Source organism: Coturnix japonica, chromosome 20 (assembly GCF_001577835.2).
Source record: "Coturnix japonica isolate 7356 chromosome 20, Coturnix japonica 2.1, whole genome shotgun sequence".
NCBI lineage: Eukaryota > Metazoa > Chordata > Aves > Galliformes > Phasianidae > Coturnix > Coturnix japonica.
In genome coordinates this window covers 2,031,534-2,082,513 of record NC_029535.1, presented here as the reverse complement: position 1 = coordinate 2,082,513, position 50,980 = coordinate 2,031,534, and the positions used below count along the sequence as shown (strand labels likewise).

Below are 50,980 nucleotides of genomic sequence, written 5' to 3'. Positions count from 1 at the left end.
CCATGCTTCTATTTGTGGGTTCTTTTCCTTCAGCCCTTCCATAATACCGAATGCATTAATGCAAGAAACATCCAAGGATTGATTTACTTTCTTTTCTCTGTACTGGAATAACTCGGCACTTCACTTTTGCCTTTTCAAGTTGCAATTTTTTACACAGTTGCAGCATTAAATAAAGAGCTGAAAAGACTGGAAAACCTGGAGCAAATGTCCTCCCTTCCCATCAACATCATCCATCCATTCCTTCGTGTTCTCGTGTCTCATTATCATCAGGGTTCCAACCCCTTTGCCACAGACAGCATTGAAGCCTTGTCTTGTCTTATCAGGACTTTAATATTTCCTCTGTATAACCTCAGATTACCACAGAGTCCATTAAATATTGCCTAACTGGGAACTGTATTGACCTTCTTGAATGCCTCCATCCCAGAGGAGCGAGGGAACTGACTGAAATCCAGCCAGCAGGGCTGGCCAAGGTCATGATGACCACAATGAAGGTGCCAACCAAGCACCATGGCTTTGTTCCTCCTTATGCAATAATCAGGACGGAGGTTTCCGGTGGTATTTGCAGTGGGAGGTGGAGCCCACGAGGCGTGAAGGTCCACCTCCCACCACAGACCTTTCCACTCAACGTTTGCTTCTCAGTTTATTATCTTGTGGTTTCAAACAATACAGGAAGGATGTAGGTGTTTGCAAGAAGAAAGAGAAGGAGGAGGAGGGCTGGCAGGCCGCTGCCGGGGGGGCTTCTCAGCGGGTGTCACTTGCTGGAAACCACTCTCCCACGCGCATTATTAAAGGTGAAGAAATTAATTTGGGGGAGGATTGACCAGAAAAGGGCCATGTTCCCACCAGAGCTGGGCTGGGAGAGGCAAAGGTGCACTCATGAGTGTTCTCAGCCATGGGTGAGAGCGATCCTCCATGGAAAGCTCTTCTTAAAACTCAAGGGGAAGCCAACAACCCAAGGGCCTGTAGGAGCCCCAGCAGTATGTGGAGGCCATGGGCAAGGTTCTGCTTAGAGCCCAGGGTGCTGCAGGTCCTTGTGGCTGTGCACACTGCTGCAAAGCCCACTGAACGTCTGATGGCCAAAGGGATGGAGCTCACTGGCTGCAGGCAGGTGTCAGTTCCTGAACTGTTCTGGGCAACACCAAAGCTCAGCACCTTCTAGAACAGCTTCTTCACCCCCACCTTGTCTCCAAGCCACCCATCCGTGCCATTCACTCCTCTCCCACCCACTGAGTGGGCACAATGTCTTTATCTACAGCAGTTTCTTTTCCCTTTGATAGTCTTGAATGGAGAATCACAGGATCATTAAGGTCAGAAAAGACCACTAAGATCATTTAGTCCAACTCCAACCCATCACACCCCAACTCCATGCAGCCTATGACCATCACAGAGTAACACCCAGGAAGCATCTTCAGCAAGAGTAGATATGCTGGGATTGGAGTCACCAAAGCACAGAAATGAGCCTGAGTTGTAGCTTTGGCTCATGTCTACCTTGTGCAATGAGGGATGAGGAAAGACGATAAGGAAAAGGAGGTTGGGATGCTGCTTGGGTGACCCAATGGCTTCCACCTTCAACACAGAAGAGTCTTCTCGCACAGCCTGCAAAGTACACCCAGGGAGTTATTTCTGCCCCACACTGAGCAGTCAGTAAAAGCCAGTGATCTCCAGACCTTGGGAACCTCACATGGGAATGGCTGGGTGTGAGTTTGCCCTGACTCTAGGGCAAATAAGGCATCAGATCATAGAATCCCACAACTGTTTGAGTTGGAAGGGACCATTAAAGGGCCCAACTCCTCTGCAGTGAACACCTGCAGCTCCATCAGGCTGCCATGAGATATGAGATATGGGACGTGGCTCAGCCCTGACACCAATATCCCCTTCCCACAGGGACATGGCACACTGGGAAGCTGCTGGCAGCTCCCTATGGCTGTGAAAGGTGTATTGCTACGGCAGTGACAGGGAAGCTGCGCTCTTGAGTGGCGTTATCTCATCTATTTTGCAAATACAAATGTGATAGAAATCTGCAAAATAAGGAATATGCATTAACTTCTGAAAAGTTTTGACTACATATCATTATCCGTAATTTTGCTGCTTTGATTTGCATATTCATAAAAGAAACATACAGCACGGATGTGTCAAAGGCTTTCAGATGAGCACGAACAAAACCAGCAGACTTGCAATCTCAGTTCTGAAGTAATTGCTAAGAAGATTTTGCTTTCCCTGATGTTTGTTTAATGGTTTGTCCCTGAGCTTGCAGAGCTGGGAGCTGGAGCATCCCAGGGTAGGAGCAACCTGGGGGCAGGAATGAGCCCTTGTGTTGTGCTGTGTGCACCCATCCTGCAGCACAAGTGATGCACCAACACCAGTAGGGCAGCTCAGTGACATTCCTACCTGGTGTGGTTCTGTTGGGCAGCCCCAGCAGCACTGAGCATCCTGCAAAGAGCAAGGTGAGCCAATGCACTGCATGCACCGAGCTGTAGGAGCTGTGCACACCCTCCCAAGCTCCATCAGCATGCACTACAGGTGCTTCTCAGCCCTTATTTTGCAGCTGTGGGACTCAAGCTGATAAACCTGAGGCGGTGGCAACGCCTGCAGCACGGCTGATGCCACGGTGATAAAGAGCACAAGAAACATCTCTTTTAACTTATTTCCATGCTTTCAAGCTGTGGAATAGATGAAACAGCAGCAACTGCTGCTCACAGTGTTATCCCAGCGCCGCAGTGCTTATGGTTTGTATTGCAGTCTCCCCATCCCCATAGCACACCCATGCCAAACTCCTCCCATCCTTCTCAGCCCTGCAAAAAGGGCTCAGTGAGATGGGATCCTGCATTGCCACCCCTGTCCCTAATGAGAACAGCAGAGCAGAGCTGATGGGATCAGGTATGTGCTGGTGTCCAAAGTCATTCTGGAGGCAGAGTGTGTAATCCTGGTTACCAAACTGGAATACTCTGTTCCTGAAAGCTGTGTGGCACTTTTCCCCACCCTCACCTCTAACTACCTGAAATGTATTTAGGTAAGATGTAATGAAGGTTGGCACCAACCCCAGCCATTGTCCCACCCTGGGGACAGGACGCCTGCAGGCAGACAGCACTGTGTGCCAATAGCGACTGCAACAGTTCCTGACCCAATGGCTCCTGATGGGCATCATGGTGCCCGGCTGCATGGAGAACACATCACCACTCTGTCCCATCCTGCTGCAGCCCGGAGCAGAGGTCCACAAAGCAATGAGGTAGCAAGGAACGTACCCTTCATGGGACATGGCCTTCCCTCTTCCTTTCCAGATCTCCACTTCCCACTTTCATTGCTAGATGGGGACAGAGGAAGAAAATGCCTTGGCTGTCCAAGGAAAGCTTGGCATTGCACCCTGAACACCATGAACTCAAACTTTATAGCTTTAAAAATGCAGCTTTTTTAGTTATCCACCCAACAGGTGCCATGAATGATGAGTTTTGAACATAGGATGTCATTCAGCATCTGCCTGCCACTGCTCATTGCTGGGGCTGGAGGGCACTTTGGTCACCAGCACCAAGGGATGTGGTCCTCAATGTGCTCTTCCACCATGGCCAGAGGATGGACACGTGGACCTTTAGTGGCCAGAGCAAAGTGAGATGTGCAGATAAGCAGAAGCAGGTGGTGCACTGAGCTTCTCAGAAAGCTCACCTGGGACTTTCCCTTTTTCACAGTGAGCAGCAGCCCAGGAGGGGTTGGGGCACTGGGCTGAGCAGCGATGGGGGCTGCAAGGATTGTGTCTGCAGTTAAAGCCCCTGAGTGCAGCCACAAGGTTCTCTCTGGAGAAGGCAGTAAAGGGCGGCCATCCACATAGCAGCTGTGCCATGTGCTTCCCTCCACCCCCAGTTCCCCCCAGCTCCCTTGGAGTGGGAGACCAGAGCGGTGTGGACCTCCCACCTACCAGAACACCACATCTAGAGGAAGATGTGTAGATTGAGGCCTCACACTGGGACACGAGCTGGGTGTGAACCAAGGACATCATAGCAGTGAGCAGCCTGGTCTTCTGCTTCAGATGGCGCCAGCACAGCCACCCTATATCAGCACATCTAAAAATGTCACCGAACATCCTGCATGGCCTTTTCTATCACAGCATTCAGCGACTGGAGATCATCTTGTGCCTCCCTCAAGCATCACCACACAGCCTTTCTGCTAAGCTTTTCTGAGGATGGACAGTTAGGCAGCAAGTTCAATCAGCAACGTGATGCCCAGAGATGACACTTAGTCCAGCATCACAGGCAGGGCTGCTACCCAAGGGTGGGGAGCCATGGGGAGCCCAGAGCCAGCAGGGGCTTCCCTTATCCCACAGCACAGAAGCAAGGTGAACAGGACAGGATGGCTGACAGGTCCAACCAAAAGCCCAGTGTGTGAGGCAGCACTGTGGGCCTGGAGCCAACCCTTGGTGTCAAACTCCAGGTGAGGATCAGGCTCTGCAGCTGCCAGAGAGGTCTCTATTGGGATCACAGGGTCAAAGCCAAGAAGTCAGTCTTTAAGTTGACACCCACTAAGGAAAAGATGGCACAGGCATGGATGTGAGATCACCATCCCATTAACACAGCTCAGATGTAAGGGCCAAAAGCTGAAATGGGGGATGGAGGCACCAGGTGAGGCTGATTGGAGCCATCAGGGCTTTCTGGGCCCCAACCACCACCTTGGAAAAGGGTGATGTATTGAGCTGCTCCTGTCTGCATGAGGAACCATTTCAGCCCTGAGTTCTGCGCACCATCACCTTGTCCTGGGGATTCCACCATGGATGGAAATGCACCCATGGGTTTGCCCACCTGGGCCTCAATGAGTCGTGCACACCATGGCAGGTGGTTCAGGAAGAGCTTGGAAGATTACAGCATTTCTCCTTCAGTGCTTATTGTCTGTCCAGAGCATAAACATTTGTCAGATGGGAAAGGCACTCCTGGAGGTATGTACCTAATGGATCTCAAGGAGACTTTCTGTGATGGTGTATAGAGAAGCTCACCTATTCAACCATCAGAGAAACACGAGCAGAGCCTTCATGAAGGCCTATTTCCAATCCACACACAAAAAAATTAATGAATTTGTACGGCACCCTGCCTACAAGATGCATTAATTTAGACAGACAGCACTCAAGGCTCTAAGAGCCGGCGGTACTGCAGGAGATGGACGGAACGAAAGCAAAGGAGAGTAAACAGAGAAGAGATTTCTAAGAGCCCGTGACATTTGTTCAAATACTTTATTTCAATCAGCTTAAAAGGGAAACATAAAGCTCAGGTTGTTCATAGCAAAGGGGAGGAAATTGAAAACTGAGTAATGCACTAAGAGCAATTCAAAGGGAGCGGAGCCTGGCTGCTGCTGCCCTTCTGGTGGGCTATTTGTGTCCAAATGCTGTCTCACACTGTCTCAAGTGAAGCCACCCCATCAAAATAAGGGTGTCTGAGTGACACTGGCCGAGCTCCACTAATACAAAGTGAATAATTCCATGTCTGTTTTGCAAAGGAGCCCTAATAGTTGGGGTGGGGGGTGCAGGCTGGGTGGGTGAGCCTCCATCACCACTTAAAGCTGGTGTTCAGTGCAGCTTTTCTCCCCCCTTTAGAATACAGGAAGGCTGAAGGAGAAGGAAGGCTCTTCCTGACACAGCAGCAGAACGTGCAGTAAAACATGCATTTGCTCAGTGCTGTAATTTACTTCTGGTAACAGAAGAACAGAGTGAGGTTGCTGGTTTATCATTCTTTTATATGTGTTTTCTTCTTCTTCCCCTCCATGAGCTCACAGTGGTTCTTTCATCCCAGAGCTGCCTCCGATGCTATTTCTATATTTCATTTAGCATCCCTATCAATATGTAAATGTAAGATCTGTATGTGTAAACACACACACACATAAATAAAGCGGTAATGATGCGTACATCTATGTCTGTGTACGTATAAAAGGCAAATTACCTCCAATTTATCCAGTGTCCTTTAGCTCCTGTACGCACCCAAAGCCAAGCACTGTGTTCCTAAGTGCATACGGGCTTCTGTCTGGAACAGGGGTTGGTCTTATCACCGTGGAATCATTTGAGTTGGAAGGGACCCATCTGGTCCAACTCCCCTGCTGTGCACAGGGACACCCACAGCTCCATCAGCGCTCAGAGCCCCCCTGACCTTGGCTGTCTGCACGGATGGGGAACCTCTGAGCCTCTCTGAGCACCTCCGTTTCCCCATGGAAGGTTGGCAAACCTGCTGCTCTATGGCAGGAGCTGCTGACAGGCTGGGAATTGCCTGTGTTCTGCTCGCCGCTCTCCCAGCGCAGCATCCCGCGTACCACCCCCCGCTTTCCCTACGGGATCCCCGTTCAACTTGAACTCCCACTAATCGCTAGGAAAGAAAACACCGCGGGTAGAACGAATACAAGGAGGTGGGAAACTATGGGATGTCAGCCCCATCTCCGCTCAGTGGCTGAGGAGCCCGGTCCGGAGCTGCTGCTGCTCGGCGGGGCCGCCTGGGAGCGCACGGAGCTGCGGCTGCGGCACTGCGAGAGCTCCCCCTGCAGAGCCCGCACCGAGCGGGACGGGAGCGCGGCTGCTGCTGCTGCTGCCCTGCAGAGCACTGAGCTGCTGACATCGCCCTTCTCGTGGTTCCGAAGCGTGGTTGGATGGAGGTGCAACGCCCGAACTCTGCTGTCCAACTCGCTGTTCGATCGCCGGGAGGTGAAGCCCCCCGAGATCTGCGCGCAGATGATCTCTATGAAATGATGGATGGCCGTGGAAGGTTCTGCCCGTGTTGCAGCCCTGAGATTCACCCCCTTATTAGCACCTTCGCAGAGTTCAGAAGTTTCCCAGTGCTTTGCCGGTGATGTGCCGGGATCAGAGCCGCCGTCAGAGCTGCGGTTGCCACCAACAGGTGGTTGTGGATGTTACCCCACGGGTCCTCCGCACAGAGCCCTGGCTGCTGGGCTCTCAGCAGGACTCCTCAGACCTCCTGCTTGTCCGAGGGCTCCCCTTACCCTTGGCAGGAAGGACAGCAGGGTGAAATGCCAGTGCTGGCAGGGCAGGAGCACACCCCGGCCGGCTGGCAGGGAATGGGCTCAGGAGACCTTAACCCCAAACCTGAGCCACTTATAAAGCACTGAGCATCACTGCCAGTGGAATCAGGGTGAGCAGCTGTGGAACCAGCCTGGAGGAGGGGGACCAACAGCAGAAACATCCCCATCTGGCTGCCATCATCCGCCTGGTCGCCTGGGGACCTGGAGGCATCGTTGAGCTCCCACACCAGCCCAGCACAGGGCTGCTCCAATTTGCCCATCCATAGCTGGGTCTGTTTTCCAGACAGCTCCTGCAGCTCAGGCCCATAACACACAGTGGGACAGTCACCCATCACAACACTGCAGGACGCTGCTACTGCTCCACAACTCCCAGCATTTGCCATCCAGTCTGTGCTGTCCCAGGTTGGACATCCCCAATGAGGCCATTTGCAGCCCCAGCCCCACAGCCTTCAGCTCCCCATCTCCTCTCCTCACCCACCATGTGCTGAAGAGAGGCCTGGGTTACTTCCCATGCTCCTCCACCTCATTCCTCAATCCACCAGCCAATATTTCATCACCCACCTCAGTGAAATGTATATTTCCCTTTTAAGAGCTCTCCTAGAATAATATATTTTTTTCTTATGGTGACAGTGAGGGCTCCTGTTGCCATGGTTATGTGCCCTTTGCTTGAGCAAGAGCTTTCTGGGTGTTTTAAATTCTGGTATTTCTCCTGACCTGAGTGATTTTGATTCTTTTTTAATTTGGTATTTATTCCCATTATCATCATTTGAAACAACAGGTCATTTATATTGCATATGGATATGTCACCACCACGGTGAAGGGCTCAGAAATAAGCTCGTGCTGTGAAAAAAGAACAGGTTTTGGTGGGGGGGAGATCTACTTTGCAGCACTGATAATACACAGTATAGCAAAAACACAGGAACTCTGATAGGATCTCATCTGTATCTCTCCACATTACACACCAAATCCCATCCCTGGCTGTAGAACAAACCTCTGCCTTCTGGCTGTCAGCTCAGCTGCTCTCAGCTCCCCAACCTCCTGAGTCCTGATCTGATCTAGAACACATAGACAGAAGTTAAAGGCATAGATAGATAGATAGATAGATAGATAGATAGATAGATAGATAGATAGATAGATAGATAGATAGATAGATAGATAGAAAGACTGAGAGATAGATAGATAGATAGATAGATAGATAGATAGATAGATAGATAGATAGACTGAGAGATAGATAGATAGATAGATAGATAGATAGATAGATAGATAGACTGAGAGATAGATAGATAGATAGATAGATAGATAGATAGATAGATAGATAGATAGATAGATAGATAGACAGACAGAGACAGACAGACAGATAAATAGATGGATAGATAGATGAAAAGATAGGTATACAAACAGTTATGTAGATGGACAGATAGATATATAAGATTGATAGATAAGATATATAGATAAGATAGATGGATGGATACAGATGGACAGATAGATAGATAGATAGATTAGACAGATAGATAGAGAGATAGCCAGATGGATGGATAGATAGATAGATAGATAGATAGATAGATAGATAGATAGATAGATAGATAGATAGATAGATATAGATATAGATAGATAGGCTGGGCTGATCGATACATGGATAGATAGATGGATACATAGATGATGGATAGATAGATGCACAGATAAATGTATAGAGAGACTGATAAATGATGACATAGATAGACAGATAGATAGATAAATAGGTAGATAGATAAGTAAGTGGTAGAGCTGGGATAAAAACATCTGGATTTCCTTGGCCTTTTGATGACTTTTTTCCCCAGTCATTTTAATGGCAGCATCCACACTGGCTGCTTCATCCTGGGGTGAGGAGGACAGAAGTGTTACCTGTGGGCTTGGTTCCTTCTGTGTCACCTGGGCCAGAGATGCTGTGTGAGCCCCATTTGCTTTCCTTTGTCTTAACTGAAAACCCTGAGATAAGGGGCTGGGAGCAGGGATTGGGGGGGGGGGGAGGGGGACCATGGGGGTGCAGGGTAGGAAGGGACCCAGCACACACTGTGTGTGTTCAGCACTCAGGCAAGAATGGCTGATAAACACAAGGAGCTGCAGCACAAACAGCAGGCAGCGCGATGATGAGATGCGACATGATGTGGGGCCTGGCTGCTGGCTGATAGGGGCCAGCAACACGTGTGCTTTGGCAAACGAGTTCTTTGATCCCCGCTCCCCGCAGCTCGTTGTCTGCAAGGAAACTTTCATCTGGCCTCTCCAGCGTGAGAACCAATTGTAAATGTCAGCACTAAACGCTCCCGTTTAAGCGTTAGGCTGCCTTGTTTGATTATGGCACTGAAAGGTCAGCGCTGACTAATGAGGAACACGAGCAGAAGGGAGCAGGGAGCCTCCTCTGCTCCCAGTTGCCATTCATTACCCGGCACTCACTTCACCCTCCCCTTTTACCTCTGCTCCTTGAGTTCTGGTGCTCGCATCCACACTGCACTGCTGGGGCCAGGAAGTGCCCACACAGCACCCACATCCCCCCCACCCCCATCTATCCCAGTGGAAGTCCCCTTAAATCCAATGCTGGGTGTGAGCTGCGAGTTTATTTGACCAAAATCAGACAAGAAGAGGCATTTCCATGCAGAACCTTTCAGTTCGTGACGTGTTTCCCAGCAGCCACCTGACAGGCCCCCCACCCCCCAGAACCAAGAAATAAAACAATGTAGAGTTGGCAAAGTAAAATGAAGGGCCCAAACATCCCAAAGAAAAGCAGCTCCTGTCACAACACTGAGACATGGAACAGTTTGGCATATAGTGCTGATCTGCAGCTCCCGTCCATCCGGCCCCTGGAGCTGTGCTGTGCTGGGGGCAGGCAGACCCCCATCCTTGTGCCAAGGGGAACCCAGGTGGACGAGTGCCGTCCCATCAGCATCTGCACCGGGGGTGATATAAATATAAAACTGCCATACAAACGGGTTCTTTGTACAGAAAACATCATCTCAAGGCACTCGAGTGGTGTCCACAGGGCTGCTCTGGCCGAGCACTGTAGGGAGGGATGGAGGCATGGAGCCATCGGGCACTGCCACCCCCAAGGATGGCACTGGGATGGCATCATCCTGCAGGGGGCCGCATCCCAAGCGGGGGGCTTCGGGCTGGAGGTGGTCTGAAGGGAGGTGCATAGATGTGGTGGGGGCTGTGTCCCCTCTGTGGATTCATGCCAGCAGCCCCAGCCGGGTCACCTTGGCTGAGAGGAAGGAGTGGATGATGAACACGATGGTTTTGGGGCAGCAGTGAAGGTCCAATTGCTGCAAGAGAGGAGCAGAGGGATGATTGCAATGAGAAACGTCACAGAGTGGGGAGCCTTGTGCTGGAAGAGGGGAGGGCTCCGGAGGTGAGGATCCCCCCAGAGCCCCCCAGCCTCCCTGGGGCCGTGGGGCGACGTCCACTCACAACTTCTCCCTCGGGGCCACCGAAGTCCAGGTACAGCATCTTGGTGCCGTCATCCGAGGACATCTGCAGCTTCTCGAAGGGCTGCTGGAGCAGCACGGTTCTGCTCAGCCCCGGCTCCGTGGCGGAGATGGTGAAGCCCTTATCGATGTGGATGGACAGGGTGCACTCCTGCCCTTTCCAGGTGCACGCTGCGGACGGGGAAGCGTTCAGCGCCGTCAAATAGGCGCATCACCGGGACCCCCCCCCCCCCCATCTCCGTACCTGCGGACACCTCCTGAGCGAGCTCGGCGGCGCCGTGGGTTCCGTCCACCAGCAGGCGGGTCCATAGGGCCAACTCTCGGGGGCTTTCCAGGCTGAAGAGGTGGCTCTGCACGCCCAGCCTCGTGCCGGCCCGCAACGCGAACGCCAGCTCCGCCTCCAGCAGCGCCGAGCCCTTGGCCGGCCCCGAGTGCACCAACCTGCGGCACGGAGCTCAGCACCGCAATGCCGGCAGGGGGAGCCGCGACACCGCCCGTGGGACCCCGAGCCCTGAATACGGCTGCCCGACGTGGCCGCTGCTGGGACGGCGGGACCCCACCACCACCCCATGGACATCACCACCGCCCCGGGACACCGCTGCCATTATCCTAAGGCCCCGCTGCCCCATTAGGACACCAGCACCACCCTCAGCCCCCATCGCTCCCCAGGACACCACGACCACCACCCATCCCGCTGGCAGCCCTACCTGGTGGCAATGAGCGGGTAGCTGTGCACCGGCTTGCCCAGCGCATCGCGGCTCTGCGGCAGGCTGCCGTACAGCAGCAGCTCCTTCTCGGTGAGCACCGCCAGCAGGTTCCTGGTGCCGGCACCGGGCAGCTGAGAGGAGAAGGAGTCAGGGCTGGAAGGAAGGAACGCCAGGCAGGGGACAACGGGGCCGTGGGTACCTGCTCGGTCAGCCAGCCCACGTGCTTGACATCCCTGCCGCTCACTGTGCCAGCAGCCGCCAGCTGTGCCCGCAGCTCGTCCTTCACCCGCGGCAGCAGCGCGCCCGCAGCGCTCTGGATGGCCCCGAGCCACGACTGTGCCGTGGCCTCATCCTTCGCCCGCAGGAACAGAGCCACGCGTCCATCTGCTGAGCACACCTCCAGGTACCTGCGGTCACACGGACCTGTCGGATCCCCTCTGCCACCCCCTAACGCGGCCGCCCCATCCCCGCAGTGCGGTGCAGCCCTACCTGTGCTCGGGGTCAGCAGGGAGGCACTTGCGGGACACGCAGCACATCCGCAGCGGCACCGTGCGGCTCTCGCGGGGCGGCAGCACGGGGGATGATGAGTGCTTCTGTGGGGCAGCAGGGGACGGGTCCCAGCTGACTGTCGGCCCCGCCGCCGAGTTCTTGAAGTAGGGTGAGATCTCCTTCATGTATTTCACTGCAAGAGAAGAGCCCGGGCTATGGCATGGCATGGCATGGCATGGCCACATCCTGCCTGCAGCACCCACACCTCCTGCACCCATCACCTTAGCATCGCCCACAGTGCTGCTGTGGGATCCCTGAAGTACCCAACATGTGATTTGGGGCACACTGCCACGCAGCGCAGAGCTGAGCTGGCCAAAATGATCCTTTTTCCCCTTTTTTCTTATGCTTTTCTTGTTCTTCTTTTTTTTATTTTTAACATGGTTTGGGTCACAGCTCCCATTCCAGCCCTGACCCCATTGGCTGGGATGGCACACAGAGGGATGGGGCGGGGAACGGGCAGGAGGCCCAGGCCAAAATTACACAGTCCAAACTGTGCTGGTACAGCTGGTCCCACAGCCAAGAGGGAACAAAGCAGTAATAGCTCTCAAATACCATGGCTTGGCCCCAGGAAAAGCCTGCAGCAGCGTGCACACAGCTCACATAACCCACCCTGCCTGGTGAACTACGAAGCAGGGGCAAGAAAGCAGTGCTCAGGACCTGGTGGGTCAGGAGCAAACCTCAGAGTGGTCCCCAAGGCCTTGGAAAGGGGAGAGTAAAAGTGATGGGGAGCTGGTGGGGCCTTCCATGCACAGCTGCAGAATGGGGCCAGGGGTCTCAGGGCTCAAAGCCAGGACTGAGCACAGTGATGCTCCACAGGGGCTGTGTGGCTCTGGGGAAGGGATTTCCTTGGGTGGCCCTTGGGAAAGGACCAGGGCACAGACACGTGCCTGCCACCCACCTCGTGCCTGCTGGTATAAATAGCAGCCTTGCTGCCACAGGCATGTGAGCTGTGCTGCCCGGGCAGCACTCCCAGCAGCGGGGACCCATCACTACCCCAGTGCCTGGCAGCTCACTGCATTTCACAAGTCAGCATTCAGCTGCAGGCACCCAAGCCGTGCCAAAGGCCATCTGCAGGGCACAGTGCTCTGGGGCACGGGGACACACTGCTTGCCATGCTCCCACCCCACCACCCCCCTCCTAACCCACAGTAACTGCAGCATTCCTGTACCACCTGTCCTAAGTGTCACCTCGGGACAGTGGGACACCACCAGCATCAGCTGAGCAATGGCTGGAGCACATCCTGGCAGCACAGGGGATGGGATGCAGGGCACTGCCCTGGGGTGTCCTTGGTGGTATGTGCTGGAGACCCCCCACCTCGGTGCACACATGAGCACAGACCCAAAAATCCCAAGTGGGACCTTGAAGTCATAACCCCCATCTCAAAGCATCTCTGGGTCACAGTTTTCTGCCCTGAGTGTGCCAAGACAGGAGGCCCTGACCCCCTTTTTGGAGGGCATGGAGCACTTATCAGATCTGGTGGTCCCACAGCATCTCCCAGCACAAGTCCCAATGCTCAGGGCTCATCCTGCACAGCCCTACAGGCACACAGACAACAGGGACACCCACTGCTGAGCCCCTTTGCACCAGCATGCAAATCCCAGCCCCAAAATGAGCATCAGAGACCTCCTGTCCCTTCAGCCCTGTGCTGCTTTCTCCAGTGGCTGCTGAACCCAGCAGTGCTTTGTAGCTCTGGATACAAAGTGATGTGTAAATAAATTAAAAGAGAAAAAAAAAAAAGAGTAGGGGAAAAATAAGGTCAGGCAAAGCACCTCTCCCCAAATAACACTGTAACACAAATAACAGCCACGCTCCTGCAGATAGCAGCCAGCAGCTTGGCACAGAGCAGTGCCTGCTGGCAGGGCACACAGGGAGCCTCTGCGTGTCACCTCACCCAGGAATGTAAGAAGAGCAGGGCCAGGCTTTGGCTCTGTGGTAGGCTCAGCAAAGGGGGTGGGACCCCAATTCACTGCCCCCCACCAGCCAGGAGCGTGCAAACTGCTGGTTTCTCAGTGACAGCACGGTCACGGCTCTGTTTCTGTCTGGCACAGAGCTCGGGAGCCACTCTAAAAGAGCTCCAGTTCCAAACACAAGCTTTGCTGGGGAGGAGAAAGGTGGTGAACATATGCTGGCTGTGCTAAGTGACTGCATGGAGGTATTTATGGTATAAAGAATGGATGTCAGAGCTAACCAGGGAGTGCTCGGGGGCTGCTGTTTGCCCTCATCCCCTGCCAACCCCAGCACCAACATAACCAAGGTCTGTGCCAGGCTGGGGCACGCAGAACAGCACAGGGCTGACCCAGAGCTGCAGGGACAGGGATCAACAGGGGACAGGCCGCCCTGCATGGAGTGCAGGCATGGGGCTCTGCAAGGGAGTGTGGTCAGGAGTAGAGGGCACCTGCTGGGTGCTAAAGTCATCGTGTCACTTATCACTGAGCCTTGGAGCAAGCCCAAGGACAAGATTGGAGCAGGGCTGTCCCCAGCTCAGTGTAAAGCAGTGCCGTATCCCCAAGCTCTGCTTCATGGGAAATGGTGGGAAACTGGAGATGCCATGCGCGTATCACTGAATCATAAAGGTTAGAATAGACCTCTAAGATCATCCACTCCAACCCCAGCCTATCCCACCATGCCCACAGACCACGTCCCCCAGTGCAACATCTCCACAACTCTTAAACACCTCCAGCAATGGTTACTCTACCTCCACCCTGGGCAGCCCATTCCAATGCCTCACCACTCTTCTGGAGAAGGAATTTTACCTAATATCCAACCTGTTGCAACATAAGGCTGCAAGAGGGTGATGACATCGGTACAACACAACCCAGAACACAACAGTGGGAGTCACCCTAGCTCTCCTCTGAAGCCCAGCCCCACTCCTGCAGCAGCCCACCACTCTTAGATGCCTCCTGGAGGGCAGCAGGGCAGTGCCCACCCAGCTCCATGCAGAAGGGGAGGGAGGAGGAAGGTCACAGAGAGAAATGGTTCTCTCAAGGAAGGGCAGCTCAGAGCCACCTCCTGCAGCACTCCCAGCAGAAGGGGAAACCAGTGCCAAAGTAAAGGATGAAAAGAAAATAACAGAGAGAGGGTGGTCTGAGTGCGGTGGCCGCGGGGAGGAATTTTGCAGACTCCCAAAGAAAGAGGCTGTTGTATTTCTCTTTGGTCAGGAAAAAAATAGGAATCAGCCCCTATCTGCTCCCTGCAGCTGTGCAGAGCAGCACATTCCTCAGGCTGCAGCGTGGTTCTGTGGCTCCCAGGAGAGGAGGAACCCACAGCAGAAAAAGGCTGAGAGCAGCAAAAATGAGGAGAAATCTGGAGATGACACAATTGGGGGAAGGCGGGAGAGCTCCAGCTGAGGAGGAGGATTGAAATGGAAGTTCAGAGCCTGGAGCAGAGGACATTAAGGTACCCACAGGGTGTACATAAGCAGGGCACCCCGCTGCCCCCATACCTTCCAGCACCACCTCTTTGCCCGTTTTCTTCAGTGCCTGCACCGCCTCGTCGTGAGTGGCTTCGGATAAGTCAGTGCCATTCACGGACAGGATGGCATCTCCCACATACAGTGCCTCGGTCTGGTCTGCTGCCAGTCCCTTGAAGATCTTGGAGATGAGGATGGGCATCTTGTTCTCCCGGCCACCTGCGGGCAGAAGGGGCACCAAGCAGTGAGGGGACACTGAGCAATTAGGGGCACAGGGCTGCTCAGTGCCCACACAGTGCCCAAATACCTCAGAGCTTTATGGCAGACACATGTTAAGTGCTTCAAAAAACCATCCGAGTGGCTGCAGATTTCCTTGCTGAACAAACACACGCCCTGACCGCCTCCCCATCACTTCTGGCAGGAAACTGTGTCACTATTTGCATTATTAACTGTGTGTGCTGAGCAGCCTTCCCTGCTCTCAGGACCCCACGGTCTCAGTGGGGCAGCAGCTGAGTGCTGGAGAGGCAAAAGAGCCCCAGAGCAGCAGCTCAGCCGCAGGACTACCTGCTCCCCACTCCTCTCTGTCTCCATTCGGGCTGCTCCCCACTCTTCAGCCCACCAGGACACTCTCAAGGCCTCCGGGCAGCTCAAGGAGATCAATTTGCACTTTAAGTTCTGAACCTGTAGGAGATGCCAGCAGCCCCGCCTGGCGCTGCCCACGCTCAGCGCTGGGACAGCGTGTGCCGGGCACCCCCTCACTCCCCCCTACCCCCCTCCCACGGGCAGGGACCGGCAGCGTGACACCTCCCAGGGCTGCACCCGCTGTGCCGCCAGCATTGCTCCGCTCGGATTTCTGCAGAGCCTCTCCGGGAGCTGAGGGCTCCTCCGGCTATCAGCTGTCAAGAGGCCCCCGCGGGGGCTGCTGCTGGCTGCCGAGCCCAGCTTGGAAGCAACGCCTCGCAACCACCCATTCTGGGCTGTGTGCGTGGAGAGGGAACCACCGCCCGGAGCACCATGCGGTACACGACCCTGCAGGAGAAGGATCCTAACCCTAACCCTAACGATGCTAACCCTAACCCTGCAGGGCTGCATGAAGCACCAGAAACCCCAAGTGAAGTACTGTCTGGGGTTAGGATGCAGCTGAAATGCTTTAACCAGAAGGTCCATTTTAGATTCTGTCCCACGGGCCATGGACAGGAGCTGGCTGGCAGCGGGGTACCCGTCCCTCCATGCCCCCACCCCCTGCAGGGACAGCAAGGTTTGGCTGCGTTTAATGGCACATGGTCACCCCCCTGCAAAGCAGCAGAGGCACAAGGCAGCCCAAGTGCTGCCCGCCCGCCTGCAGCTCCCCGTTTGGATCACGGCTCCTTGGTTTCCACCTACGTCACTGCAAAAATAAAGTTTAGCTGAAGCAAGTAACGTTTCTCCTTTCCTGGGAGAGCCGCAGAGCCGGCAGCGCTTCGCAGCCCGGGGTTGGTTACAAGGGGGGATTGCACCTCCCAAAAGCGCTGCCGAGCTGCAGCACCCACAGCCCCAACAAGCGGTGAGGGCTCACCCCGGACCCCTCACGGGGACCCGCACCCGACACACCGCCCCACCCAGCAGCGCCCGGCAAGGAGCGCGGTGAAGGCTGAGCCCAATGCGGCCACGTCAGACAGCGGCAGCCCCCCGCACCCCCCCTCGCGAAGTTCCCGGCCCGAAGTTCCCGCAAAGTCCCCAGGACGGGGGTGGGGGCGGCGGGGGACACCGGGGGACACCCGACCGGGGCAGAGCGCTGCGTTTGGGGCGGCCAGGAGGGGACACCGCACCGGGGTCACGCAGGACGCAAGGACACGCGGGCGGAGCCCTCCGGTCGCAGCAGGGCAGCGTAGGTCCTACCTGCCGCCGCCGCCGCCCACTCCTGGTACTCCCCCCCCCTCACCTTTGATGCTGATGCCGAGCCCCCCCACGTCCTGTTTGACGACGCGCACCGTGCGCCTGATGTTGGCGAGCGCCTCGGGCACGCCGGAGCTCTGCTCCCCTCCGTTCAGCTGAGCCGGCGGAGGCTCCCCGGGCCCGGGGCCGTCGGCGGGGCTGACGCTCAGGGTGTCATCGCTCAGGGTGAGCAGGACGCGAAGCCACTGTCCGCCGGGACCGCGCAGCTCCAGCAGCCCGCTGCGCGCCCCTCGCCTGCCCGCCGCCATCTTCCGCGCATGCCGGGCCCGGCCCCGCCGCTCCGGCAGCTCCGCTCCGCGCTGCCCCGCGCACCGCCCGGCGGAGCAACGAGCCCCGCGCACCGCCCCCGGCCCGGCCCACGCCCGCCCCGTCGGGGCAGCGCCGCGCTGCGGGGCTCCGTGCCCGAGTATGGGACGGGGAGCGCCGGGAGGGGCATGGGGAGCTCTGCACACCCTCACTCGGACCCTCCCGGCTCCGGGCACCGCGGTGCGGTTGTGTCACAGGGGGACCCTGCGGGGCACGTCGGGGCGCAGCGGTGTCCGTGCCGAGAACCGGGTGCCACGAAAGCTTCGGGCGTGCTGCGGGGTACACGAGTAACTGCTGTCGTGGAAGCGAGCAGCGCTGTCAGGCAGAGCCAGAAGTGACTCGAAGCGAACTCTGGACTTATTAAGGAAAACTGCGATGATGAAAAGCAATGGCAGCTCTTGGGGGCGGTGGGGGGCAGCCTCAAGAGCTCTCCCACTGGCGTCCGACGACGTCGGTGCCCCAAAGATGGGTGCAGACAGCAGCAGGGAGGATTTTTGGAGGCATTCAGAACAGTCTTGCTTTTTTTCTTTCCTTTCCCTGTCCTGCTTCTTGAAAACAGGAACGGTGTTTGTTTCCTTTGGCAGATCCGCATTTCCTCCTGCAACCGAGTGGCAGCAATGAGGGATAAAAAATACCTCTGGGTACATCCCCTGTGCCCCTTCGGGCAGCTCCAGAGCCCTGGGGTGGGGCTGCAGGTCCCCAAGCCCCAGGCTCTGCAAACGCAGCCTTAAAGGAATTGAATCCCGTTCACGCACAAGGGGAGGTGGGGGGGGTATTGCAGAGCAGGGGGCTGCAGCCCTCCCCACCCCCACACGGAGGCAGCAGCGCTCCCCCCACGCAGAGGCAGCTGTGGAATTTCTTGAGATTGCGGCAGAGGAAACCCTGAAGGTTTTTCCCTTGCAAAGCACAGCTCAGATATTCCAGTTTTCAATCCAAATTCTGCAGTTCGATTGGAGTGACTTTTTGGGTTTGCCTAACAGTGATGCTCCCACGCCCATCACACCCCCCCCTCCCCCCCCCCAGTCCTCTGTGCATCCCACAGACCCTGAGCTGCTGTGCCCATAGCAGAGGGGGTTCAGTCCTTTTGCTGCCAGTTGGGGTCACTTTGCCCCTTGCCACTCGCAGTCTTTTTTCTTTCCAATGCTATTTCCAGCACAGGTGATTATTAAGGCTGTATTCTCATTGTAAGCCACGTCAGAAAGCAGAGACACTGCTCCCAGTGCCACAGGATGGCACCATCCAGGGATATGTGATATGTTTGCTTCCCCAGCCCTGGCAGCACTATGCAAAGCAGCAGTGGGAAGCAGAGCAGTGCCACACAGGGGGAAACCTTGTGCCATGCCACACTGCTGGGCAGCAAGGCCATGTGTGCAGCCCCACATCATGGCACAGAGGTGCTGCAGTGCCCGTGGGATGGTGATATCTTCACTGTGATTCTGTCACAAGGCTGAGCCCATCCCATCCTCCCCCTGCAGAACATCCCCGCTCCCGGACGTGGTGGGTGAGCTGCTATTATTAGCTTCAGCTCTTGGCACACACAGGAGCTGTGTCAAAGCCCACCCGTCTATTTATAGAGCGCTGTTAGCTGCGTGAATTTACATGAATCACTTCTGAAACAGAAGAAAAGCTCGTGTTTGGGTCTGAAGTGGCATCCCCAAGGCTGACAGCAGCACCTCAGGAGAGCATGGGGCAGCAGGTCCTGCCTTGCTGAAACAGATCAGAGGCTGCAAATGCACTGGAGAGGATGGGCAGGGAAATAAAAGAGATTCAGATGTGCACCATGTACTTAACCGAGTGATTCATCCCCTGGTATACAGGAAATGTAGTGAAATGGTGTTGTCTGCCCAAACTGTGCAGTCTCCGACTCCTCCAGTTGACTTTAAAATGTTTTGCTTTGGGACACAGTCACTCCTGGCCGAGTTTCTCCCTTCTCAGTCTGGGTTCTGCTCTCTGGATCCCCATAAGACAGCCACACCAGCTGAGCTCTGTGCTGTGGAAGCGCTTTGCTGCTGCACAGCAGATGGGTTATCAAGGCTGGATGAGTGCTGTCAAAGAAACAGGAAAAAGAAGCACCTGGGGACTGAGATAGGTGTGGGGAAAGCAGGAGCTGGGGGATGCAGCAGGGTGAGCTCAGCCCTGCCAGCAATGCTGTGCAACCTGCAATGGAAGATGCCATGCACACCCTGCACAGGGTTCCCATGCAGCCCCTCTGCTGTGTGGTGCTTGCAGGGAAACTGAGGCAAGGAGTGAGGTGGGCAGGTGCCATCTCTGCACGGAGCACAGCCCCGGTGCTGCCGTGTTCTTGGGCTTGTGCCACAACAAGGGGCACGTGGCAGCTGTCCCTGCACAGGGCGCTGGCAACGTCCCCACACTCGTGGCTCCCGTCAGCTTCTATTTGAAGTGGGTGAATGGAGCTCCCATAAATGTCACTGCTTGCCGCTGTCACCTCATGTCTCCAATGAGCTGTGAACGTGGCAAAGCCGGCGTTGTTGTCCCGAGCAGGAGGAGACCCTGGTGGAGGAGAGCAGCCAACAAGAGCAGGATGGCTGCACTGCTGTGTCTGAACTATCCACAGCCCAGAGGGGCAGGAGGAGGACATGGGAACGGGCTGCCAGGGAATGGCGAGTCCCCACACTGCAGGTGTATGAGACATGAGGACATGGGGCCTGGGGGGCACAGCTGAGCAGTGCACTGTAGCACTAGGCAATGGCTGGATGTGATGCCCATAAAGTTCTAACCAGGATTCTGCAAGAAGGCCGGGATATCCCAGGAAAAGGAGCCCCGTGGGATGCTCCCCATCCCCGCCCCGTCTGGCCCAGAGCTGTGTCCTGTGTCTCTATGTCCATGTGTCCCCGTGTCCCCGCTCCCCCGCCCCGCAGCCCCCTCCTGCCACTCGTGAGCCGTGTCCCAGCGCCGCGGCCGCTGCGACGCCGTGTGCCGGCAGCAGATGCCAGCAGAGAGTCGCTGGCAGCGCCCGGGAGCGGCCGCGTGGGGCACCCCGAGAGATGGGGACAGTCGGGTGGGACATCACGGGGACAGCTGGGTGAGACCTGGAAGGTGGGACCCCCAACTCAGCTCTTTAACTACTATGAGCCGTGCCCCGCGGTGTGCGTGGGCACCAAGGTGCGTTCATGCTCCGAGGTCTCACAGCCTCCTGACGGGTGTCTCCCACCTGGATGACCCCCACCTGGATGTTCCCCCCGGCCTGGGCTGTCTCCCATGTCTCCCCGCTCGCCTCGGGTGCAGCCTTTTGTTCCCTTCCAAACAGAGGTTTTAATTTACCCTCTCTGCTGGCAAATTCCTCTCCAAAGCAATTCCCCAGTCGTTCCTCCAAATCACAGTAATTACCTCATTACTTTGATATTAATAGAATTCATATGGCCTGGAGAAGATAATTGAAATTAGTCCTGCACCACTGGCAAGGAGGAGGCCAGGCCGGATGTGGGGCTGCTGGCACCACCCCAGGGCTGAGCTACTGCCGGGGGTCTGTCCGGGTTACAGCAGCAGCGTGAGTCCGTTCCATCTCCATCCCATCCCCATTTCTACCCCATCCCATCCCCATCTCATCCCATCCTTATTTGGTTGCTGTGAAGAGCAGGAGGATGCATGAGGCTGGTTTTCTTTTTTTTTTTTTTTTTTGGGGGGGGGGGTGGGGAAGAAGAAAAAGTGGAGGCTAGGGGAGAGGGGGAAGATAAAATGAATGAATGAATGAATGAATGAATGAATGAATGAATGAATCATTATCTGCACAAGAAACAGCATGGCACTCAATGGGTCTTGCAGCCGTTGCCGTGCCCCCGAGACTCCTGCTGCCCTCCTGCCCCATGGCCCCATCCCAGCTGCTCCCCACCAGCCACAGTGACCCCGACAAAGGACTCTGCCACCCTTGGGCTGTGCCCCGCCACGTGGCTCCGTCACCTCTATTGGGACCAGCTGCCACTGGGACCCTCCTTTGTGGCCTGATGCAGGCGGTGCGGCAGACGGGTCCCCCAGCTGGCCACAAGCCCTTCTGTTGGAGTGCCCTGCCTTGGCTTACAATGTCATTAACCCCCTGAACTGCTCCTAGCCCCGTTTCCACCTGTGTCAACTGTCACCAAGTCCATGGACCCTGGGGACATTGGGCTGCTGGTGGCATGGGTTCATTGCACAGCTCAGCCAAGCATTGCTGCTGCCCATGTACAGAGCTGAGCCAGGCTGGGCACATCCCCTGTCCTCCCCTCCTTACACTATGGCAGCTGAACTGAAATGCTGCATGGAAATGATGCACGGTGGAAATGCTGCATGTTAGAAATACTGCATGGTGTAAATACTGTCTGATATGAACACTGAATGTACATGCTGCTTATTGGTGCTGCAGACAGAAATGCAGTATCTCTGAGCTATAGGAGGTGGGGACTGGGGAGTGTTGGGTTTGCAGCCACATTGCACCCCATTTCAGTAGGTCTCAGGAGTGATGCCTTCAGCCCAGCACTGCAGGACAGGCACCAGAAGGGACAAGGCAGGAGGGTATTTGACCCCAGGGCTGTGAGAATCCCCACACTCGTGCCGCTGCTTTGGGGCTGGCCTTGGATTCCTCATGCTCATTTCAGGACCCCCAGCAGGATGGGGAGGGGAGGGGACCCCACCACACTGCCTCTTCTGCCAGACACCCATCCCCACAGAGGGCCTTATCTACCACTAATGCTTCACAGCAGCCTCCCAAAAAGCCTGTGGGCTTGGCAAGATGCTCCGAGACTGCATTTGCTCCAAATGGATTGTATCAGAGGAAGAACAAAGCACTGGAGAGTTTACAAAGAGAAAAGTCTTGGTTGCAGCCCTATGGTGAGGTCAGCTGTCCCCAGCACGGCACAGTGCAGTGACTCAGTTGGTGGCTGCTGTCCCTCCACAGAGGTGGCTGTGATGGGAACTCATCAGCAGGAGCTGCCCAGAGGAAAATCTAACTCCATTACATGGCACCAGGCAGGCAAGGAAAGCAGGGCCCCAGGGTGCTGCTTGTCACAGGATGAGGTACCCACAATAAACCCCCAGGGGGTGTCCCAGCCCTGCTCAGCACACCGCAGATGTCACATCTCCAGGTGTGCCTTTGACCAAGTGCCATCATGAAGCTGGGGAACAACAGAAGCGCATGGTGTCAGTCCAAGGGAAAGGGAACGAAGCCAGAAATTCAAAGAGAAAGGCATAAACGGCACAGAAAGGTGTGAAGGGACAAAGCCTGAGCAGAATAATGGCACCATCCAGTAGTGGTGGGATGGGGAGGTGAGGGGCTCAGAACCATGGTGCCACCAGCTGCGTCCGGCTGCACTCTGCTCTGGACAGGGAAGATTGACAAAGGGGTTTTGCATAATCTGATGCAATATGCATAATGCACTTTGCTCCAAGTGCAGGCAAACGGTTTTCCTCCCTTTTACACCCTGTTGTGCCTCATCCATCACTGGACATGGGGTTTCATCCGGAGCAGGAGCCAAGCCTCAGGGTGCAGTGCACATGGGTTGCTCATTCCTCCTCCTGGCTGCTTCTGCGGATGCTGTCAGAGGCTCCAATAGCCCAACAGGCATTTTTGCTCTGAAATAACTCTGTGTAAGCCCAGCTCCAGCCTCCTCTGTACATGCACAAGACCTTCTGTCTTCTCTGATACCACTTCAGTATTTCTATGTAACAGCTCAGGGTTATTCCTGATGTAGCTGCTTTCAGTGGGGACACTGAAGGTGCCATAGTCAACCAGCACATGGATGCACATCACACCTGGGCAAACCTCACCCATCCCTACAGCTGGCTGCTGTGAATGCAGAAGACACACTGTCTGGTTGCCGTGAGCTGATGCATTGGTGCCTCTGAAGTCACTCCAAAGGGAGGAGCTACCCTACTGCAGCAGTGCAGCACCCTTGGGTGCAGCCCAACAGCACCTCCAGCTGTCCCCAATGATACCACTCAAAGCTTTAAAAGGAGGCAAAATAGAACAGGTTGCCCAAGGAGGCTGTGGATGCCCCATCCCTGCAGGCGTTCAAGGCCAGGCTGGATGTGGCTCTGGGCAGCCTGGTCTGGTGGCCAGTGACCCTGCACATAGCAGGGGGTTGGAACTGGGTGAGCACTGTGGGCCTTTGCAACCCAGGCCATTCTATGATTCTAAGTGGCCATTAGCCACTCTTCATCTGCAGTACGGTCACTGGCTGTGCCCAGGGCTCCAGATCTAATGGGTTTTTAATATTCTCGTGGCATGCATGGCAGTGTGTATGGTGAGAGGCGTGTGTAGCTCCTACACAAGCACCAGCACTCAAGGGGCTGCTTGCTGAGCCCAGGCTCTTCCTATCCCCACCAGCTGCCGGGTAGATTTCAAGGTTTCAATTATTACATCAAGCCTCATGTACCAAATTAAGGTCAAAGAAGTGTCCCTGTCTTGTATAAATGTATATATGCCCATATATCCCTTAAAGGAAAAGAAACAAATTCAGAAATTAATAAGGCTGATTGACAATGCTGCTTTGGAAACCCCGGTACCATATGGCATCCTTGAATGGCTGCAGTGCTGTTCGGCTGGGGCTGACCAGCTGGAGAGTTACTGTGCTTGTTTGTAATTGTAATAATGGATATCAGATGGCTGGTGTGGAGCAGTTTATAAATGAGAACAGACAATGAGCCGCACTGTTTGTCAGGAAATCATCTCTGATACGGTCTGTGTGCTACCACTGCTCCCCGCTGGAGCTGGTTGCCCCACAGGATGCGGCCCTGGTGTTGAGGCACTGCTGGGGCGGAGCTGCCCATAAGCACTAGGGATGCTGGAGGAGTGACAGCTTTGTGCAGAGCCCTGAATGCTATGATGGGGCTTAGAGGAGTCAAAGCAAAGGGACTGAGTGCAGAGGTGCCCCCCACAGCAGAAGGCAGTTGGTGCTGTGCATCCCTGCAGCACTAAGGGCAGCCGCAGCCAGCCTGGCTGGGGGACACAGCCCACACCCAGAGGGGTTTTTCTTCCCAAAACTCATCCAAAAAAGTCACTCACACACACGTCTGCAAACCCATAGCTGGGTGGGCTGGCAGGTCCTATGTTCAGCTTGGCAGCCCCAGCACAATTATGGAAGGAGTCTCAGAGATGGATTTTCTCCCACTTTAGCAGGTCCCGTGACATAGTGCTCCCAGCTCTCCAGCTGTGGGCATGGAGTAATCGTCCCCAGTGTCCCCAGTGTAGCCAGATCTATACACTGGGTGCCCAGGGAGCACTGAGGAGGAGACAGCAGCACGTGGGCATTGCAAGGAGCAAGTATAGGAGCACTTGTCCTTTGTCTGTGTTGGCTCAGGAGGAAGGACTGAGCTCTCATCCTTCCGTTTCCAGCCTGGATTTGCCATGAGAGAAGAAAACTCCCCCATTTGCTCAAGTGGTTTCCTTATCTGACTTCTTTCAGGGCTTCAGTATCGTGTTTTAAATCCACCATAATCACCATAACGTTGGGCCTTGACATACACTGTCAGCACTTTAAAAGCAAAGAGGTCTATTTTTAAGGAGAAAGAGGTATTCAGCCTAATGACTTGCTTAAATGAACTTGTTTTATTCCCAGCACAGCACTCTGGAAATGCTCAGCACCCCAGTCTGGTGCAATGCTTCCTTGGGTACCCAGCATCCTGTACATCCTGAGGTTGTTACCAATGGAAATAACTCCCTGTTGTGCTGGTGTATCTCTTTTTGCTGGGGTGGGTGCTTGATGCCACAAGGCAGGACACAAGGGAAAAGCAAATCTTCCCTAGGCATTGCTGTGCATGCTCATGGTGCTTCAGCAATGCTTTTGTTATGCTGCTGAATGATTTTCCTGCCCCCCATCAATATTTCCTCATTTCTCAGCACAATGAGACCCAAAATTCCCCTATCTGTGCAACTGTGCCTGCATCCCTTTCCAAGCTGTTCTAAGAATGTTGTAATTGGTTTGTTTTACTTTTTACAGGGGCAGTCGAGCCTCTCCACATCCTGCCAGCCCCATCCTGCCCCACATCCCACCCACACACCTCCTGTGTTAATGGGTTTACTTTGTGGGTACCGGCCTCCAAAAGCAGCTTTCAGTTTGTCCTCCCAGGTGGCAGCTGTGCAGCGGGATAAGAGCAGGTGACAGCCCTACAGCCCCTCAGTGTGATGCTCATGGGACTGGTGCATTACTAGAGGGCTGGATATGGGACATGCAGGACCAGCCCCATCCTACTCACCAAGCCCCACAGCTCTGAGCCCTGTGCATCTCTATTCCCACTGAGATGGGGACATTTTGAGTGTGACCCCATGCAGATAAACCAGCCCAATTCCTTTGGGCAGATGTTGGGTGGCATGGATGTCCCCATTTGTTGTGTGGTGGAAGAGGATGAAAGTATAGTGCAAGGGACTGAGCAGAGGAGTGAAATAAAGGCAATCCCTGGGTGAGAACAGCAGCAATGAGATGAAGGATGCTCCTAAAACCTTCCAGCTCCAGATACTGGACAGCTGTCCCATGAGCTGGGAAATGCCACAAACAACTCAGTGGAATCCCAAAAAGGTCAGGTCTATCTATAGGTATACATGAGGACAGCCCTTGGAGCTCTTCCCACAGGAGCCAAAGAAGGCTGGGTGGCTCTGAGGGCTGTGTGCTGAGCTGAAATGGGCTGAAAATGTGATTTACAAAATGACCATCCTTTAAGAAATGACAAATTGTGAGATATGCCCCATGGCTGCAGGTACTGCTGGTCATGGAGCATGATACAGCCCTTCTGCCTCCCCCGGAACCCTTCCAGACAAGAGTTTGCTTCGGGCATCTCCAAAGTCTTCATCCATCTGCTGTGTGAATTCCCGCTCCCCGGGTCCTGCTCCTCATTAAAGGTTGAGCCCCTGAGCAAAGATTAATCTGGTGTTTGTGAGAATTTATCTGCTTGAAAAGAGAGAGACCGGCTCTGACCTCACAGTCTGGAGGCTGCCAGGGAGTTTACCATCCCCTGAGCTGTCAAACCAATTCCCTGCAGCACCAAGCTGTTGTTTTTAGCATCTGCTAGGCAGAAAGACGACGAAATACCCCAAATATCTGTTTGCTTTAAAAGGTAAATATTAATTTCAGGATGCTGTTTACATAAGCAGACTCTTCAAGCTTGAAGTCACTGCCTTTTGCTAGTTGTCACATGGTATTAGTGTGTATTTAACATTTATTTAACTCTACTCGGTCCCACTCATGCCAGATGGCAGGCAGCCTGCATGGCGAGGCACAGGCTCACCATGAGAGCAGGGGGTGTTTGGAGACTGCTACTAGAAGTTTGAGCAGTGCTACAGCTCTCCAGATGCTGCAGGCAGGCACCATGCATGCTGCAGTGCTAAGCCTCAGCACCCAACCATGGTCATCCCCTTGCAAACATTGACACAAGGAAGGAGCTGTGGTCCCCAGGGGTCTTGGAGGTGATGACCCCCCTCCTGCAGTCTCTCCTGGCAGCCCCATTTGCTGGCAGGGTCTTCGCATCATGGCACTTGTGCATGGAGGAGGTAGAGAGCAGAGCTTGCAGCTGATGGAAGCCAAGCCATGGGGCTCAGCATCGTGACCAAAGAGATGCAATGACCAGAGGAATGTGATCCTATAAGAAATCCAAGCCATATATGGGCTTGGCTGTCCTCAGATATTGCTGCTTATAGCTGACTTTGCATCACCTGCTACTGCTTTGCATTTGCTTGGCCAGATCCTGCCTGGCGCTGAGCTTGCTCATGCCACATCACTGAGCAGGGCAGCAGAGCTGGGCAGAAAGCTGCCCCTATGGGTGGGGAGACCAGAAGGTACAGAAGGTACCAAGGTACAGAAATGAGTGCCTGGCCAATGGGAACCCAGAGGAGCGGGTGACATGGAGCAGGACCTGCCTGTTGTCTCCTGAGATCCTCAATGGCTGCACTGATCTTCTTTATCTCAGAGAAGAGACAGAAGGTCTCATAAGGAGATGTACATCTGACAATCAGCACTGACAACAGCGATGCCCACACATCATTTTTCCACCCCTCCAGTTGTTCATCCTACCACCCAGGGCACTTTGGGGTGATGCAGCACTGCCGAAGTCACTGCTTTCTCAGACTGTAAAAACATGATGCTTTTGGAAAACAAATGTGATCCTTATTTCGGGATCAGGTACCCACCAGCTTGAATATACAAATGAAGAAGATCAGAGATGCCATCAGGGACAATATTATAGTTTCTAAGCCAGGCTGAGCACACTCAGGTTCACATGCTCACATTTGATCCGTGCTTTAACTGATGGCCTCAGATTTCCCTAACTGGAAGTATTTTAGCACAGAATTATTGCCTTTCAGACTCAATAGCTGCAGTGCGCTCTCACTCCTGCCTGATCTCATCCCTTCCCCTATCTCCTCCAGCAGTTTTCTCTCTGCAAGGGCCCATCTGCAGTCAGGCACACCGACCACTCTGGGCAATGCTGTATTTCTTTAGCAAGGAATTTGGGAATGTCTTTAAGTGAGAAAATAGGAGATGAAAAAGAGTGGGCACGTCTTTGCCCAGATGTGCTTGTTTCAGCGCAAAGCCATAGACACCAGGACCCTCAATGAGAAATTTCCCATCCCTTGGTGCTGCCCTGCAGTGAGAGAACAGGGCAACTCTGCCACCCTCTGTCCCTCCTCGACCTCCTGTGCCCAGCGCTGAGCACAGGCCATGCCCGCAGCCTGCCCTGGGCTGCTGTGTGCCCAGGCTCCTCAGCAGTGCTGGGCCCTCACCCTGCGGGGCAGAGCCATTCCCACTGGGGAGAGCAAGAGGGGACACGGGAGTCCCCAGGCAGACCCTCAAGTACCCACATGGAGAGGCACAGACTGTTTTTGCTTTTTTAAGAATTGCTCAGGTTTTTATTGTTATTATTTTGTGTTGTCCTTTTAAATCGGTTGTGGCCCAGTGTTGAAACAGAAGTCCCAGTGGAGCAACTGCAGTGCACCTTGGTGTTGCCCTTGAGCCCTTCTTCCCGTCCAAAGCCAAGTCCTCTGCTTCTCCAAAGGAACAGCCGCCTCTGTAGCTTCTGTGCCAGCGCCTGGAGGCCGCAGGGAGCTCGGGGCCGTCCGCTGGACTCCTCGTGCTGTGGTGGTGCAGCAGCTGAGAGGACACCAGTCCCAGTCCTGCCCTCTTGTCAGGGCTCAGCTGGAGGCTGCAGGAAGCTGAAAGCCATCTGTTGGACTCCTTGTCTTGTCCCGGCGCAGCAGCTTCTAGGACAGCAGTGCCAGTCCTTCCCGTCTCCTCAGAGTTAGGGGAAGAAGAGGTGAGAGGTCTTGGGGAAGGCTGAGGATGGAGGGCGGGGAAGAAAGGGCGGCAGGGAGCAGCAGCTGGCGCAGGGGCTCTCTGGCGGATGGTGCCATTTCAACGCCAAGATGGAAATGGAGAGCCCCTGGTGCGCCGCCGATGGAGGTAGCAGCGTCGCCAGGCAGACACGATGTTGGGGTGCCTGCCCTGCCTCGATGGAGGTGGATCCACCTCCATGGGCTCTTCCTCCAGAGGGATGTCCACCTCCATGGGCTCGACGCTGCTGTCTGGTGGATCGACATCCATCGGCTCAGGTTTGCTGCTGCTCCCCTGAAGCCGCCGCTTCTTTGGTGGAGGAGGATCCATCCTCCTCCACGAGGGACAACACAAAAGGTGTGAAGGGACTTTATATGTTGCTCCTTGGGCCACAAGGGTGTCACCAAGTCGCTAGTCTACTAGAGACTGATGTTCTGTTGTCAGGGTCCCTGTATTTATAGCGGTTGTCAGGGAGGTGGTTTGTGACATCAGAAAGCCATGGCAGTGTGACCCTTAGAATGTCCCATGGTGACCAAAACATGGCTGTGCTGGGCGTGGGGAGGCAATGGCGCTGGTTTTGAAGGAGGATGAAGGATGCATGTGATTTGAAGTGTGAAAAGAAATAAAACCAGGCTCACTGGTGATAAACTGTGGGAGAAGACTGCAGAGTTTTGGGGATTGTGTGTTACTGAGATCCTTCCGACATTTCCATGAGTTATAGGGTACAGTGAAGCACATTTGAAATGTTTATACACCAATTCACACAGTAGGTGGAAGTAGGTAGAGCAGCTGGAAGTCTTGGCACTGTCCCATAGCTGCAGTGTCATTGGCATTAGCAAAATGTGTTGGGAAGAGCCCTGTGCCTGTTGTGTTGTGATGGATGGTTACTGGCCCTTCATCAGAGACAGGCAGGGCAGTTGTGGGAGAGGAAGTGAAGTGTCGTCTACCATAGGCCACCATCCTGGGATGATGACACTGATGATGTATTCTTTAAGGACCTGAGAGGTACCTGTGCATCAGGTGCTCTTGTCCTTACAATGACTTCAACTTGCCAGATGTTAAGGGTGAATATGACACTGCTGGTATAAAACAAGTCCAGGAGAGTCCTAAAAATGGCTTGATGGTAATTTCTTGGTACAGGTTCTAGGGGAACCAATGAGGAATGGTGCTTGTAGGTTTGTTGCTTTTATACATTGAGGTTTAAGTTTTACGTATTTGGTGATAGGAAAACTGTCACAAAAGCTCATCCCAGGTAGCAAGGTCCTCTAGGAAACTGCTTTTGAAGGCTTTGGGGTCAATCAGTGCTGATCACTTTGAAGTGTCAGCTCTATAGAGCACAGGAGCAGGCAGTGCCAAGATGCTGGAAGTCACACAAGTGAGGAAGAAGGTCAGCTTGCCTGAGCAGGGATCTTGTTGTATAGCTTAGGTGAAAAGTGCATGGTCAGTGGAAATGAGATGGGCTCCATCAGAAGAGGAGTGGCCAGCTGAGAGAGGGAGGTGATTGTCCTTCTCTGCTCTGCTCTTGCAAGGTTCCATCTGCTGTAGTGCATCCAGGTCTGGGTCCCCAATACAAGAAAGACAGGGAGCTGTTGGAGTGAGTCCAGAGGAGGAGCACTAAGATGATATGAAGACAGGCTGAGGGAGCTGGGCTTGTTCAGCCTGGAGAGGAGAAGGCTGCAATGTGACCTCATTGCTGCCTTCCAGTACCTGAAGGGAGCCTACAAACAGGAGGGGAGTCAACTCTCTACATGGGTAGATAATGGCAAGGACAAGGGGAAATGGTTTTAAGTTGAAGGAGGGAAGATTTAGGTTGGATGTCAGGGGGAAGCTCTTTACTGTGAGAGTGGTGAGGTGCTGGAACAGCTGCCCAGAGAGGCTGTGGATGCCCTGTCCATCCCTGGAGATGTTCAAGGCCAGGTTGGATGGGGCCCTGGGCAGCCTGGGCTGGTATTCAATGTGGAGGTTGGTGGCCCTGCTTGTGGTGGGAGAGTTGGAGCTTCATGATCCTTGAGGTCCCTTCCAACCTGGTCCATTATGTGATTCTGTGAGTGTGGGAGGATTACAGAGATGTTGTTTGCCATTGCAGGGAGAACATTTAGGTGATCAGACCTCAGAACTGAAGCTGGTCAGTGGTGTGGGGAACTAGAAAAAGGGCTTTTTAAAATATATTGATGGGAAAAGGACCATTGGTGACATTAGTCTTCTAATTGATGAGGATGAACACTTCCCTAGTGCATAGTGTGTTGCTGCTTAATTCACCAGCAAGTCTATGTAGGTGTGTAAGTTACAGTGTAAAGTTATTCTATGCTTTACTGCTTTCTGCTACTTTCTTTTCACATAACTTCTGAGTAGAATAATTCCCTTTGGCTGATTGATTCTGAGTTTTGACTGTTGCATTGGAGGCATGGCATTTGAAAACGCATACTGATGGACTGTAAATGTGTTGCTGCAAGTTTTCAAGTGATTCTTTTAATGTGGAGGTGGAGCACTAATATCTCTTTGGGTAAAACCTATTGCTCCTAGAAACAATATTTTAAAGTTCAGTGGTATTCATGACTACATTCTCCTTGTAATTGCTCTCTGGTGTTACTGTCTGTGGGTTTTGGGGTCATCTAAAGGTGTTGGACACATGGCCCAGAAGAGCCTGGGATTCAGCAGCAGCTCAGAAACCAGCATTTACTGAGTTGGTACTTGCATTGCAGCATATGTGGCTATTGTAGCATATTTCAGTGGCTACACTGCTAAGGATGCTCAACCCATGAACTTTAAAGCTCAGCTGAATATATATATAAGGGAAGTAGGTAAGCGTGCTTAATAGGTGACAGACATGTTGCTTTGTCCTCTGTCTTGAGGGAAGAGAGCTCTTGGGAGGATGCAGGATGTTCTGTGCTTGTGCAGGGGGGTCTCAGGACTATAGCAGAAACTGATAGTTTAGATTCTGGCTTAGGAAGTCAAACCCATCCGCTGTTCATGGGTTGCCGTAATGAACAGGTCGTGTTAAGGAAAGAAACTACGGCATGGAGCACGTTTCTTTTAATTACTGTCCACTTTGAAACGTGTCAGCACGTGTTCAGCGCCTCAGCTGGGAGGAGCTGCGTCTGCCTCGAGGGCGGGGACACGGGTTGGGTGCAGCTCCCGCAGCGGATTCGTGCTGCCTGCGTCGGGCGCTGACAGAGCCGGGCAGCCCTGCAGCCCGAGGCCCGGCCGCCGTTGGATGCGGAAGCCGCGTCCGGCCCGCTGCGGCGGTTATGAGGCTGCGGAGGCCGCGGCTCCGTGCCCGGTGGGGGCCGTGCCGGGAGATCATCACCGCCCTTGTCCCCCCTGGGCCTTCTGGGCCCAGCACCGAGCACAGGCCGTGCCTGGGCAGACCCTCAAGTACCCACAAGGAGAGGCATGGACAGGTTTTGCTTTTATCATAAATTGCTTGCTTTTATTCTATTACTTTGTGTTGTCCTTTTAAATCGGTTGTGGCCCAGTGTTGAAACAAAAAGTCCCAGTGGAGCAACTGCGGTGGACCTTCTGCTGCCCTTGACCCTTCTTCCCGTCCAAAGCCAAGTCCTCTGCTTCTCCAAAGGAAACAGCCGCCTCTGTAGCTTCTGTGCCAGCGCCTGGAGGCGCAGGGAGCTCGGGGCCGTCCGCTGGACTCCTCGTGCTGTGGTGGTGCAGCAGCTGAGAGGACACCAGTCCCAGTCCTGCCCTCTTGTCAGGGCTCAGCTGGAGGCTGCAGGAAGCTGAAAGCCATCTGTTGGACTCCTTGTCTTGTCCCGGCGCAGCATGCTTGTAGGACAGCAGTGCCAGTCCTTCCCGTCTCCTCAGAGTTAGGGGAAGAAGAGGTGAGAGGTCTTGGGGAAGGCTGAGGATGGAGGAGCGGGGAAGAAAGGGCGGCAGGAGCAAGCAGCTGGCGCAGGGGTTCTCTCTGGCGGATGTGCCATTTCAACGCCAAGATGGAAATGGAGAGCCCCTGGTGCGCCGCGCGATGAGGTAGCAGCGTCGCCCAGGCAGACACGATGTTGTGGTGCCTGCCCTGCCCGATGGAGGTGATCCACCTCCATGGGTCTTCCTCCGAGGGATGTCCACCTCCATGGGCTCGACGCTGCTCTCTTGTGGATCGACATCCATCGGCTCCGTTTTGCTGCTGCTCCCCTGAAGCCGCGGCTTCTTTGCTGGAGGAGGATCCATCCTCCTCCACGAGGGACAACACAAAAGGTGGGAAGGGACTTTTTGAATTGCTCCTTGGGCCACAAGCGTGCAACCAAGTCGCGAGTCTACTGAAGACTGATGTTCTGTTGTCAGGGTCCCTGTATTTATAGCGGTTGTCAGGGAGGTGGTTTGTGACATCAGAAAGCTGTGGCAGTGTGACCGTTAGAATGTCCCATGGTGACCAAAACATGGCTGTGTTGGGCGTGGGGAGGCAATGGCCTGAGAGCAGCCATAGTTTTCAATGGGGATGGAGGGTGCATATAATCTGAAAGATGAATAGAAATAAAACCAGCTCACAGTAATAAACAGACAAGCCAACAAACTTTGAGGCAGTGCATGCTATTGAGATCCCTTCAGTCATTTGCATGAGTTCTGGGGTACAGTGAAGCACATTTGAAACATTTATACACCCAGTGCACACAGCAGGTGGAAGTAGGTAGAGCAGCTGGAAGTCTTGGCACTGTCCCATAGCTGCAGTGTCATTGGCATTAGCAAAATGTGTTGGGAAGAGCCCTGTGCCTGTTGTGTCATGATGGACGGTTACTGGAACTTCATCAGAGACAGGCAGGGCAGTTGTGGGAGAGGAAGTGAAGTGTTGCCACCCTTCTGGGATGATGACACTGATGATGTATTCTTTAAGGACCTGAGAGGTACCTGTGCATCAGGTGCTCTTGTCCTTATGATTACTTCAACTTGCCAGATGTTAAGGGTGAATACCACACAGCTGGTATAAAACAGGTCCAGGAGAGTCCTAAAAATGGCTTGATGGTAATTTCTTGGTACAGGTTCTATGGGAACCAATTAGGAACGGTGCTTGTAGATTTGTTGCTTTTAAACATTGAAGTTGAAGTTTCAAATCCTTGGTGGCTGGTGGGAATTTGTCACAAAACTTCAACCCAGGATATCAATACCACCAATATCTGCCTCTGATGTCCTGGGCCACATAATAAAATAGGAGGCCTTACTTTTGGAGCTGTTCTCATAGCTTGCATTGAATAGGATGAGCTTGGAGTGTGACCTTTGCTTCTGAAATCCTCTGCATCCTCTGGTAGCATGTCAGAACTCAAGAGTAAGCTGGTGATTAGATTTTTAACAGATAGGAGTTTAAGTCCTTATTGAGCTGTGTGGAAGATGTAACATGGCTGTAAGCAGTGATATGACACGTAACCAGAATCAAGAGCATGGGGATCATTTTGTAACCTCTAATTCCTGAGGGAATCTCGAACACATCCTTCCAGCAAGCACAAGTCATGGCTGCTGTAAATACTAGGGTCTGCTTTGTACAAAGATTCAAGTAGTGCATAAAAGCATTCTGCAAATATATGTATTTTGTTACGTTAATCAGTGTGCAAGGTCGTTGTGTGTGTGTATGTTCCATGTGTTAACAAGGTGAGGCAGAAGCCCCAAAGAAAATAGAAAATCAAGTCTATGAATTATCATTTTGAAATTAGACAGTGTCAGCCTTGAAAGTTCTTCTTGTAAATGTAAATAATGGGACTTGGTTATTGTTATCCCTAATGATTTATTCATCAAGTAGAAAAATACCTGTATTGACAGTGCAAGATAAATCCATGCTTCTTCACAAACAGGTGACCTAACAGGAAAAAGAATCTAGTTAATGCCAGGATAGCCTTTGACATTGCTTCCTCAAAACCCCACTTGCATGTGTGCAGAAAGAGCAGTGCAAAGCATTTCCAATCGTATTACAAGGGTTTGCAGAGCAGAATGGTGTGGAAAGGTGATCCAGAATGGGGAGCTGGTAAAAAGGGCTGGGATTCTAATGCAATGCTTCAGTGTTATTTTTCTGTAGACTTGCTCCCCTCTTTGAAAGACATTTCATACTAGTAAAATGTCAGTGATTTTATTCATTCTACCAAGCATATGATCACCCTTGCTGAGATCAAATGTTCCACTGACTAACAGTTTCATCTTTGCTTTGTTTTTGTGTCAACTGCTGATAAGCAGAACATCTGGCNAATAATTCCCTTTGGCTGATTGATTCTGAGTTTTGACTGTTGCATTGGAGGCATGGCATTTGAAAACGCATACTAATGGACTGTAAATGTGTTGCTGCAAGTTTTCAAGTGATTCTTTTAATGTGGAGGTGGAGCACTAATATCTCTTTGGGTAAAACCTATCGCTCCTAGAAACAATATTTTAAAGTTCAGTGGTATTCATGACTACATTCTCCTTGTAATTGCTCTCTGGTGTTACTGTCTGTGGGTTTTGGGGTCATCTAAAGGTGTTGGACACATAGCCCAGAAGAGCCTGGGATTCAGCAGCAGCTCAGAAACCAGCATTTACTGAGTTGGTACTTGCATTGCAGCATATGTGGCTACTGCAGCCTATTTCAATGGCTACACTGCTAAGGATGCTCAACCCATGAACTTCAAAGCTCAGCTGAATATATATATAAGGGAAGTAGGTAAGCGTGCTTAATAGGTGACAGACATGTTGCTTTGTCCTCTGTCTTGAGAGAAGAGAGCTCTTGGGAGGATGCAGGATGTTCTGTGCTTGTGCAGGGGGGTCTCAGTCCTATAGCAGAAATTGATAGTTTAGATTCTGGCTTAGGAAGTCAAACCCATCCGCTGTTCGTGGGTTGCTGTAATGAACAGGTCGTGTTAAGGAAAGAAACTACGGCATGGAGCACGTTTCTTTTAATTACTGTCCACTTTGAAACGTGTCAGCACGTGTTCAGCGCCTCAGCTGGGAGGAGCTGCGTCTGCCTCGAGGGCGGGGACACGGGTTGGGTGCAGCTCCCGCAGCGGTTCCTGCTGCTGCCGTCGGGCGCTGACAGAGCCGGGCAGTCACGCGAGCCACGAGCCCGGCCGCAAGTTGGAGCGGAGCCGGTTCCGCCGCGCCGCGCGCTTTGCGGGCGTTATGAGGCTGCGGAGCCGCGTAGCTTCCGTGCCCGGTGGGGGCCGTGCCGGGAGATCATCACCGCCCTTGTCCCCCCTGGGCCTTCTGGGCCCAGCACCGAGCACAGGCCGTGCCTGGGCAGACCCTCAAGTACCCACAAGGGAGAGGCATGGACAGGTTTTGCTTTTATCATAAATTGCTTGCTTTTATTGTTATTACTTTGTGTTGTCCTTTTAAATCGGTTGTGGCCCAGTGTTGAAACAGAAGTCCCAGTGGAGCAACTGCAGTGCACCTTGGTGTTGCCCTTGAGCCCTTCTTCCCGTCCAAAGCCAAGTCCTCTGCTTCTCCAAAGGAACAGCCGCCTCTGTAGCTTCTGTGCCAGCGCCTGGAGGCCGCAGGGAGCTCGGGGCCGTCCGCTGGACTCCTCGTGCTGTGGTGTGCAGCAGCTGAGAGGACACCAGTCCAGTCCTGCCCTCTTGTCAGGGCTCAGCTGGAGGCTGCAGGAAGCTGAAAGCCATCTGTTGGACTCCTTGTCTTGTCCCGGCGCAGCAGCTTCTAGGACAGCAGTGCCAGTCCTTCCCGTCTCCTCAGAGTTAGGGGAAGAAGAGGTGAGAGGTCTTGGGGAAGGCTGAGGATGGAGGGCGGGGAAGAAAGGGCGGCAGGGAGCAGCAGCTGGCGCAGGGGCTCTCTGGCGGATGGTGCCATTTCAACGCCAAGATGGAAATGGAGAGCCCCTGGTGCGCCGCCGATGGAGGGTAGCAGCGTCGCCAGGCAGACACGATGTTGGGGTGCCTGCCCTGCCTCGATGGAGGTGGATCCACCTCCATGGGTTCCTCTCCAGAGGGATGTCCACCTCCATGGCTCGACGCTGCTGTCTGGTGGCGACATCCATCGGCTCAGGTTTGCTGCTGCTCCCCTGAAGCCGCCGCTTCTTTGGTGGAGGAGGATCCATCCTCCTCCACGAGGGACAACACGGAAGGTGGGAAATGACTTTGAGTTGCTCCTTGGGCCACAAGGGTGTGTCACCAAGTCGCGAGTCGACTAAGGACTGATGTTCTGTTGTCAGGGTCCCTGTATTTATAGCGGTTGTCAGGGAGGTGTTTGTGACATCAGAAAGCCATGGCAGTGTGACCGTTAGAATGTCCCATGGTGACCAAAACATGGCTGTGTTGGGCGGGGAGGCAATGGCCTGAGAGCAGCATAGTTTTCAATGGGGATGGAGGGTGCATATAATCTGAAAGATGAATAGAAATAAAACCAGCTCACAGTAATAAAACAGACAAGCCAACAAACTTTGAGGCAGTGCATGCTATTGAGATCCTTCAGTCATTTGCATGAGTTCTGGGTACAGTGAAGCACATTTGAAACATTTATACACCAGTGCACACAGCAGGTGGAAGTAGGTAGAGCAGCTGGAAGTCTTGGCACTGTCCCATAGCTGCAGTGTCATTGGCATTAGCAAAATGTGTTGGGAAGAGCCCTGTGCCTGTTGTGTCATGATGGACGGTTACTGGAACTTCATCAGCGACAGGCAGGGCAGTTGTGGGAGAGGAAGTGAAGTGTTGCCACCCTCTGGGATGATGACACTGATGATGTATTCTTTAAGGACCTGAGAGGTACCTGTGCATCAGGTGCTCTTGTCCTTACAATGACTTCAACTTGCCAGATGTTAAGGGTGAATACACACAGCTGTATAAAACAGGTCCAGGAGAGTCCTAAAAATGGCTTGATGGTAATTTCTTGGTACAGGTTCTGGGAACCAATGGGGAACGGTGCTTGTAGGTTTGTTGCTTTTAAAACATTGAAGTTGAAGTTTCAAATCCTTGGTGGCTGGTGGGAATTTGTCACAAAAACTTCAACCCAGGATATCAATACCACCAATATCTGCTCTGATGTCCTGGGCCAACGTAATAAATAGGAGGCCTTACTTTTGGAGCTGTTCTCATAGCTTGCATTGAATAGGATGAGCTTGGAGTGTGACTTTGCTTCTGAAATCCTCTGCATCCTCTGGTAGCATGTCAGAAACTCAAGAGTAAGCTGGTGATTAGATTTTTAACAGATAGGAGTTTAAGTCCTTATTGAGCTGTGTGGAAGATGTACATGGCTGTAAGCAGTGATATGACATGTAACCAGAATCAAGAGCATGGGGATCATTTTGTAACCTCTAATTCCTGAGGGAATCTCGAACACATCCTTCCAGCAAGCACAAGTCATGGCTGCTGTAAATACTAGGGTCTGCTTTGTACAAAGATTCAAGTAGTGCATAAAAGCATTCTGCAAATATATGTATTTTGTTACGTTAATCAGTGTGCAAGGTCGTTGTGTGTGTGTATGTTCCATGTGTTAACAAGGTGAGGCAGAAGCCCCAAAGAAAATAGAAAATCAAGTCTATGAATTATCATTTTGAAATTAGACAGTGTCAGCCTTGAAAGTTCTTCTTGTAAATGTAAATAATGGGACTTGGTTATTGTTATCCCTAATGATTTATTCATCAAGTAGAAAAATACCTGTATTGACAGTGCAAGATAAATCCATGCTTCTTCACAAACATATGCATCAGCACATTCTTCAACAAGCCCTATGAAAGTGTGCACTCTTCCCTAAGCTTGTCATAAAAGACTAAATTATGCTGCTGCACTCTGTGGTGGGGCAATATATTTGAGCAGTTCTCACTTCTCAACAGAAACTGCATGGTTGTCCATTAATTAGAGGACTCATTCTGTCGTGTTTGTTTTCTGTAAGGGAAACAGCACTGGCTGGACACTTGGAAGAGGAAGGATAACTTGATTTCTGGGTGCACCTTTCCCATCATGGTGTGGCACATTTATGGGTTGGAGTGGGTACTGGCAAATCCCCAGTGAACCTGAAGTATCAGCATAATAAAACATGAGGGAAGTGTCTCCACTGATATGATAAAGGAAAGGAAATTCTGAATGTTTGGGGATTGGATGTAACTTTTGGACTCATTTAAAGCTTGTATTTTAAACAAATTCTCTGGCACCATCTCTGCAAGAAACCACAAATCTGCTGTGATTCTCAGTAACTGAGTCAAATTTATTTATCTTCTTTTTTTCCGTCATTTTTAATGTATTTTTTCTTTCTTTTTTCTTTTTCCCCTGTATGATAAGCCTTAGAGAATGTTGTGTTTGGAGTTCTCAAGGTTGATAGCTAATTGCATGGGCTTAGATGCGTTCAGTAAAAGGTGTTATTCTGCACGTGTTTAGTATAAGATTTCTTGGACTTTTTGCTCTGGAAGGTTTCACAGGCTGGCTGGTTCTAGAAAGAAAATACCAATCTAATTAGTTGCTTATCTAATATTTGATTTCTATCTTTATTTGAATTTTAAAAGAAATCTCACATTGAATTTTAAACTAGTAGGGCTTAAGTTGACCTTATGTTTCCTCAGTCTTTGCTTTGATATATATTTATTTCCCCAGCCTTTGCTTTGATTTATATTTATTAGGAAAGTGTTGACTTCTAAGGAGCTTGTGGGGAGGGGTCTGTGTGGTGTTGCAGAATTTATTGCATTACTTCACTCCTATATCAGCTGTTTGAGGTGGTCCTGGTCATGTTCTGAGAGTCTTGGAGGCAAAACCATATTATGGTATTTGGTCACCTTGGCTATTTCATCATCCTGAGCAAAGTAAGTGTTTTGGCATAGATATTTGTTGACTCCAGTAATTAAACAGCTGTGGTATGAGGAGTGAATTCAAGAAATCCAAGCCCTGTCAGTGCAGCCACCTTTGACCAAGGTGCCTTGGTTCTGTTGTCTCCCCCGAATAGAACAGAATGGTTCAGTTGGCAGGGACCTACTTAAAAAGCTTCTTGGCCTCTTTAGGGATGAAACAAATTTGTGAGGGCATTGGAGTGTCTCTTGAATACTGACATGCCCAGGGCGTCAGCATCTCTGTAGGAGGCTTGTTCTAATGTTTGGCCACCCTTGTCATAATGGAATCTTTCCTTGTATCAGCTTTGTGTACTGAAAACTGTGCATTGTAGGATATAGTTCAAGAAGTTATTAGGGATAGTCTGGACTACAGTAGCTGAGAATAGAAAAATACAACATCAAATGTGTAGCTTCAGTACTACTTATGATTTATGGAGAATGTTCACTGCAGCAGAGGCCTTTGCAAGCTGCCCTGGAGGCTGGGTGGCAAGGCCTGCCTTTCCTTGTCTTGACGTTCCCATGTCCTTCTGCATGTAATGCTCATCCACTATATGCTGAGGAAGGAAAACAATGTTTTAGAGAGTTATCTTTTCTATGAAAATCTGTTTTCGTGTTAGATATGGTTGGAAAATCAGCTCACTCTAATTCAGAAGGAGAGAAAAACTGTGTAATACATTTCAATGGTCATGTTTGCATAATATATGCAATGCATAATCTTTCTTTCAGTTTTTTTCCTTAGGTCTTTGAGGTAAGCTTTTCTTCATGCTTTGGTGACTTCCATTGCTAAAAATGAGACAACACTTCTGGTAAAGGTTAAGAAAACCTTCAGAGCCTTATTAAGGCTTGTACCTTGACTGATCTGTAGAGCATCTTAGACGTCAAAGTAGTAAGAACATCTTCAAAAGATTGATGAGTAATTAAAATCCACGCCTTTTCAGAGCTGCAAATGCGTTGCTATACCAAAGGCTTTACATGCTACAAGCATGTCTACAATTGCCATACAACTGTGTGGTTGAATGCATGAAATCATGTCATGCAGCACATGTATGGGTTGAGAATGCAGAAATCAAGATGTACCAGGCTTTTGGAAATCATAATTGTTGTACTTCACGTGATTTAAAGGTATCTGGAGCTGTAGGCAGCGTGAATGCCGTATTTAAAGTGCTGTGCTTTCACTGACATTGTCAGAGTTTGGTACAAATCCTTAGTTGTGTGTACCCTTATGGCACTGGTACTATCTGGAATTTTAGATACTTCTGGATATTTTATTTCTAGCACCATTGCATATGACATAGAGTCATTTGGTAGTTTCCTAAATGGAAAGAAGTTAAAATCTACTATTGTATTGAGCCATATTGAAAATACTACGGAAAAAATAAGTGTGCTCATGGCCAAGAGAATTAGAGTAAGATGAGCAATATATACCCTTCAGCTCTTAACAAACTGTTTGATAGGCAAATTGTTGCATGCTGAGTCTAAGCGGTTCTGTGAGCAGGAGGAAATCATCCTCCACTGTTCTACCAAATTAGCACCCTGGATGGAGGCTGTGTGAATGCAAAATAGAAATGGAGCAAATGATCTCAGTTCTTGTTAATTCCTTTATGCCTTATTGTAAATAGAACAACTAAAATCTTGAACTGTTTAAAGTAAAAGCGTTCTGAATAGAATACGTTAGGAGGAAATTAAAACAGGATGGAATTCAGAAAGATCTCTTGGAGGAAAGTTTGCACTCAGCATACGGTATGTGTTTCACAGCGCTGTGAAATCAGACTTTCATCAAGTTATCTATGTTGAAAATGTAAACCTTCAGCCTGTTACAGTTTTAGTGGAATATGCTGAGCCTTTGCCTTACTAGGTGAAACATAATTGCGTGTCCTCAAAGCACAAGCTGCAAGTGGTACACATTCAAAATGGAAAGATGTGTTTTAAATGAACTGTCTGTAGGTTTGGAAATTGGATTCTCCTTTACAGTATGAGGAGGCAAAATAGCAAAGGAATTGTCAGGCAGCAGGACTGCTCAAATTCCATTCCTCTGGGGGCTCACATCATGGTGTTCTGAATACCAAAAGTAAGAGGAAAGACTAAACAAATGGAAAAGAGCTTGGGGTTTGTGTTTATTTATTTATTTGTTTTTAAATGTAGTTTTTATGTTTATATCACAAGCAGCAGTTGTCTGTTTTGGGTACTTTTCCTCCCCAGCTGCTGAAAATGATACGGATACAGAGCCAATCTGAGCATGGACTGTGTTTTAAGCTGTTATCATTTTTACTGCTCTTCTAGACAATGTTTTTTTAATGTAGTATATTCTCTATTCCTTTCAGTTCAGAGCTGGGAAGGGAACAGCTCTGTGCGTGTAACAACACTGGGCTCTTGACGTTTGGTTGCAGTACCTCCATGTTGTTGTGTATCGCTGGCTCAAAGATGGTAAACTTCAGGCAGTATTCCACAGTCAGCTTTGGGTACTGGGCTCTGCATTCCAGTGCGTCTCAGTGCTTTAACAAGTAACTACAGAAGACAGTTTAAATGCTCTAAAAAATAAAACTAAAAACTGAGTAATCTGATTGCTTGAGAAATGCATGTGCTATCCAAACACAATACCACTGCCTTGAAAAACTGATTAGCCCGATGATCCAATAGGCTACCTGTACGTACACTGACATTTAAAGGAAAATCTAATGGGTTTCATGAGGTTGCTCACCATGCTGCATTTTGTAGATCAGCGCTCCTTGTGAATGGCAGCTGTGAGCAAGCTAAGCAAGTTATTTCAATTGAGCATCCATAAAACCTCAAGAGTAGAAACACCGTTGCATGGCTGTCAGAAATGCTGAGCTTATTTTAACAATCGTTCCCCTGGGGTATGAACTTCCTAATTTATTCTGTAAGTCTTCACCTGTGGGTAGACTGCCATCCCAGTGCCTGTGGGCAGAATAATGCATGCTGACCCTGCTGTAGCACACATAGAGTTATGCTGCTTGCAGTCAAAGTGAAAGTGGCCTCTAGAAAGGGAAGAAGTCCTAAGATCCCTCTGATATTTTTACTATGTGTTTGCCTATGTAACTGCCTATGTTTTTGGATCATGTTATAAGCGTAAGTAATGCTAATAAATACAAGTTTAAAAGTGATACGTTTTATGTTGTACATGATCACCAGAGGAAAAAAAACTGACTTACGCATTTTGAGGCATTTTCTTATTTCTAAAATGGAGCAGAATGTGGATGCTAGAGAAATCTCCATCCCAAAATCTCTGCCAGGGTGTTGACTTGAGAGCTTCCTGCAGCTGCAATAATAGAGTTCAATATATTAAATCAGGAGGCATAGAAATAGGATTCCAGAGTACATTTCTGTAATAGAGATTAATGGGAAAACTGAAAGCCTGAAAGCTTAATTGTGTCCCCATGCTTGGAATGCTAGTTTGTTTGCATGAATTTGTGGAAATTCTAGTTAGCTCGGTGTAAGTCTACAGAAATTGCTCATTGTTTGCAAGGCCACGAGGAGCAATTATTTTTCAAAGATAGATAATCCTACTCAGAAAGATGCTTGTTAATAATTTGGCCCTGATCCTGATCGTGCTGAGTTCAGGAGGAGCTTTATTTGTCTGCTTCATTTAGAGCAGTATCAGAACCTGAGAAAACCGCTCAAGTATGTTTTAATTTGAGTTCTTTCTACCTAAAGTGTTTACAGCCTGTTTCAACAGCGTGCTCATGGAATGGTAAGGGGGAGCTTTGCCTATGGAAAAATCTGTTTCCTTTTGAACTCATGCCAGTACTGAAAACTTCCTTCATGTTCTAAAAATACAACTGAATTTTTCACTTTACCTCTTGGCCATCTTAAACGTTCTGCTGTAATTGCCCAGCCCTCCATTCAAGTCTCGATACTTATGTTGTTTCAAGGCTGTCTCGCACAGAGTTTTAGGTTTTTTTATCTTGCTGTTCCAATTGAAGAATTAAGAAGGGTTATGTGTAGGAAACCATGCTACTGTTTGTCCTTACACTGAAGTAAGTTTATTCAAGCGTTGCTACATTTGGTGGCATCTTTGAAGACTGAAAGTATGAACTAAGAGAGATTGTTAGGGCTGCCATGGAATAAAGCAAATAAGTCATAGAATCATAAAAGATGACTTGGTGTCATCTGCAAACTTACTGAGAGTGCACTCAATCCTCTCATCCAGGTCATCAATAAAGATCTTAAACAGGACAGACCACAGTACTGAACCCCTGGGGAGCACCACTAGTGCCTGGTCACCAGTTGGATTTAACTCTGTTCACCACCACTCTCTGGGCCTGGTGTTCAGCCAGTTCTTTACCCAGCAAAGAGGGTACTGATGCCAGCCATGGGCTGCCATTATCCTGAGTGGTCAGGTACCCATCTGCATCCAGTAAACGATGGAGATTCTCATTAGCCCTTCCCCAAGAATAGAGAACTCTACCATTGCGGGATTGCTCTGCATAAGACAGCTCCTGCCTCCACATCTCCATCAGTTCTTCTGTTTGTGAACACCAGGTCTAGGAGTGCACCTCCCCTGGTAGGCACTCTTACCAGCTGTGAAGTTTGTCTTCCATAACTTCTAGAAGCCTCCTAGACTGTGGGTCTAGATTAATGTGCAGCGTTATATTTCCAGTATTTATCAGGGGAAGTAAAGTCCTCAATGAGAACAAGGGCTGGCAATCATACAGCCTGTGCCAGCTGTTCACAGAAATGCCTTGTCTGTCTCTTCATCCCGATTAGGTTGTCTTTAACAGACCCCCACCTGGATGTTCGCCCTGTTGGTCTTCTCCTGGATCCTTACCCACTCAGATTCAATCTTATCATTGCTGTCCCTTTGAAGATAAAAATAACATTCCACTTTAAAAAATAATTAAATAATAAAAAGAGCCTATTAAGAATAACTTTGAGGTCTAGTACAGACACTTGAAATTGGGGTAGAAAGATAATTTCAGACTAAGGTAATAAGAGATTCTAAGTTTATTTAAATCTCCTGGCTGCGGGAATTGAGGACTGATGAGTCAGCTAGAATCAGAATATCAGTAATTGGGTTCTTTTTTAGGTACAGAAATCTACACTTCAGGTAACCTAACTGATTACTTTGCACTAGCATTATTTTTTTTTTTCTCTTGGGAGGTGTGGGGGAGGTTTTTTTCCTTCTTTGATTCTTGTCAAACAACCACTTGTGGTTTTAGTAACAAACAAGAAAACTTCATAATTCTCTGAGGAATTTTTTAGGGGAAGGACTTGATTTGCTAATGTGCTTTTTCACAGCTGCTTAATTGGCTACTGAAGAGAAGAGCCAGGAGTCTCTTTCTTTAACATAAAGAAAAAGAGATGATCCTAGAAAGCTTGGAGGTAAAAACGATTAAAACAATAACAAATAGATGAATCCACTTAGGTGAATCCAGCATGACAGACTAACCAGCAGAGCACTATGACGTTCTAATTTACAGAAATTTCTTCAATGCCAGTGTAATAATGGATTAAAAACTGGATTTACCAGGGATTTCAAAGCTTTGAAATACCTCCCGAGAGTTTATTAAATAAAGTAATCCTCATGGGAGGTTAAAATTCTGTTTGGGATTTGAAGGCTACTGAAGATAGAAAATAGTCAAATGTGGCAGAAGGTTAACAAAGGATTGCCCAAATGACTTTCCTAATAGCATATAAACTGCATTCTGTAAGAGGAAGCGACAATTAAATAAGTAGCATGGCACTGACTGCAAAATTTGTTGAGAACTGTGAGGAACTTGAGCTGAAGGAAGAGCTGGCATACTTGGGTGTTTAGAGGCTCTGAGGATTTCTCAGCAAAGTTATGAACTATTTACGTCACATTCTGAACATCTCTGTTTGTGTACATTTAACCCTTCTGTCACTTCTAGCTCCATGTGTTTAACCAAAGTGCCAGGACTTGGTGCAGTGTTTGTTATGTGGTTGCTAAATAATGCTCTTCATTTAAGCGGGGTCCCGGTGGCGTCAATTCATGGCTACATTAACCAGTTATTTTGGTGTGGCTGGTACAACATTTGAGTTACCTTCTGGGGATAAAGGTGGATTTAGGTTATGTCAAAGAACTTAGCAGGTAAAATATTGGAAGTTTTCACCCAAAAAGTGGTATAAACTCAGTCTGTATCACCTGCGGAGCTTGGAATGGATGTTGCACAGCCATGTTTCTCAGCAGGGAAGAGCATGGCCAGAAAATGTGATTCAGTTAATGCTATTAATTTCTAATCAAAATCTAACATTGTGTGTATAACGCTATTAGGTTCTAAATGAACTGCAGTCCACAGGGCATAAATGTATACACACTTTTGGGCAATTTAGTAAAAATAAATAAATTCACACAGGCGTCCAACTGGGCTCCAAAAACCACATGTGAATAATAGCCTCTGTGGATGTTAATAATCTTGTTGCTGCTTACTATCAAAAAGACCATGAAGTGAGTCATGATCAACTATTGCAAACTATGCACATTGAGTGTGCTGAGCGTACTTGTTTGACTAAAGCACAGGGATGTGTCCTGTGGCTCAAAGGCAGCTTCTTTTAAGCTACTCAAAGAAAAGCTTTGTTATTGAGTACAGCTGTCAAGTTGAGTAAAAATGTTTGTCAATATTCAGTAACTATTGGGCTTTTACTTAGGCTTCTGTGTAGTGATTGATCCAGTTCAGTAATCGTTAATTGCAACTGCATGGTTTGGGACTTTTTATGAGCACAAATATTGCCTTGTGTTCTGAGCCAGCCACCTATTCATCCTGTTACTGAGAAATGTCTTCTGCTTGGATTAAACTAGTATTTTATTGTGGAGAGTTTAAACCTTCTCTGAATGGTAGTGTTAGTCAAGGCAGTATTTCATTTTCTCTTCCTGAGGCATAAATAATGTTCAGCTAGAAAATGACCACCCTAAGAGGATAACATGCTTGGAAATGAGGATGGTGACTCTTCTGCTTAGGTTGCTGTAATTGTACCAGGGGTTATGATAGGCAAACAAACATTGCCTGTTTAAAAGAAAAAATCTGGTTTAATTTAGTTCCCATGGGAATGAGCAAATCACAGTGATCACAGCTGGTAAAGGTGTGGGCTGAAATGACTGAGGCTCCTTTTTGCTGTGCCAATACGCCTCCACAGTGGCCTGCATGAACCTCTGCTTTTGCAGTTTAGAGCTGCTCCTTTTGAGAAATTCTTGCTCTGCCATACAGTGTGGTGACTTGTGAGATGGGCTTCATTATTTTCTGAATTCTCTCTGCCAAACTCCATCGTTGGCTGCACTGCAGTAAACCCAGAATAGCATCACTGACTTAACAGCAATTAACACTTTCTGTTAAAACCAAGCTCCGTGAAGTTGGGAGTTTGTTACAAAAATAACTCACCAGCCAACCTTTGTCATATTCTGAGTTGAGAGTTGTGGTGCTGATCTCTTAAGTGTGTAAATAAGTGACCATATGGTCAGAACTCTGTTACGTAAAAACAAAACTCCTTAAGAAACAATTCCTCTTCAGACATTGTTGCTGCAGTTGCCTTTTGGCATTGCATTTAATATGTGTTTTCTGTCACAAATACAGACGGTAATAATCTCTCCGCGGTTGCCTGGTGAATGTTACATAGACAGACATATGGAAGTTTTACACAAGTTGCAGAGGCCGTAAAAGTTGGCCAGCAATGGAGCTGCATGCCTGCTAATGAGGTATTTGGTTCTGGCTGGCGTACAACACACTTCTTATGCTTTGGAATGACATAATAAATTATTTAGCCATTTGTCTTTAATGATTAAGCAAAGATAGAATCCAGTGTATTGAAAATAAGACTGTGCTTGGATTACTTGGAATCTAGTACCTTCTAATAGACTAATAGTTTTGCTAAAATACTTCTGGTAGCCCTCATGCCAACTCCAAAGGTTATTCCAAAGTTCCTTTTGGAAAATACACAAGTGTTGAGGTCCAACTTGCATGGCCATTTAGAATTTTTATGAATTGCAACAGCAAGAAAGCCAGGAGTCTATGAACATGTGCTCCAGATGGCTGTCTTATGGGGCACTGGAAACAGGCAGTGGGTTTTGTCTGATGCAGAGTTAGGTGCTGTGGAGCATCTGAGAACCTTGAGCTCCAGCAGCAGGGTAAGTGTCTGGTGGTGTTCCATCTCAGTGGCCTTAGATGAGTGAAAGTAAAGTAAACTAAACCAAGCCGTTCTGTGAACCTTGAGCCATCCATCCGCGCACCTCTCAAATGAGGCTGCATCTAACAGATGTCTGCTGCATACTTGAAGAATGAGGCATAACGGAGTTTGCAGTCATCTTTTAGAACGTGTGTAGAGGAGAGAAAAAATGTGTTCAGAAGCAAACCAGAAATGAGAAACACTGTAAATACAAAGTAAAAGTAGAGAATAAAAGTGTATTCTAAAGAGGGGCTGTTGTTTTTGAATGACTTTGACTGGTCTGACATTGTATCTGAACAGTGCAGGATAGTTGCTCTTGTAGTCTGGTCTGTTGGCCGTTACTTGTATATGAAACATTCAGACAAAACAGCTTTCAAAGCCAGAAAGAAATTATGTTCCTGGTTTAGTGCATACTGTGTCTGTTCAGGCGTATCAAAGCCTGTTGCCATTGGCTGTCCCAGTCCAGAGGGGCAGCAGAGCTTCCCTTTGCCTTGCTGCCCTTCCTCCAATAAGAGCTGATGTAGCATTAGCTGTAATGTACTCATTTAATTCTTTAATGACTTGTAATCAACAACTGAAAACATGCTTTCCTTGAGCCTTGGTTGGAGAGACCTTTATTTTTAGCCATTGAGTTGTAATGAGATGGGGAATTTTATTTTTAAAGTAAGTTCCATATTTGTAAGCAAAGCTATGAGGTGCACGTTCTAAACAGCAATTACTTGTTCAGAAAAATCTGTACTGACTGCTACCTCTGAACTCATTTGTTGTTGGCATTTCCTCACGAGAGCGTTCTTTAGCATCTGTCTGTAAATTATGCTCATTACACAAGCATTTGCATGCCTGGAACCTAAATAAATGGTCAGTGTGTTTTCAGAGAGTGGGTCCGGGGGTTCTACACTGAAATGCTGCGTTTCCCATGAGTGAGAGAAGCACTTGGCAGCAGCCAGTTGGCCATGGGTTAAATCAGGTGAAGAAGATATTTAGTATTCTGCTGAACTCTGAGCCTTCTTGGAACTACATTTGCAAGAGGCTTTGAGGCTTACTAATGTCCCTACAACTCATTCCTGTGGGCCTCTCTTTCAAGGCTCAGCTGTAATAAAGCTCTTGAGTGCTGAGAACAAGATTTGCAATGTCTTTAAACATAGATATTATGCTGAGTTACGGCTATTCCCTCTATTTTGCTTATTTGCCCATTTAATAACCTATGCCTTATTAAGTGTTTAAATCAGTTCTCTACATTTTACCGAAGTGTTAAGGTAGTAATTGATAGGATGAATAGTAATCAAACTACTGGAACTGAAAATCAACAATAACTCCTCATGGTTTTAGTGTATATTTTCATGCGATTTAAAAAATGATGATGCAAACAAGAAGGTATAATTAAAATCAAAGAGACTTCTGATCTTTTGATTGTAGAGACACGTGTTTATTATTACAAGATTCATTTATCTGATAAACTGGGGTAACTTCATTGCTAATGGATCCTTTTTTTGCAGTACTGCAAAGCAATTCATACTGTATTTATAAATAATGGAATAAGGACAGTCTCAAAGCATGCTACAGCAGTGACCTTAGCAACAATGAATGAAGGCAGTGAATCCATTAAAAAGTTGTTCGCCATTGAGATTTATAGAATAGTTTGTGATTCCACAGCACTGTTTGCTTCTCAGGAACAGGCTGATGGCTGTGACAGTCACTCTTTCAATAAATAAACATTTACAAAACATGGAAAGACAATTCTGAAGATGACTGTGGAGCATTGCGGTACGCAGAGCATTTGTAAGGTACATGTAACACATGAGCGATGGCTTTCATCTGGGGTCTGATACCAAGGATTTTTGCTTTGTAAATTAAAATTTGAGGGAAAGAGGTGATTGGAGCACAGATGTTATTCCAGCAAACACCAGCTGCCGGTGTTCTTCCTCTGGTTGATGATGGAAGCAACTTGCTTGTGAGGCTTGAGTGGTAAGCAATAGCACTGGACAGCATTGTGCACCTTCAAGTGTGAAATTTTATCATGAGTCTTTGTGATAAATCATCCCTATTACAGACCAGGGCTGTTAGATGGCACTGCTTTCAGGATTCATCTGATGGAGGCTTAGATCGAGGTTCTTTGGTTATCAGAGTTGTAGTTAAGTATCACTACTGTGTTTGTGCTCCATACAGATGTTAGTTAACCTCTAAGTGCTGATCTTCCACTGCATCTAGCAGTAGTTTGGGTACAGGTATACCTGCATTGAGTGCATAGCTGCTTGGGACTGCTCTGGGCTGGTGGTGAGGCCACAAAGTCCCTCTGCTAATAAGAGACCCTGCTTCAGAAGGGTCAGTGAGGCGACAGTGCCACAATCTTCACATCCTTTCAATGAGTACAGCAAATATTTGTAGTCGCTGAAGCAATATGTAATCAGTCTTGTTTCCAGAGAAGATTTATCTTATAAAAACCCTCAGCAACATAATTCTTTTCACGACATAAATATCCAGAAGAAAACGTCTTTACAAATAAAGGCTGTCTCTTTAAAAAATATTTTCCTATTATCCAACAGTTTCCCAAGTGAATGAATTGTCCTCATGAATTATATGGGACTGAACTTGCAGTTTATATTCCTGTTTATCTGTGAATCAAGCTCTTTCTTATTCCATGGCAGATTAATTCAGTGTGGCCCACATTTGAGAGATAAAACCCACGGGTCTGATTTTGTCCTAATATTTGAAGAAGGGATAGCAGCTATGAGATACGCCTTGTTTAATTCTGAGTTTGTACAAGCGCTGCTCGCTGTGGTTCATCAGTCAGGAGAAGAGATTTCTGAGCCTTCTTCAGCTGTTATTACATGTAGCTGAGAAGGGCAGGGGTAGAAAAATGAGGAAAGTACAATGGTAACTTTTTGTGAAGAAGAACTGTGAATTTCATGGTTTTAACTTTAAGCAATTATATGGAAATACTTTCTTTCTTTTTTGGTTTTGTAAGATGTGAAGTTACCAGAGCTCTCTTGGTCCTGTAATTCAACTGCAGAAGAAGTGCTATGAAACTACGGAGACCAGAGTCAGGACAAAGCTTCATGTGTTTCCAGGTCAGGGTGTTGTTATGGTCTGGGCTGGTGGTGGTAGCTGTGGAGGTGTGCACTGGTTGGCTGGCAGTAATTGGTGGCATCTCTAGTTTGGCATCAAACTATGGGAACAGTTGATACAGTCAAGGGTAGGACCACCATCCAGAGGGGTAGAGGCAGGCTGGAAGAAATACTGTGAATGTGGACGTAGACTAGTCAGGTAGAGGGCAGCCTGAATATAAGTCATCAGCATGTTCTGACTGCTGATGCCATCCTGGGCTGTATTAACAGGGACCTAGCCAGCAGACAAATAGAAGTGGTCCTTCCTTGCTTGCCACTCATTAGATTGCCTTTAGCCTATTGTGTCCAATTTCGGGTGCCCCAACATCACAGACTCTGAATGAAAGGGAGGGAGGAAAGTGAAGGCCACCGAGTGAGTGGTCAGGGCAGGAGCCAGCACCCCTGGGACAAGAG

General features: G+C 50.0%; 1 protein-coding gene across 1 annotated transcript; it reads right to left on the bottom strand.

The window, feature by feature from the left end:
• Nucleotides 1–9,565: 9,565 nt before the first annotated feature.
• SNTA1 (syntrophin alpha 1) lies at nt 9,566–18,030 on the bottom strand. The gene is made up of 8 exons (XM_015881391.1): nt 17,038–18,030; nt 15,150–15,335; nt 11,648–11,840; nt 11,358–11,565; nt 11,159–11,289; nt 10,696–10,892; nt 10,435–10,622; nt 9,566–10,289 (listed from the first exon to the last, which is right to left on the bottom strand). The coding sequence occupies exons 1-8, from the start codon at nt 17,297–17,299 to the stop codon at nt 10,197–10,199; spliced, it is 1,458 nt and encodes a 485-aa protein (XP_015736877.1). The 5' UTR covers nt 17,300–18,030; the 3' UTR covers nt 9,566–10,196.
• Between the last annotated feature and the right edge of the window lie 32,950 nt (nt 18,031–50,980).

What these genes read in the sequence shown, in the direction of transcription:
- SNTA1 (XM_015881391.1), bottom strand. Translation starts at nt 17,299, where the DNA reads ATGGCGGCGGGCAGGCGAGGGGCGCGCAGCGGGCTGCTGGAGCTGCGC. An exon ending in GCTCGGCATCAGCATCAAAG is followed by an intron (nt 15,336 to 17,037) that starts GTGAGGGGGGGG and finishes TTCTGCCCGCAG; the next exon opens with GTGGCCGGGAGAACAAGATG. An exon ending in CCTGCTGACCCCGAGCACAG is followed by an intron (nt 11,566 to 11,647) that starts GTAGGGCTGCAC and finishes GTGTGACCGCAG; the next exon opens with GTACCTGGAGGTGTGCTCAG.